This window comes from Diplotaxodon limnothrissa, linkage group LG3, assembly GCF_057381915.1.
Source record: "Diplotaxodon limnothrissa isolate DT_005_m linkage group LG3, D_limnothrissa_male_GT1.1, whole genome shotgun sequence".
In the NCBI taxonomy this organism is placed as follows: Eukaryota; Metazoa; Chordata; class Actinopteri; order Cichliformes; family Cichlidae; genus Diplotaxodon; species Diplotaxodon limnothrissa.
This window is the reverse complement of record NC_140598.1, coordinates 31194207-31245945: the sequence shown is the minus strand read 5'-3', so window position 1 is coordinate 31245945 and position 51739 is coordinate 31194207. Positions and strand designations below refer to the sequence as shown.

The window sequence follows — 51739 nt, the reverse complement described above, 5'->3', positions numbered from 1 at the left end:
AGCCACATTGGAGGATTTTCAAGCCTAAACCACCTTTTTGAGGTCATGCTACAGCATCTCAATCAGATTCAGGTCAGGAATTTGACTTTGGCCACTCCAAAGTTTTCATTTTGTTTTTCTTAAGCCATTGAGGTGGACTTGCTGTTGTGCTTTGGATGATTGTCCTCCTGCAGAACCCAAGTGAGAATATACGGCCATCTGTTCGTGATCTCAGCTTGAGGTCAAGAATCGTTCTTTTGTGACCTCCTGGATGAGTTGCTGATGCACTCTTGCAGTAATTTTGGTAGGCTGGCCTGTGAAAGTTCATCACTGTTCGAGGTTTTGTCCATATGTGGATAATGGCTCTCACCGTGGTTCACTGAAGTCCCAAAACCTTACAAATGGCCTTCTAACCCTTTCCAGACTGAGAGATGTCACCTACTTTGTTTATCAGCCGTTTCTTTGGATTGTGGTATGTTGTTTTGCTTTTTGAGATCTCTTAGCTTGCTTCAGTTTGTTAGAAAATTTCTATTTAATTACAAATACTTTTTCATACAGGGCCATGTTATCTTTGTCTAATATTTAAATTTTTTGATGATCTGAAACACTTAAGAGTGACAAATACACAAAAAATAGGAAATTAGGAAGGGGGCAAACACTTTTTCACACCACTGTACGTCACCTGACAGTCCAGCATCAGGGCAGAGGTCATCCTCAAACACAGATGATTCCAACAGAAGAACTGGGATATGATTTGTGAAAAGGAGCCAAGGTCTGTGACAGAAAGAACAGCAGTCACAGTTTACTCTGGTTGTCTTCTCAGGTGGTTTCCACGGTGACTTTGATGGACTGACTGACCAACCGAGTGCTGACCTAATGTGACAGTGTTCGCAGAGACAAGAGACATGCTGCTTTTATCCATCTCCTTTATACTTGTACTATTTCTGCTAAAGGATGGAAAAATAAAGCGTGTGGTAACCAGTCTGTGTTTTTCCAGAATTTCATTACTTCTACTTTTTGGCTCTGAAACTGTTCAGCTTGAACTCCAGTCTTTTCAGCTTTAATGAATATTTCCTGCAATACATTCAGAGGCTTTGAAAAGCTGACGGGCTTAGAAAAATGAAAAGATGTGCACTAATATTAGTGTTACAGACACCACCCATTCATTCCACATTTAAACATACAGTTGTGGTCAGATGTTTATACACACTCATCATGAATGTCATGGTAATTTGGTTTTTTTAAATAAGTTATTGGAACTGGCCTTTTTCGATGGTGGAATGATGGTATAGCATACATCTTTAATTACTTTAAAAAATAAGAGCTGGGTGCTCAAGTTTGAATTTATTTGGAATTTTCTCTAATTCACACAGGGTCGAAAACTATGCATAAAGACTTAAATATATACTTACATCCTCACTAGTATTTGGTTAAATGTCTCAGAAGGTTTGACCTCAACCAAACACTTTTGGTATCCATCAACAAGCTTCTGGCATAATTCAGGCTGGATAATTGACCATTCATCATGGCAGAATTGGTAGAGTTTATTTCAATTGGTTAGTTTCCTCGCAAAGACCTGGCTTAGCTAATGTGAGCTAATGTGCTTTGAATGTGCTTCCATTTGAATCGAGTTTTCGTTTGTGTTTGGGATCGTTGTCAAGTAAAAAAAAAAAAGGAGAGTCCTGTATTATTGCATCCACATTGTGTAATGTACCAGTAGCAATAGTGTAAAAACAGCCCCAGAGCATGATGCTACCACCATGCTTGACGGCCGCTGCAGTGCTACTCCTCCAAACACACCACCTGTCATTTTGGCCAAATAGTTCAACCTTTGTCTAATAATAATAATAATGGATTGTATTTATATAGCGCTTTTCGACACCCTCATAGCGCTTTACAATTCCACTATTCATTCACTCACACACTGGTGGAGGCAAGCTACAGTTGTAGCCACAGCTGCCCTGGGGCAGACTGACAGAAGTGAGACTGCCATATCACGCCATCAGCCCCTCTGGCCAACACCAGTAGGCAGTAGGTAAAGTGTCTTGTCCATCGAACCGGCAACCTTCCGGTTACATAGATGAGCTTCCCAACCCGCCGCCCCGGTCGTCTAGTCTCATCATAAAGATGTTCTGCAGAATGCATTTGGCTTGTCCATATGGGCAGCTACAAATTTCAGTGGAGTTTGAAGGTGTTATTTTTGGAGTAGGAGTTTGTTTCTTGGTCAGCACCCTCTCATTCCGTGGCAATTTAAAACTGACGTTGCTATCGACGTTGATGCTGGTGTTCCAGAAGTTTCCTGTTCATGGCAGGCTTGAGCCTGGGGGATCCCTGAGCATCCTGACCAATTTCCTCTCATCTGATAGTGACAGTTTGGCTCTTCTTTCAGTCCTTAGCAATGAGACATCCAAATAACTTGTACTTAGATGAAACTGCTTGAACTGATAATCTTGGAATCTGCAGTTGCTTAGAAATGGCTCCAACAGACCTTCCCAACTCATGTTAATCTACAGTTCTCCTTCTTATATCTTCACTCAGGCTTTCCCATTACAAGCATTGGTCAATCCAGTAAGGGCTGTTTAACAAATTCTTTTTATCCGGGCAAAGAGAAACCCACAAGTTTTTTCTCTTTTATTTTCAGGTGCTTACTTTACCATGTAAGAACCATGTAGAACCTTCAGCGTCAAGATGTGTGAATAGATATTATATAGAACACACAGGGAGTGGGCAGAAGTTTTAACACTGATGTCCCTCTTCTAGCCAACATGCAGGACAGTTTATATGGCCAAAATATCTTTTTGTAGCAGGCTGTAAATATCTTTATTTCTGTTGTAAAGTTTGACATTTTGCGTCTGTGGGAACTGACTCACTTTTGGTCACTTTTAGAACCAGTCTGAAGTGGATATTAGAGAAACTGCAGTGTTCAGTGCTTTAACATTAGCTTTATTTGTTAGCCCCAGAGGTTGATTTTGCATAATGCAGCTTGGCATGCTGCAATATTAACATACACCAGGTTACTGACAACCCTTTTTCAAGCCAAAACGGATAAGACTACATCTAAAACACAATATCCTCTTTAGCATGAGACAAAACAAAACTCAACTCTGACCTTCCCCTTGGTCTCAATGGGTTGGCCAATTATCCAGAACATAAATCTATTGGAATTTTAAGATCAGAGCCATACCACCAGAAAACAAACATCTACTCAAACTGGCATATGGATACTATGAAACATGCATTTCTACAACAGTCTGATTCTAAACTACCTGAATCTGATGTAAACCCGTTCCTATTGATAGAAAATCTCTTAAGACATTTACTGTGGGAGGTCCCAAAGAAATCCAAGATGACAATAATCATTCAGAGAATTCTACAAAATAAGACAAAACACTATTTCCATATAAAAATATAAAAACAAAGATAAGAAAAGTCAACGTAAACTTAAATTATTAACTTAATATCATGTTTACATTACATAACTGACAAATTACAAACTGCAAACTTAAAAAAAAAATTACTAAAACTTTAATAAGATGATTAAATCAGTCCCAAGGAATCCTGGGAATTATTGTAGTTCATTGCTCTGATTGGTGACTTTGAAAAGTAATCAGTATCAGCTAATGTGTCACCAATCAGAACTGAGGATGAGTGGATGCCCCACCGTTTTAGTGCTGCTCTTCAAACGAGCCATAGAGATTGAAAATGTGACGTCATTTAAGGGTAAAACCGCAAAGGATTCTGGGAATTCGTGGCAAGAGGTACTAGCGCACGCAGGCTTTCAATTGAAATCAGTTACACAGCGATAAAAAGAAACACAAAAAATGGAAAGAAGCTGTTGTATTATTAACTGCAATAGCCGGTCACATGACAGCCACGGGAAGCCGACGGGTAAAGCAGATAAAACAGGTTTTTTGTTTTTTTGTATCACTAATTGCCCAGTACGATTACAGCATACAATATTATTGTCACTGCTACATTTCTGTAATCCGTACCAGAAATTATTTCCACTACTAATTAATTACCATTGAGCTTAAAGGTCCTATTAATAAATGGTTAACGAATGTGTATTTATGAAGACAATTTGTGAGACTGGTAAACTTACCTTTGTTTGTACGATGGTCTTTCGTTCTACACGGTGCATTTCAAGGTCCTGTACCCATCCGTCGGTAAACTGTACCTGGGCTTGTTGCAGTGACCTGAAGTTACTAAACTTCATGAATGTATGCACTGGTGGTGGTGAAAGTTGGGCAGCACGCTAACGTCTTTTGTCCACTCTGTGTGCTCGTAAGGGTCTAACCCTTTCACTCCTTTGATTTTTTTCCACGTATCTTTTCTTTGCCTTTTCGTCGAGTCTGTCTTTGTACAGACCAGCATTGTTATCCTTCGTTTTGTACATACCTTTTTTGGGGGGCAAAGAAAAAGCAAGAAGGTATTGGAACCGGAGAATGAACGTTTTGCAGTGCTGCAAATACTTGCATTTGATGCGGTACTTGGATTGTTTTGCCACGAGTTCCCGGCATGCAATGCGCAAAAGTCACGTGGTCTGTCAATCTGTATTGTGGGCTTGTTGTTCCTACTGAGGTTCAGACAAACTGTTTGGGTTTCTGGTTGGGGGTCGGCGTGGCTTGTGGTGGGAGGGGCTTTTGCTTCTCTGATGACTCTCCCTGGTCACTAGCTGTGGATAAATAAAAGTAGAAAATGAGGAACTGTCACACTGATCTGAGCCCTGAAGTGAAAAATAAACTGAATATGAGCATAATGGAGCTGAAAATAGGTTTAAGGTTTAAAACAAGAAAAGAAAATGCACAGTTCTCATACCCGGAGTGTACCGTCGTCTTTTATATGCAATCTAAGGTTTAAGTTCTAATGACCGAAAATCAGGCTGATCTAAACTACATCTACATAAAAAAGTCAAAAGAGAAGACTCATATGACATTTGTTATTCATATTTTAATAAATAAAAAAAAAATGTGAATCCTGTGACCAAATCTAAAAATCAATGAAAAATTTGACATCACTCTAAGCCACCACCAAAGGTGTGCAATACAGTAAATGTTGGTCTCAATCTGATACTAGATTGAGACCAACGTTTAATGAAATGCTCTAAAAGTTAAATTAGACAAAGATGATCAGAGAAAATAAAAACCATAGTTTTTAAATGATGATTTCCCTTTTTAAGAAAGAAAAAAACAGCGGTTTTGTGATAGGCTGACGTTTGTTTTCTTGGTTTTAACTGGATTTCTTTTTACAGTTTCAGGACTTTTGTACAAAAACACATAGCTTGTGGTAATTAAGCTTCAGGTTTTGGTGAAGCCCTCAGAGGTGAAATACAAATGTGTGTGTGCATGTATTTGTGACTTACTCTGTAGCTTGGAGAGAGAGTACTCCAGCCCTCTCATGGCTTTAGCTTGGTTACTTTTAAACCTGGCAAGACCGAATTCCTGGCGGAGAAAGACAAAGAATTAGTCAAAGATAAATACCCGCACCATACGTTAGCTGTATATAGATACTGACGAAGTGTCACATAGTTGGTATTGGTATCTTGGCTTGGCTTGAGAGCCAGGAGGTATTACTTCACAATGTTCTGAGTGTTTGCAGACAAGTCAGCATCTTCCATGCAAACTATGGGCGACAATGGACAATCTGATAAGAGACCAAACCAATCGCAGACAGAATTTTGGTGCAGCACCCTCTTTGCAACGAATTTCCCCAGCAACAACTCGCTAACTAGTCAGGGGTTTTATTTATGACCTGCATTGCCAAGGAGTAACCGAGATATTAGCTAAGCCAACATGAAGCTATGTAACAAGCATAACAACCCAACTGCAAAAATAATGGAATAAAATTATAATCGCAAACATGCAGAACATTAAGGCAAACTAAGCAGCCGTTATCAAGTTCGTGTTGACCACACCTCCAGCCATTACTGGGGATCTTTTATAGAGATTGAAAATGTGATGTCATTCTGGGGTAAAACCACAAAGGATTCTGGGAATTCGTGGCAAGAGGTACTAGCGCACGCATGCTTTCACATGAAAACAGTCACACAGGGATAAAAAGAAACACAAAAAATGGCGAGAAGCTGTTGTATTATTAACTGCAATAGCTGGTCGCATGACAGCCACGGGAAGCCGACGGGTAAAGAGATTGTTTATGGGATTACGTCATGGAAGAGAAATTGTTCAAGCCATGTTTCCGAAGTAACAAGAGCTGACGTATGGCCTGGATTGGAGCAATTTGAAGACCAAATATAACGTTTCAGAACACTCCAGCTCACATGTTAGTCTGCTCCAAGCATTTCCACAACAGTAAGTCTTCTGTTGTAGTTATTACGTAATTTATCATAACATAATTGGTGATGTAGGTTACAAGTAAGTCTTATATTGATTTGAATAGAATTCATTGCGCTATGCTGCTTTGTTCACTGTGGCTTTGCGGGCTAATGTTTGTTATGTTTTGTAGGAAAACCAATGCAAAATGCTGGAATGTGATCCAGACTGAGCACCCTCTATCAACCTGGATCATACTGAGTTTAAAGCTGCTACCACAGCCAGATTTGATCGGTTAAGAGAGAGCGAGATCAAAACAGCCACGAAAATCCCGCATATATGTGCCCAAGTGTTGTTTTCAAGCAATCAAGTGATGAATAACTGTTTTCTACTATGCTGGTTTCCAATGTTGTTGTTGTTGTTTTTTTGTTGTTGTTTTTTGCATTGTTGATTTGTTTTTTATTGAAGCAGCTAATAAAGCATAATGGAATACAATTTTGCCTCTTTCTTGTAAGATTCTATAATAGAATGAAACAATAATGCCAGTTATAAAGAAAGACAATAAATTGAATGAATTATGAAACACTTATTTTTTTTCTATTAGATCTGAAAATGTTGTGTAATACTACAACCTGAAACTACAAACAGATTTCGTTGGCCTGTACAGAAGAAAAAGGGAAAAAAAATGTAACAACAGCTGTGAAATGGAATAGTCCAAATCACCAAAAGTAAACTGGACCTGGGCTTGTTGCAGGGATCTGAAGTTAATAAACGTGAAGTGCATACACTCACACTTAGGACCATACAATAATAAATATGTCCGTGATGAAAGTTGGGCAGCACGCTAACGTCCTTACTCCACTCTGTATGCTCGTATGGGTCTGACCCTTTCAATCCTTTGATTTTTTCCTTGTCCTTTTTTTTTGCCTTTTCGTCAAGTCTGTCTTTGTACGGACCTGCCGTGTTGTCCGTCGTTTTGTACATAACTGTTTTTGGGGTAAATAAAATGCAATTAGGGATTAAAACCACAGAATTAATGATTACCGGTGCTGGAAATACTAGCGCTTGATGCAGTGTTTTGATTTTGTTGCCACGGGTACCCACAAAGCAATGCACGAAGGTCACGTGGTCTGTCAATCTCTATCAGAAATACACTAAGAGAAGCTGGTGTGTTCTTTATACTTTAAGTGATAGTAGGTTGAGTTTGGGTTTTGGTGGCCAATTTTCCCTAGGACTGAAACATTTGTATGTTTGTGTATACCTGTATGGGTCGACCCAGTCCATATACAGCTGTGGAGATCCAGGCCTCCCTCCTCAATTTGGTCCAAGATGGCTGACCATGGTTCTCTTCAAACAGACACCGCTCCACAACAGTCTTAGAGGCAGAGACGGTAGAAAATGTACAAAAAAGCCCGTTTTTACTCCAAACACAAACTGTTCAAGCACAGGAAAAAGTATTATATTCAACCCGGAGGGCGGTGCACTGTTGGACGGACCAATCGGAGTCTACGCTGCGGGACTGTTTTGATCACGCGGACTGGGAAATGTTTCACGTGGCTGCTAGGGACATTGATGAGTACACAGACTCAGTCTGTGGATTTATCAGGAAATGCGTGGAAGATGTCGTCCCATCCAGAACAGTTAAATCCATCCCAAATCAAAAACCCTGGATTAACGGAGATGTTCGCGCGGCACGGAGCACCGCCTTTGCCTCCGCGAACACATCGGACTACAAACACGCACATTACCAACTCCGGAAGACGATCAAAGCAGCCAAACGTGAGTACAGGGACAGGGTGGAGCAACAGTTTGACAACCCTCGGAGTATGTGGCAGGGACTAAACACGATCGCAGACTTTAGAGGGAAACCCAGCACACCGCAGACCACGGCCTCTCTGTGTGAGGATCTAAACGTATTCTACGCTAGATTCGACACAGCGAACACCATGAGACCGGACAGGGTGCGCACCGCGGATGACGTCAGTGCGCACACTGTGTCTGAGGAGGATGTGCGGAAGTGCTTCAGGAAGGTGAACGCACGCAAAGCTACAGGTCCGGACGAGATTCCCGGCCGCGTCCTCAAGTCATGCGCGGCTCAGCTGGCTGGAGTGTTCACGCACATCTTCAACCTTTCCCTCTCTCTGTCTGTAGTCCCAGCCTGCTTCAAAATGGCCACCATCGTCCCTGTACCCAAATCCTCCACCATCTCCTCATTGAACGACTGGCGACCTGTAGCCCTGACCCCCATCGTAAGCAAATGCTTCGAGAAGCTGGTCAGGGACTTCATCTGCTCTGCACTACCCGACTCACTGGACCCTCTACAGTTCGCATACTGCCACAACAGGTCCACTGATGATGCCATAGCCCTGACACTACATACTGCCCTGTCACACCTGGAGAAGAGAGACACGTATGTGAGAATGCTGTTTGTAGATTACAGCTCAGCATTCAATACCATCGTTCCCTCGAAGCTGGACAGGAAACTGCAGGATCTAGGACTGAGCAGCTCCCTCTGCAGCTGGATCCTTAGCTTCCTGTCTGACAGACGCCAAGTGGTCAGACTGGGCAGCATCACCTCATCCCCCATCACACTGAACACTGGTGCTCCACAGGGGTGTGTACTGAGCCCTCTCCTGTACTCACTCTACACCTACGACTGCACAGCCACTAACAACTCCAACATCATTGTGAAGTTTGCGGACGACACTACAGTGGTGGTTCTTATCACCAATGGTGATGAGATGGCTTACAGGGAGGAGGTCAGCGCCCTGACCACTGGTGTCAAGACAACCATCTCACCCTCAACGTCGCAAAGACAAAGGAGTTGATAGTGGACTTCCGGAGGTGCAGAGAAGTACACACCCCCATCACCATCAACGGCGCTGCTGTGGAGAGAGTGAGCAGCTTCCGGTTCCTTGGTGTACATCTGGCTGAGGATCTTACGTGGTCAGTACACACAAACAAAACAGTGAAGAAGGCGCAGCAGCGCCTCTTCTTTCTCAGGAGACTGAAAAGATTCGGCATGAGCCCCCGCATCCTCAGGACCTTCTATCACTGTGCCATTGAGAGCATCCTCACTGGATGCATCACCACCTGGTATGGCAACAGCACCGCCTACAACTGCAAAGCTCTCCAGCGAGTAGTGCGGTGCTCTGAACGGATAATTGGAGGTGAGCTTCCCTCCCTCCAAGACATCTACAGGAAGCGCTGCCTGAGGAAAGCGGGGAGGATCATCAAGGACTCCAGTCACCCCAGCCATAAACTGTTCAGACTACTTCCATCAGGAAGGAGGTTCTGCAGCATCCGGTCCCGTACCAGCAGACTGAGAGACAGCTTCTTCCATCAGGCCATCAGACTGCTGAACACTTCATAGACACCTCACCTCCACTACTGGAACTTCAACATTATGCACTACATACTGTACAGCAATGCCACTGTTTTGCACATGTCTCAACTCTGTATATTTTTATATATTTTATTTATTGTTTACTCTATTTAATTTGTAAAATATGTGTACACACACACACACGTAGAAAAATATTTAGTATACACATCCAGAAATGCATATACTATTATATATTGTACATATATTTATTAGTTTCAGATCAGCCATTCTTGTATTTTGCCTGTTTACATTATTGTATTTTGCACAACTCTGTTGCTTATGAAGCTCGCACACAAGAATTTCACTCACATGTGCTGTACCAATGTACCTGCACATGTGATGTGACAATAAAAGTGATTTGATTTGAACTTAGTTAAATACTGAAAATGTTAAAACCAACCAGACTGTAAGAGGCCTTGTAGTTTTCCAGTCAAAAAGCATTTATACCTGTGTCCAGTGCAGTTCTTTAAATCCGCAAATTCATCCATTTTCTTGTCCTTTCTGAGATGAGCAAAAGTGGAGAGAATGGCCTCATTTAGGCAACTATCTCCAGCCTTTCCAGCAAGGCATTCCCAGTCCAGTCCTGTTTCTGTCACAGGTCTCCTCACAGCTGGACATGCCCAAAACCCCTGACCTAGTCCATCAAAGTCTAGATGTGCAGGAGATCTCCTATTCAGGTGCTCAAACCATGTCAGCTGGTTCCTCTATTACAGTGGTTCCCAAACTTTTTTTGCTGCCTTTGTTTTACAACACGCACACACACGCACAAACACATCCTCCAACCACACACGCCCATATTTTGCTCCATTGTGGTTTCTTTCACACCTCAAACATTTAGTAAACAATTAACCTTCCTGCCTTCTTGGGACCTTTTTGTGCCACTGCTATGTGTTAAATGGCTGCCATTTCCACTGTGTTCAGTGGAATATAACCAAACTTGCCACAGGATAGTTTTTACCTGTCAATGTTAATATTCCAGTGTGAATTCCTTAAATCAGCCTAAAATGGCTGAGCAGCAGAAATCCCCACACCCATCACCCTGGGGACCATTTTCTGCCCATTGACTTCCATTATAAACGCTATTTTTCAACCCCAAATTATCATCATATGATTTTATTTTTTCTTCTTTTCTTGGATGTCAATGAAGACTCAGGGCCTTGAAGTTTTAATTTTTAAATTGCAAAAAAAATGCAAAAAAAATAATGGCAGGTCAAAATGTATGTTGGTGCCAATCTTTGGTCCATCTAAAGGCCTACTTATAATGACAATCACATATTACTTCAACTGGTTTTTTGTGGAAATATTTAGTTTCGTTTTTTGGTTTTTGGGGCTTATAACACAGGGCGCTCATGTAATAACACTGGGATTTGAAGGGTTAAAACAACGAAAATATAATTAAAACTTTACATGAATATTTCAGGGAGAAGTAGTTTTACAAGGTTGGCTAATTTAAAGTGGAATAAAATATGGATATATGGTCTTTTTATGGCGTGGCTGAGAATGGTCCCTAGGGTGATGGGTGTGAGTTTTTTAAAGGATGGCAGGAGGGTTAAGCAAATACAAGTAACTTGCAATAAATTACAGGCAGTAAGAAAGTAAACTATTACACTACGTTCACACCTACACGGGTATTTTTGAAAACGCAGCTGTTTCGTTGACACATAAACAGCATTTCGAATCACCGAAAACGGAGATTTTTTTAAAAACTCATTTTTTTCCGTTTACGTGTGGACGAGGAATACAGAGTTCGTCACGCAACGTCAAAGGTATGTGCCTTTTTTCACGTCACGCTGTGCGCACGTTATTGTTTACATGAGATGAATTGCAGAATGGCAGATAGAGACAAAATACTGTTAATCTTACTGTCTACAGGTTTTACACACTAACATATACAAACGCAGTTACTGTCCCTCCATTTAGAAAGGCAGAGGCGTCACGGTGTGATTATTTTACTGTATGTGTAATAATATTCAACATTGCTATCAATGCATTTTTCAAAAAATGCCTCTCTGTGCAAAATGGGTTTAAAAACATAAACAACTGTGGGATACTGTTTGTCCGTGATAGGGAGAGCACAGTGCTGCTCCCAACGCAGGGAAAACCAATCCTGCAGGGGAGACTTGTGCACTTGGCACTTGTGCAGGTGAAACCAAAGGGCAGATATGCTTCGCCAGATTTTCTAGTCTTTGGCTTAGAATGAAGTTGGTTTGGAAACATATTCAGCGATGCTTCATCTCCTGCTTTGCATTTCTGTGGGCGCCCTGTGCTAGCAGTGTCCAAGAGTTTTGTTTTCTCTCTCCCTCCCTTTTCATACCGCGCCCCCCCTGCAATGGCTCCACACTTTGGGAAGGTCTGCTCTATTACATCTATGACCATGATCTCATGCTTTCATGCTATTCACAGCTCGTGGCCATTTTCTGATTGGTTATCTCAAACTGCAAACTGCCCCATTCAAAGTGGGAGAAATCGCTTGATGACAATAAGACCATCAATCTGAACTCTATCCTATCTGTCATGGGGTGGGGGTGGGGGGGTTAATTAACCACAGTGATCTAATCAGAGCGCATCTCACCATCAGCGTGTTGTGGTTCAGGTTCCAGGTCTTGGTGATGAGCGTGTGGGCCTGAGGGTCCACGATAGAATCTTCCAGGACGTAGACCGCCCGAGCCATGTGCATGGGGAAGACCCGCTCCGCCCAGCCCGGCAGGCGGTTGGTCTTCGTCAGCAGTCGCCTGGACAGCAGGTGGTTGCTGGAGGTGACCTCGCGGTATAGGACATCTTCCGTGAGTACATGGGTGCTGGTACACCAAAACAGATCTATTTTTTTTGAGAACACTCACACATTCTGTTTTTTTAAAATGTCTTTTATTGTTTAAAAAACTGAAGTTCTCCAAACAACACCCAGGGTTGATGCAGTCAAGATAAAAGCACGACAGTTTGGTCCACTTTGTCCATTGTCTGGAGAAAATGGACTAATGTGTTTTTTTTCTTTTATTGTACTAGATAATAAGGTGACATTTTTCACTGTTTTATAAGGGAAAAATATCAGATTCATTGATGAGAAATGACTTTGCATATTCACTGAAACAATCATTCATGGACTCATTCCGCTTCCTGGGTACCACCATTACCCAGGACCTGAAGTGGGAGCCCACCATCACCTCCGTCATCAAGAAAGCCCAGCAGAGGATGTACTTCCTGAGGCAGCTGAAGAAATTCAACCTGCCAACACGGACGATGATGCAATTCTACACCGCAATCATCGAGTCCATCCTCACCTCCTCCATCACCGTGTGGTACGCTGGAGCCACTATCAGGGACAAACAGAGACTGCAGCGTGTTGTGCGCTCTGCTGAGAAGGTGATTGGCTGCAGACTCCCATCTTTGCAGGACCTGTACACCTCCAGGACACTGCGGCGTGCAGCTCGGATCTCAGCTGACCCTTCTCACCCTGGACACAGTCTGTTTGACCTGCTCCCCTCAGGCAGGAGGCTCCGGTCCATTCGCACCAGAACCTCTCGCCATAAGAACAGTTTCTTCCCCTCTGCTGTTGGACACATGAACAATAAACGTACGACTGTTCCCACCACTAACACATGACCCTACGCTGTGTTCACTGCATCATTCCATGTTTGGCACTGATCACCACCTGCACTCTTTCTACGTAGCACTTTTAATTCTTATTCTCATGTATATAGCTCATGTATATCTCATGCATATATCTTTCTACGTAGCACTTTTAATTCTTATTCTTACTTTTACTTTTTCATGTCTATTTAAGCGCAATTTATGACAGTATGTTTGCACTGAAGCACCGCAGCAATTTCCTAATGTTGTAAACCTGCTCAACATTTGGCAATAAAACCCTTTCTGATTCTGATTCTGATTAATTACCTGTATGGGTTTGGGTAGCGCTGCCAGAAGGCAGCCAGCACCTGATGCCACGGGCTCTTAATGTCCACCTCGCTGTGGAAATACCTCCCCATGTCGGCATGTACTAACAGAGCTCATTCAGCAGCTGCAGGAACAACATAAGAGACAAGTTATATATTTTTTAAATATATTTTGTATTTAGTGTCATGAGTTCCTCTTCATGTTTAAGTTTGTAGAATAAAATTCCTGTCCCGTTGGTATGAACACTCACTGAATTTGATCACGGCAAGCAAGAGAGGATAGGACAGTCGTGCCAAAGTCCCCATTAACAGGACATAGACAGCTGATTGTGCCTGCATTAGTGCCTGAAAATCCGGGTAGCTTTAAATTCTAACAGTGTGTTTAAATGACTTTAGTTTTCATACCACAAAAAGTTTTCAGACGCTAGTTTTCAGACACCAAATGAAAACCGTTGGGGTGAGCACGTTTCTAAATATGCAATTGTTAACAGTAGAATCTAAAGTTGCCACTTTAGTGAAGAAATGACTTTGCGTTGGCCGGGAATTGAACCCGGCTCAATTGCTTGGAAAGCAGCTATGCTAACCACTATACCACCAACGCTCACATCAGCAGAGGGGAAAGTAGAGCGACTTATCCTGTGATTAACACAATACTAGTACTTCTATGCAATGCTTTTCGTCATAGCATTTGTTTACTGTAAAAACTGTTAGCTGCGACCGTTATTAGGTGTTGCTACAGCTCCGAGGCCAGCATTGCTAATCCCTTTGTTTTATAACCGCACTTCACCAGCGGGCTCAAGCTAGTTAGCTGTTTAACGCAGTCGCCGCTTCGTCATCGTCTTCTTTTTTTTTTATCTAAATGCTGAAGTCAGCGTCCGAGGTTGCTAGTACAAACACCCTCTACCGTAAACGTCGCAGTCTGTTGTAGCTGCTGAGGAAGCTAACAGCTTCGGCTAGCCAAGTAACGGACGTACATAAAGCGCGTGTTTCTCAAAGCCCGGCGGACTGTAAGGGAGCCGGCATGGATAAAACACAGAAGCGAGGCAGTTCGGGGGTTTCTTTGTAGCAGCTGCTTATTTGAGACAGAAACAAAGAAGAAAAAAAGTGGACCCAGGCGGTCATACGTGCACTTACCGCCTTTTTCCACCAGATGGCAGACTAGACAAGCAGAAATCAGGTCGCGCTGCTTGGTAAACGGTTCACGACTAAATCCACATGATCTGCAGACCGCATGAAGTTTGGAGGTCTGTGGCAACTCTGCAAAAATTTGGTGCCCTCTGTGCACTCACTCTGTCAATTTACATGATTTACATATTTTAGTCTAGGCAACCCAAAATGTGACGTTCACATATGTGGACGCCAGGTTCTAGGAGGTTAAAGAAGTCCAGATGCTTTTCCTTCCAAGCTCCTTAGATCACAATACAGTTTCTCTCAATCTTTTAAAGTGTAAATCTGTCTGTACTTGCTGGTACCACTTCTGTCTGTTGCACTTATTTACTCTAGGATGGGTGTCAGCTAACAGAAAAGGAGTAAATACTTTTTTCCATTGTTACAAAATAAAATAATAAATAAATAACTATACTGTACAGGCAAAAATATACTACAGACACTTTTCAGTTGTGAATTGAAGCAGGCCTGGTCAGATTTAGAGCAAATCTAAGTTTCAGGTGATATATCCACTTAGACTATGGTTTAAAGATCTAATGTTTAAGAGAATAAAGTTGTTATGATGAGATTGAGCAGTGATTGATCCCCTGGACTTGCTTGATACCCTGCACTTTCCACGGAATTCCTATCACATAAGCTGGCCCTGAAGACCTGCACTTCATGTTGTTGATGAAAAAAAGACAGTTGAAAAATGCAAGAAATGTTTAAGAAATTCTAAGATTTTTTTTTTCTTGGGCAGCACGGTGGCACGGTGGTTATCACTGTTGCCGCACAGCAAGAAGGTCCTGAGTTCAATTCCAACATCAGGCCGGGGTCTTTCTGTGTGGAGTTTGCATGTTCTCCCCGTGTTTGCGTGGGTTCTCTCTGGGTTCCGGCTTCCTCCCACCGTCCAAAGACATGCAGCTTGTGGGGATAGGTTAATTGGATAATCCAAATTACCACTAGGTGTGAATGTGTGAGTGAATGGTTGTCTGTCCCTGTGTGTTGGCCCTGCGACAGACTGGCGACCTGTCCAGGGTGTACCCCGCCTTGCGCCCTATGACAGCTGGGATAGGCTCCAGCGCCCCCCGTGACCCTGAAAAGGATAAGCAGATGGATGGATTTTTTTTTTCTTTCGCAATCACTGTTTAAACATAACTACCAAAAGAGCTGTACAGGAAAGGAGTGTCTCCTGTCTGGTAAAATACCATGAATTCAGTCCAGGTTAAATGACTCAATAATATGGGCTGCACCCCATAAAGTAAAGCAAACTTATCTTGTAAAATTAGGGTGACCATATTTTGATTTCCATTTGATTTCCAAAAAAGAGAAGATTTGGCTTAGTCAAGAAAAACTTTAATAATACAATTGCTTAAAGAAAACTTTAACATATTTAAACGATAGGCTTTTACAAGTCAACAACTGCAAAAAAGAGGACGGTTGGTCACCCTAGTAAAATGGTGAAATATTATCCGTTCATCCATTCTCTTCTGCTTATCCAATGGGGAAATATTGTTTTTCTGAAAAATTCTCAATAAATTACTTAGTACAGTGGTCCCTCGTTTATCGGGATAGTTATGTTCTAAAATTAACCTGCAATAGGTGAAATCTGCGAAGTAGCCAACTTTATTTTTATACAATTATTATAGATGTTTTAAGGCTATAGAACCCCTCACAACACACTTTATACACTTTTCTCAGACAGGCATGAACATTTTCACACTTTTCTCTCTTGTTTAAACACTCTCAAAGTTCAAACCTTTGTAGAAAAATAAGTCCAGTATTATAGAATGAAACCAAAGAAACCCACAGGTGACTTTGACGGTGCAAAACGTTTCATCGCCATTGTTGTGTTTGTTGGCGAGAAAACTTACAAACACACAGTACAGCACTTCAAAGCCACACTGGTAGCGATCAAAGATTTATTTAAACTTGACAAGCTGGACACATTCTGTAATGTACAGGAGACACGGCACGAGATTGATTGACAATGGTCACCCTGTACACCTCTGACTTCTGCTACAACTCTGAATTATGCCACATTCAGAAGTTTGCAGATGACACAGCCATCATGGGGTGTATCTGGGATGATCAGGAAGAGGAGTAGAGAAGTCTGGTGAGGAACCTTGTCGCGTGGAGTCACACAAACCACCTGCAACTCAACACCTCAAAGACTAACGGTGTGTTCACACCGAACGCGATGGACGCGAATAGAGCGTCAGGTTTACATGTAAAGTCAATGGAAAGGCGCGATGACGCGCGATTGCGGGTCCCGCGAAAATTCGGAAGCAGATTTGCGTCGCGAAAACGCCAAAACGCGTGAAACGCGCGTCAGTGTAGCGCGTGTAGCGCGTCTGGCGCGTTTGACGCGCGAATAAAACCACGCGCGTCAGTTTTTGTGTTGCATTTTGTGCATACGCGCGTTTCGCGTCTACCGCTCGAGTTGGAAAAAGCTGAACTCGAGCGTCAAATCGCGCCGCGACAACCAATCAGGAGCCTGGTGACGTGGCTCTGACCTAGGTCAAAGGGGCAGATCCAGCCAAAGCCCTTCATTCTTCATTCAGTATGGAGGAAAAGCTAATCAGCGCTGTGGCTAACCACCCTGAGCTGTATGATGCCAGCTACTATTTTTACCGAGACAGGAATAAAAAGGACCTAGCTTGGAGACACATAAGTGAGGAGATCGGGCAACCTGGTAAGTTCATTCCTTCTTCTTTTTAATTTTCAGACTGACCCGATGAAGCCGCGCAAAAGCTAGCAAGCTAGCAAGCCTGCCTACTGTCCCGCGATTTTCCCACTGTTGTACAAATACCTTTCCGCTAACCAGATAATGCGTTTATTCAGAGGACATCTGCAGGAGAAAGTGGAAGAGCCTCAGGGACACCTATAATAAGGAGAAGAGGGCAGAGAAGGAGAAGAGGAGTGGGTCGGCAGCAGGATCGGGGAGGAGATGGAAGTTCTTCGCGGTCATGGGGTTTCTGGACCCCTTCCTCACCCCGCGGGAGACTAGCGGTAATATGGTGCGGACCGTGGAGAACTTCTCCCCCGAGGACCAGGGACAGCCCGAAGAGGCAGCAGGGGAGTGTCAGTCAGAAGGTATGTTTACAATGAATTAATGTAGGCAGTTAATTAATGCGTGTTGTCATACAGGAATATATTTTGTTTATTAATAAACAGTATACAGTAGTCCCGCTGTTCATCCGTCACTGCCTCGCCTTTTCGCTGATTTTGTTTTTATTGCACCGTACAGCATTGCATTCTGCAGCCCAAATGACAAATCTCCTCCGTGTCGTGTCTCCTGCGCTTGCCAAACTTATCATGTTTGGTTTTGATATCCATCATGTCCAATAGAAAAAAACAGCACAAAAACACTCTTAACTATGACCCTCATTCGGAAATATAAAACCTGCACCGGGGAGGGAAAAAGGCGCACAAAAGTGGCGCCGCAGACGGAGAAAAAGCGCGGCATAATACGTTTTAAAATCGACAAAGGTTTGCACTTTGAGAATCAACTTGTGAGAACTGTGACTACTGTTCATGTGCTGCAATAAATGAGAGACCACTGTATATAATAATAAGTATATAATAATATAATATTCTCTATGACTATTGTCTTCAACCTGTTAACATTTAATATTGTCTTGATAGAGTCAAGTAATCATGCAGCAGAGTCCTCCCATGTTGCTTCTCCTGACTCCCCAGTCCCTGGTCCCTCCACTCCTGCTGCTGCACCCACAGGTATGAACATCAAGCACTGATAGCTTTTTACTTGCTTGAATCCCCTTGTGATCACCTTTACTAAATATCTACAACCAATCTGTTCATATCCTGGTTTTCTTCAATTTTGAAAATGAAAATCTAGTAGCAGCCTTCTCATTTCTTTGTGGTGTTTTGTTCTGTGTTTTACAGGCCCACAGAGGAGGACAGCTCGAAGGCGGGCGAGGGAAGGGTCCCAGGACGGTCCATCGGCGGTGGAGCTGGCTATCCTGGAGACCCTAAAGAGGCCACGTCCGTCTGCAACTGAACATTTCCTCCTCAGCCTTGTTCCTGCTCTGGAGAGCATGCCGCCTCAGACACGAGAATTCGTGAAATTCCAAATTTATAAATCAGTTTATGAAAACAGCACAGCTGTGCTAAATTTGGAAACATTGGACCCTAATTGTGTGGATGCTTTAAGCATCCACACTATTGAGTTCCTCTTGGGACTTCCGCACACTTTTTGGCACTTAACTACTTCCACAATTTTCAGCCAATTTTCACCGTTCAAATTTTAAAATATTCTGCTATTTCTGCTAATTCCTGCTATGTCTTTTGGTATTTTTCACTATTATACTTTTTAAAATATTAAGCTTAATTAGTCCCATTGAAATGAATGGGAAACTTCTGCAATTCTGCTAAAATTTGCTTGTTTCTGAAACTTAACTACTTCCTCATATTTTCACGTAGAACAACCATTCAAACTTTAAAATGTTCTCAAATTATGGGGCTATTCAGGTATGATTCAGCTTTTTCAAATCTTTTACCGTTTTACCTTTATGCCTCTTAAAGTTTTCAGTTGCAAAATTGTGATTTTTCACAAAATACATGCGTTGTTATGGTTGCTATGCACTTGGCTTCCAGTGTGCCACTGAAGGTTTTGCAGTCTTCTCTTCATGTCCGAACTACTTCTTGCTACTTGCTCAATCTTCACTCAACTTCCACAAATTATACATCAAAACGTAGGTATTTTTGCTGGGTTTCCGAAAATGTCACTATCATTGTTGTGGTATTCATAGAACTTTCGCAAATCTCCTCAGACCAACACAATGTCGGAAAACTCTCCATATAAAGTGAATGGAGAGTTTGTTCAAAATCACCGCTGCATTTCTGTAATGAGAGGCATATTCGAATCGTCATATCTCCTTAACGAAGCAAAGTTAAGACATGAGGCTTGTCCCGGTATATCTTCAGACACTCGTGACGCTCACAATTCAAGAATTTCTTTCTCACGTATTACCGTTCTGAAATGAGTTGGACTTGTTTGAGGGTAGGAAATTCGTCCGTCGCTCAGATTTCTTCAGATTTCAAACTCTGGAAATGAACCACTTTTTTCTCTCGGCATAACTTTTTGTTGGATTTCCATAGAGACCTGAAAATTTCCATGACTGTTCACCAAAGCCTGCTGTCTCTTACGGTGAAAGAATGATATCGATACTCCAAATAGATTTCGAGTTACAAAGCGTTGTTTGAGGGCAAGTCAAGCCAGTTTTTGCTTCGCTCTACTCAGTTATGGTGCATTAGAAGTCAAATATCTTTAATAATTCACATTTTAATGATAAATTGTCAACACTGGAAGATTCCCCCATCTCTTCTGAACAAAACGGTGTAAGAATGACCGCTCTAGCCCCTACGGTTAGGAAATTATGGTCATTTGTTTGAGGGGAGTCGTCACTATGAGAAATAGGCTGCAATAATCCTGTGCCTCTCTGTGCTGCGTGTGTAAATAGATGCACCTGTTTTGGCGGGAAAAAGTACACAGGCTCTCTGATTGGTGGATTCAAATTCAGCAGCTCCCAGGCTGACCTAGAAACTTACTTCTCTCTCCCTGTGCATTTTTTTGCTGATTTTTTCATTTAACAAGTATATTTGAGGGACCCTCAGCATGTTCAGCATTTTTTCAGCTGTCCATTTTGCTTTTCCAATTTTTCTGTTTAACTTATTACTATTGTGCTAAATCATACTATTTCTGCTATTTTATAAGATTTGTGCAAAATATAGTATTTCTGCCAAATATAGTATTTCTGATTATTTATAGTTTTTCTACTAAATCATAGTACAGTATTTCTGCTTTTTATAGGATTTGTGCTAAAACATAGTATTTCTACTAAATGTAGTATTTATGCTTAATCATACTATTTCTGCTTTTCATAGAATTTGTGCCTAATATAGTATTTCTGCTAAATTACAGTATTTATGCTTTTTATACTATTTGTGCTAAAACATAGTATTTCTACTAAATGTAGTATTTATGCTTAATCATACTATTTCTGCTTTTTATAGGATTTGTGCCTAATATAGTATTTCTGCTTTTTATAGGATTTTTGCTCAAACATAGTATTTCTACTAAATGTAGTGTTTATGCTTAATCATACTATTTCTGCTTTTTATAGGATTTGTGCTTAATATAGTATTTCTGCTAAATTATAGTATTTCTGCTTTTTATAGTATTTGTGCTAAAACATAGTATTTCTACTAAATGTAGTGTTTATGCTTAATCATACTATTTCTGCTTTTTATAGGATTTGTGCTTAATATAGTATTTCTGCTAAATTATAGTATTTCTGCTTTTTATAGTATTTGTGCTAAAACATAGTATTTCTACTAAATGTAGTATTTATGCTTAATCATAGTATTTCTATATATTTCTGCCAGGTCCCCAGGCAGCCAATCCTCTGTGAGGACTGAGACATTCAAATTTTCAAATCAGGGCCTGCACGGCTTCCCAGCCAATCATATATGTGTCCTGAGGCATTCAAATTTGCATATTGGGGCCTTCATGGCTTCTAAGCCAGCCAATCATATCTGAGGGCTGAGGAATTCAAATCCACAAATCAGGGCCTGCACGGCTTCCCAGCCAGCCAATCATATATGTGGTCTGAGGCATTCAAATTTGCATATTGGGGAATTCGTGGCTTCTAAGTCAACAAGTCATCCATGTCATATATCTCTAAAAATTCATATTTTAATGATAAATTGTCAACACTTGAAGATTCCCCCATCTCTTCTGAACAAAACGGTGTAAGAATGACCGCTCTAGCCCCTACGGTTAGGAAATTATGGTCATTTGTTTGAGGGGAGTCGTCATTATGAGAAATAGACTGCAATCCGGTTGTTCAGTGATGACGCGACGAATCCTACTTCCGGGTCTAAAGTAGTCTGCGTTTAATATGGCATTTGTGTTGTTAACATGTTTAATGTTATGTATTTTCTTCTATTTGATCTCAAAAAGCTCCTAAAACAGTCAGCGATCACTGTTGACCTCCCTCGGCTTTTATTACCGCTAATCATTTATTTAAGCTCAGTTTTTAAAACCTTAGGATGTAACTACAGCCCAGCCCATGCAGCAGTATATGAATGACTAACCTCGTATTGTGGATGGATTATCTCAGTTGTTCTCCTGGCTGAAGTTTGGTCCGTTTACAGCATCCTGCCATGCAATTACATTTGTTCCTGACCACCGAGAACACTCACGGTAACTTTTATCAAGTGGAAAAAAAGTTAGCTTGTTTATATTATGCTAACATAGCTGTGTCGCTAGCGGTCACGTAGCACATCATTATATACCAGCTAGCCAAACTTCAGTAACCCTACAAACGTCACTGCTGTTTAGCTTTCTGTCTTCATTTATGTTGGAAGTGATAACAGAGCTGTACGTTTTAATTTGTTTCCAAAACCCCGCAGTCAGGACATGCTATATTGTATTTAGATAGAAGCTAGCGAGCTAACTCCCTGCTAACTTCTAACTCCGTTAAATGTCATAAATTCCGTTTTCATGGATGCCTGGATGTTAAACTCAATTGTTACACCTGGTAGAGCAGAGCGCTGATCATTTTATTAAAGATGAAAGACTTTAGACAGTTTTTCAACTCACAGTAATGCCATAGTGATCGTTTGATATATGGACCTGCAGCGGAGTTTAGACCCAGACACGGCTAGTGACGTCAGACTGAACAACCGGATAATCCTGTGTCTCTCTGTGCTGCGTGTGTAAATAGATGCACCTGTTTTGGCGGGAAAAAGTGCACAGGCTCTCTGATTGGTGGATTCAAATTCAGCAGCTCCATGGCTGACTGAGCTAGAAACTTACTTCTCTCTCCCTGTGTGAGTGAGTGTGTGTGTGTGTGTGTGTGTGTGTGTGTGACAGAGAGAGAGAGAGAGAGAGAGAGAGAAGGCCTTTTAATGGGATGATCTCATTCTAAGATTCAAATTCAATATATTTAGACTGGTTGACTGAATTGGATCTTGTGTGTGTGTCTCTCTGTGCATGTGTGTTTCCTTATGTGTACATATTTCTGATTGTGTGGCTGTTATATATTTTTTTTGCTGATTTTTTTCATTTAACAAGTATATTTGAGGGACCCTCAGCATGTTCAGCATTTTTTCAGCTGTCCATTTTGCTTTTCCAATTTTTCTGTTTAACTTATTACTATTGTGCTAAATCATACTATTTCTGCTATTTTATAAGATTTGTGCTTAATATACTATTTCTGCTTTTAATAGGATTTGTGCTTAATATAGTATTTCTGCTTTTTATAGGATTTGTGCTTAATATACTATTTCTGCTTTTTATAGGATTTGTGCTTAATATAGTATTTCTGCTAAATGTAGTATTTATGCTTAATCATACTATTTCTATATATTTCTGCCAGGCAGCCAATCCTCTGTGCGGACTCAGACACATATCACATATCAGGGCCTGCACGGCTTCCCAGCCAGCCAATCATGTCTGAGGTCTTCCGTTTCCTCTCTCGTCATATCTCAGCGACGGTTGTACAAAGAGCAATGAAAATCGCAGTCAAAGTACACCAAAGTCCGCTGATTCACCCAGTACAAGAATTATGCCTCTAGTCCACCTAGTTTTTGAGTTACACAACGTTTTGTAACTCCAAAAAACGGCATATTTCGCCTCTCACCGGGATCTAATTCTGACTGCTCATCACCCTGTTTTTCAAAACGGCTCCTCTCTTTCCCAGTGGCGCAGTTGGTAATGACACGGGTCTGCAAGCCAAAGATCGTGGGTTCGATTCCACCTTGGTCAACATGTTTTTTTCCCTACAAATTAATACACTGTCACAGACCAGTAATTCATATTCATCATTTATTACAATTCTGCAAACTTTTATGATTTTACCAGCTTTTCTAATATGGACCTCACATTCTTAACACTCCATGGCACAAATACTCTTCCCTTTAGGCTCTGTGTATGTGTGTGTGTGTATCAATATTTCTCCCATTTTAAAGTATTACTCCTCCATAATTGTATTTCTGTTAAATCAAAGTACTTTTACTACATCTTAGTACTTCTGCTCAATCATAGTATTTCTGCTAAATCATTGTTATTATGCTATATTGTAGTATTTCTGCTCAATCATACTATTTCTACTATATTATATTTTTCTTTCTAAATATACCATTTCTGCTATATAATTGTATTTCTGCTATGTTATAATATTTGTGCTAAACCAGAGTATTTGTGCTTTATCATAGTATTTCTGCCAAATTATAATATTTGTGCTAAAACATAGTCTTAATTTAAAATTACAATATTCATAGTTCATCACAGTGTCTCTGGTAAATCACAGTATTTCTGCTATGTTGTACTATTTTTCTAAATCATAGTGTTTCTGTAATGCTTAAGTATTTTTGTCTAAATATATTCTTTCTGTTATCTTATACTATTTATCCTAAATTCTTGTATTTTTGAGAAGTTATGTTTCTGGTAAGTTACAATATTTCTGCTAAGTTCTGCTATGCTATTGTATTTCTGCCAAGTATTATGTTTCCTCTAAGATATTGCAGTTCTGCTAAGTTATTCCATTTTAGCAAAGTTCCTTTGCTTCTGCAAAGTTTTTACAATTTCTGCAACTTTTCAGCTTTTTCAGCTACTTTTTGCATACAGCTTCAGCTTTAAAGCATCCACACTGCATTTTCGCAGGAAATGCAAATTTTTCTAGTGATCAGTAGTTTTCTGATGAGGCAGCAGCTCTCCAGAGCAGAAACAATGTTCTTATGTTTATCCTCCTTCTCCCTGAGGCTCTTCCACTCCAAGCTGGGTCCTTTTTATTCCTGTCTGTCTGTAAATAGTTAGATTTCATATATTTATGTTATTTATGTCCTTTTGTTACTGAATTTATATATTTTATCAAATAAACATTTATAATGACAAATGTCTTTGTTCTACTACACAGCAAATATTGGCACCCGACTTGACAAAAGTAGAATTTATTTCATATTACACTAATAACAAAACATACTAATACAGTGGGATGCATAAGTTTGGGCAACATTGTGAAAAGTAATTATTTTCCTGTACAAATCGTTGGTTGTCACAATAAAAATTGTCAGTTAAATACATCATATAGGAGACACACAGTGATATTTGAGAAGTGAAATGCAGTTCACTGGATTTACAGAAAGTGTGCAATAACTGTTTAAACCAAATCAAGCAGGTGCATAAATTGGCAACACAAAAAAAGAGAAATAATATAAATATGTAGTGTATATCAATGTGTGTGTCTCCTATATGATATATGTAAGTGACATTTTTTACTGTAACAGCAATTCATACAGGAAAATAATGACTATTAATAAGGTTGCCCAAACTTTTGCACCACACTGTATACAGGAACATAGTGAAAACAAGTTGCAGAGTAAAAAGAGGTTAGTTTATTTTGGCGTAGAGCTCCATTTATTAAGAAAAATTTAAAAAGACAGGAACACTCTTTAGAGGTTTGTGGGTGGCTCTTAAAAGAGCCGTTGTGGGGAAGTCACTCAGACTTCAAACAGGCTACTCCTTTGGTTGCCAAGACACGGCTCCCTCTGCCGAGAAGTGAGCCATGAACTTCTCCCTCACCAGGACAGCCTCTGAACGCGATGGTCCTGAAGGAGTCCCCAGTGGCAAGGAACCTGGACAAAATTGTTTAAAATGAGTATTATGTGTACTGCAGTTACAAAATACATTATTGAAATTCCAAAATTCCAAATTACAAAACATAAATCTTACATAAAACATTTTGTAATTATAAGGATAATTACATGATATATTTTAGATATAATCCAAAACAGTCTGCGGTGATTATATACAAATATTCAACTATCCCAGAATTAAACCAGGTCTAAATAAAAAAAAGGAGTGAGTATCACTACAAAGATTAACCCACATTGGTCCTAATACCAGTTTGATATCAGCAAACACCGAGAGCATACCTATGACACCACAGCCATGCTATCATTCAAACACTGATAACAGCATAAATCGAATTAAATCGGGACTTGATGAGACCGTCTGAGTATCACTAGGAATATTATCGGTAAACACCGACAGCATTCACTGTTAGCATAGCACATCCATGATAGCAGTGTATAAATGGATGGTTTAGCATATTAGCACAGGTATCAATAAAGGACTACCGTATTAAATACTTTTACTAACCTCAGGCAGACGGACAGGCGCTCTGCAGGTGGGATTGAGCGCCTGTAGTTGGTGTCTAGGCGGGCGATGCTGGGACCGACGAGGGAAAGCAGGTTCTCAAACTGGCCGACGGTGATAGCGCTGGAATCGGCCGTCATCCAGGCGCAGCTCCTGGAGCAAATGGTGAAACTCACCAAACTGCTCACGCCTCTGGAGGACCTGATGGACCCAGGTACGGCGAGGACGTCTTTTACGCTGCTGCTCTGCTCTCCACAGTAAATAGAGAAGGGAGACTCTCTCTTCAAGCGCTAGCTCGAAAGCTGCCATCTTGCAAAGATACCGGTCTGGCACAACTTCCTCCCACATTCCTCCCACATTTCCGGTTCACGCGCGTCAAAATATGATATTTTGACGCGCGATGGATTTTTCTTGGACACGCGTTGAGACGCGAATGTACACGTGTCAATTTAGGGGCGTTTTATTCGCGTCCATCGCGTTCGGTGTGAACACACCGTAAGGAACTGGTTGTGGACTTCGGGAGGTCCAGAGAAGGTCCCCTGCCGGTTCAGATAGAGGGGGAGGAGGTGGAGGTGGTCAACAAGTACAAGTACCTCGGGCTGTGGGTGGATAACAAACTGGACTGGTCATGCAACACAGAGCACCTGTATAAAAACACCCAAAGCCGACTGTACTTCCTCAGGAGGCTGAGGTCTTTTAACATCTGCAGGAAGCTCCTGAGGATGTTTTACCAGTCAGTGGTTGCTGGAGTACTTTTCTATGCTGTGGTGTGCTGGGGGAGCAGCACAGCAAAGAAGGACTCATCCAGGCTGGAGAAACTGATCAGGAAGGCTAGCTCTGTGGTCGGCATGAAGCTGGACACTCTGGTGACAGTGGCAGAGAAAAGGACACTAAAAAAACTGCTGGACAATGCTGGGCATCCTCTGCACACGGCCATAAACAACCAGAGGAGTCTGTTCAGTGACAGGTTGCTTCTCCCAAAGACAAGAACCAACAGACTTAAAAACTCCTTTGTCCCACACGCCATCAGACTGTTTAACGCCTCTCTGGAGGGGAGAGGGAGGGGAAACAGGAGGACAAAGGAGGGGGGAACAACTAAGCTGTAGCGCCTCTTCACTTCACTGTGCAATACCTTTGTGCAATACTCTTGTTAATAGTCAACGGTGCAATAGACCTCAATACTTTAAATGTGCAATTCACTTGTATTTTTATTTTTATTCCTATTTATTCTATTTATCCCCTTCGTATATTTTATTTATATATCTCTGTATTTATATATGTGTGTGTGTGTGTGTGTATATATATATATAATATTCTGCTCACGCTCTGTAACTTCTTTTTTTTTTTTTTTTTTTTTTCTTATCTTATCTTATCTCTCTCTTATCTGGTCTACAGCCAATCAGGATGCAGAACACAATGTGCTGAAAAAAAAAAAAGAAGAAGAAAAAGAAAAAACTACGGAGCCCTGCAAGGGACATGGGAGAACAAAAATGAAGATGAACTTTTGCGAGATTTCGCAAAAGTAACTCGGGATCTCGCAAACGTTTTGCGAGATCTCGCAAAATAGGCTGCATCCTTCAGAGGCTGCCAGCTTGAAGCTGACGACCCAGGCGACGAAGGCTGGCCCAATTCAAAGGCTGCTCCAAATGTGTCCTTTGTGGGCCAGCCTTTTCAGGCGAGAATCTAGCTGTGTACACTTCAAATATCTGCTTGTTTTATCAAGACATCATATATTTGCAAAGGTGCTCCAACGTTTTTGGAGATGTCTGTTACCCACCAGTTTGAAGTTTTGCGAGATCTCGCAAAAGTTCATCTTCATTTCTTTTCTCCCATGTCCCCTGCGGGGCTCAGTAAAAAACAAAGCATGCAAAATTTCATGCGAAACAGCAAGGCAGCGAAAGGTGAAACGTGTTATAGTGAGGGACCACTGTATTGAAAAATTAATTACAGTATAATTTGTTTCTCCTTTCCTGTAAAATACCTACAATTTAGGCCCTATTTAAAATTATTTATGCAGTACTTGAATGTAGTTAAATAAGAGTTATCCTCTTATTCGAGTGTACCTATTTTGCCTGGTGATTTTGTGTCATTATACACATTAGACAAAGAAATTTAGAACCAAATTTTACATTTCATACTGGTGTTTACTATATTATACTATGTGTCTGTATCAAGTATCAGTGTCTCCTTTGTCTCCTTCTTCTTGGCTTGGTAACATGTAACAACTGAACATGTTGGCATTTTACAATTATCCCCTCTTTCTGTCAGCATTATAGATTCAGCTGTGTTGTAAAGTTAATAGGCTAAATAGGATAAGTGATGTGTCCTAAAGTATCCTTCAGATCAATGACTAGATGCTGAAAAAAAAAAAGAGCTCACCTCTTGGGTCGCAGTTGCCTTTGTCTTCATCCACAAGTACACGGTTAATTTTTAAAACAGCTCCCCCAAGTTTCTTTAAATAAAATACCCCCATCCACATAAAACTAAAAAGAAAAACCCATCTCAAGCGTTGTCAAGACCCAAACAAACATATAACCCTAATCTGACTGAAAATCAGAATCAGAATCAGAATACTTTATTGATCCCTAGGGGAAATTATTTTTTGTTACAGTGCTCCATTATAAACTAACATTAACAAGACATACACTACACTAACTAAGAATAGCACAATATATACACACACACACACACACACACACACACACACACACATATATATATATATATATATATATATATATATATATATATATATATATATATATATATGTACATAAAAGTCACTTATCAATAAATAGCTGAAAAAGAAACATGTGTACACAGCAAATCCAGCATGTCCAAATTAACACTGTCGGATTTGATTTCAACACTATTAAAGTGTCTATATGGGTCCACACCAGAGAGTGTTAATTTAACTCTTTTTGGAGAGTTGGTACATTAACTCTGATTTAGTGTTAAACACCAAATCTGTCTGGAGTTGATAATTTAACACTTAGTGTTAAGAGTTTATATATTAACTCTCAAAGAGTATTTTAGTTTAACTACTTAAGAGTTATCTTCTAATTCATTCTAAAAAGCGGGAATTTTACTGTTCTGAACTTCTAGAAATTTCTTTTGGAAATAAACATTTACTAAAAAGATGCAATGGTTTTTGAAAAACATTTATTCTGAACTGTGCACCACAATTTCAAAACATTTTCTGAAAGATGTAACAGTATACATGTTCTCACTTTCATTAGAATTTTGTTTATCAAAAGGTCTGACATGGTAAATGCAAATAACAGCATTCTCATCTCTTATTTCTTCAATACAATATGCATGTCCTTCATTCATCCCTTTGTGGAACTTCAACGCACTTCTGCTCTCCCCCATATTCCATCTTCACAAGCATATCCTGTGTGGAGATTGAATAAAAATTAGTTGACACTAATTAATGGCACAAATAATCCAGTAAACAATTGCAGCACAGTAAAAAAAAAAAAAAAAAAGGAATCCTCTTTGAGCCATTACTTGTGTAAAGTATTTTCCCAAAAGACAAAGACACAGGCAACAGGTAATACTGAACTAAATGTAAAACCTCAACCTTTTTAATTTTTACCTAAACCGTGTGCACAAAACTCTGGAGGGATCTAAATGCTAACGTAGAATCCAGTCAGGACGTCTGCTACTGCTGTTTGCTCGTTTTTTGTTTTTTTTTATGGGCGATCGTTTTCAGGCTTCAAGTAGCACCATTATACCAACATTTCACATTCTAGACATTGTTTTAGGTGTATTTGACCAAAAGTTTGACTGAAAATTCACATGCAAGCTTTTTTCAAGGCTGTGGTATTTGCCGCAAACAATACCTTTCAGCTAGCTAAAACAGAATATTATGCTATCACCGAGCAACATGGCTAATGCCTTTCACACAGCTTCGTCTCAACTCCAAAGCAGAGGCGGAGCCAGACATTTGAAACACCCGGGGCTTAGCCCTAAAGGGTAGTATGCATGTGGGATTTTTTTTTTTTTTTTTTTTGAGGGGGGGGTGTAGAAATGACTGAAAGATTAATAGGCTCTGTTTTGAGTTTTGTTCAAAAAAGAATGACTTCATATAGGGAAAAATATATATCACATGTGCAGGACACCTTAAACTAGTTTTTTAATTAAGCAGCAAGGCAGAACAAAATCGGGGCTGTATCAAGACACAGGGACTAAACCCCAATTCAACCAGACCCAGAACTGATCCGGAATTAAAACAGGACTACAAGAGTTCAAAATCAGGACTACTGAGGACTTAACCAAGACAGAACCAGAATCAGAACTAGATGATAGTAGCACTAAAAATCATCATAGACCTGCACTACACTTATTTTTTTAATTCTACCAAAGTCCACTATTTAGATTGAGAAAAGTTTATATAATTATTTAGCCTTGTTGTGCAAACAAGCCTGCATAACTTAATAAATATAGAATTTGAAAAATAGCAAACCTAAAAAGAAACACTAGGTACGAGATACATGAGTACCTATGATACAGTGATACTTTTGGTAAACAACCATTTGAGTAACATGTGTGTCTCACCTGCTCTTGTTCATCTCTGTTCTGTCCTCATTCTCCATCTCCCTCTCTGTTCCTCTCTCTCCCTCTTTGTGCTGACAATCATCAAATATACAGTTGAAACCACATATTTATGTACTCTTCAGATCAAAACACAAACACTTTTTTAATTGTAAGATCAAATCAGACTAAATGTTTATTTTTTTAGATTGATAAATATAAAAAACATATTTGTTAACTTTAAGAGTAAAGAGAGAAACTGTCTGTATTTCTTAATTGCAAATGGCACCAAATTGTATTCAAAACTGAGCCACACTTATGGAGCTCCACAGTTCTTTTCCTGGTGTTTTGGTTGACATCTCTTGATTTTCCCATGTCAAAGAAACAGGCTCTGTGTTTTGCCTTATATGCATCCACAGCTGTGCCACCAATTTACTCACATGGACTCTACTAACCTATCAGAAGCTTCTTCAGCTCAGAATGGAATCCTCTGGAGTTTTCTTATTAATTAACAATAAACGTAGTGTATATGTACTCCTAAATTTAATGAAAGTGATAAAAAATAGAAGCTCTGTCTCTCTTTATTCTGACATTTAACAAATTCAAAATATATTTCAATATTTATCTAAAACAAAAGTTTACTCTAAATTGATCTTGTACAGTAAAAATGTTTTATGTTTTCTCCCTAAAGTGTATGTAAATATCTGGTTACAAATGTGAATATCCTGCTGTGTACTGAAATCCCTCTTGTTTTGCATAGAAATATACTGAACAACATACAAAGCATAATATATAAAATAACATTTACCTGAGTTTTTTCTTTGAAAGAAGCCTCTAATGTCCATTCTTATATTTCAGTGCATTACTGAAACCGATTTAGTCGGGGAGGGTAAGAACTGAAAATATGAAATAAACACACGTAAGCTAAGACTCTCTAAAAAAAATAGCATTTGTTCGGCTTTTCATTTCGCCATTTGTTGATTCACTTGAAGAGCAAGTAACGTAATATTGGTCAAGTGATCAGTTTGATATCAATCTTTCGTGATGCACCATCATATTTACATTATTTGTACGGTATGAATGATTTTCTTTGGTACCTGTTCAAACTTAAGCTCTCCTTAGTATGGTTGGCTGGCTCCGTCTCTCCAACAGCGCACTCACTGCTGGCAGCAGCTGCCCCGCCCCCTCGCTCAGTCGCTTAGTGCCTGAGCTCGGATCATACCAATATCAGGGGGGATTCACGCACAGTCGTAAATTCCCACAGTGTGCACTATGTGCTTCGAATATTGTGTGTACTTTTTGTTTTATACAGTTGTCAGCCAGACATCTAACTATGAAAAAATTACACTCCAAAAGACCCCGGGCTTCTGACAAAACAACCCGGGCTTAAGCCCAGTAAGCCACCCCCACGCTCCGCCCCTGCTCCAAAGAGCCACAGAAGTAAAAGCTCATGATAATAATTGAAACAATCTTTGAAAAAATGACTGTGAATTTACTCTATTGCTGTCATAGCCCCTGTAGGAGTTCAGAGTTAAGAGGTCAAGAGTTAATGTTTCCATTGTAACACCTCCAGATTTGACAGAGAAACACTCATTTTTAACACTCGATTTTAACTACTATCATTTTACACCTCAGAGTTACATTAAAATAATGTGACTCTACTTAGAGTAAAATCAACTCTACTTTTGCAAGAAGACTATTAACACCAAAACATTTAACACTTTTGAATTTGCTGTGTAGCTGTAGCAGTAAACAGTGTGTTAAGTGGATGCGTTGTACTGGGAGATGGCCACAGGCAGGAATGATTTCCTGTGTCGTTCAGTGGTTCTTTTCAGTAATCTCAGTCTCTCACTGAACGAGCTCCTGTGACTGACCAACATGTCATGGAGTGGGTGGGAGGTGTTATCCAACATTGTCTTTATCTTGGACAACATCCTCCTCTCCGACACCACCTTGAGGGAGTCCAGCTCCATCCCCACAACATTACTGGCCTTACAGATCAGTTTATTAAGTCTGTTGGCATCTGCGACTCTCAGCCTGCTCCCCCAGCATGCAACAGCATAGAGGATCGCACTGGCCACAACAGACTTGTAGAAAATCCTGAGCATTTTCTGGCAGATGTTGAAGGACCTCAAAAAATAGAGACGACTCTGGCCCTTCCTGTAAAGTGCTGTGGTGTTTTTAGCCCAGTCCAGTTTATTGTCAATGTGTACTCCAAGGTATTTATAGTCCTCCACAATGTCAACACTGACCCCCTGGATTGAAACAGGGGTCAAGTGTTTCCTGGTCTTCCTGAAGTCCACGATCAGTTCCTTGGTCTTTGCCACGTTGAGCTGCAGATGATTCTGCTCACACCACGTGACAAAGGAGTCGACCACAGCCCGGTACTCTGTCTCATCATCCCTGCTGATGCATCCAACCACCGCAGAGTCATCAGAAAACTTCTGAAGACGGCAGGTCTCTGTGCAGGGACTGAAGTCTGTGGTGTAGAGGGTGAAGAGGAAGGGGGAGAGGACAGTCCACTGTGGTGCCACTATGCTGTTGATTACCTTGTCAGACACACACTGTGGGAGACGTACATATTGTGGTCTTCCTGTCAGGTAATCAACAATCCAGGACACCAGAGAAGCATCCACCTGCATCGCTGTTAACTTATCACTTATCACACACACACACACACACACACACACACACACACACACACACACACACACACACACACACTCTTTGTTTGTATGTAGACGTCCGTCGTATGTTATGACCCTATGCATATTCATGTAACCACAATAAAAGGAGTGCTATGGGGAACCTGGCTGGGAGTCTGACGGAGGTCAAGTGGTGGAACGACACTTGGCTCCAGGCAGGTCTCCCTCATGCATGAGTAACAAGAAGAACTTTGCCTACTTCGTGTCTTGCTTGCTGTGTAATTATATTGTCTTCAACGTTCCAGCGAATAGGTTCAAGCTACAAACCTATCATTAATTGGTCCTTTGAGAGCCGGAGCCCTGGAGTCGACATTCACCAAGGGGAGAAGAGACACGCTGAAAGACTGACGTCAGCCAGGAAGTTCCTGTAGTAAAGTCCCGAGACGTGAGAGTTTGTCATCAGGCCAGTGGATGAGCTGTCTGTTTTCTCTCCTTGATGAATGGCGATCGGCGGGATCCGAGGCTATACTACACGCTAAGCAACACCGAGTAAGTTTAGAGTCCAACTCTATAACTGTACGTCTTCGCCGCTCAGTGGGGCGTTGTCCGTGGCCGCTTAGTGGGGATAAATTCGCAGTCTTAGTGGGGCGATGTACAAAGCCGCTCAGTGGGGTTTTTTTGTACAGAAGCATTAAGTCGCAGAGTTGCGCAGTTCGAACTTTTTTGGTTCGCCGTCTTAGTGGGGAGAAATGTAGACCGCTTTGTGGGGTCCGCCGCTTTGTGGGGTATTGAGAAGTTCCGCGGGGTCCAGATTGTGCTGGACAATAGCCCTTTTTTGTGTTGTTGTTGTTGTTGTGTGAGTGTGTAAGGAGCAGAACACGTGGTCTGTGACGTCAGCAGCTGTTGTTGTTATCATGAAATCCTAAGCAACCAAGAGTGTGTCAGAGGGTGACAGACGTTTATGCTGGACTTTGCTCCTGGCAGCACAAAGTATTTAAATAAAAATAAAAGAGAGCGACGGCTCCATGGCTGCGCGGGTTTCACGCGGACCTGAGCCGTGCGGTTAATCGCAGGCTTATAAATGGAAGAGATTCAAATGTTAGAAGTTTTCAGAAAACACATCAGCCTTGAAGAGCGTGTGGAGAAGGCCAGCCCACATCAGCAGCACTTAAGATATGCTCTGGTGAATGGCTTTCCCCCACCCCTTGCTGACACAAAATGTTTATTCTTTAGCTTGTTCGACAACAGCCTGTGCTCCAGACCATAGATTTAATTGAGGTGGATAGTTGTTAAAAGTAATCTGCATTAAGCTTAGGGTTGCTCAAATTCAGTACAATGACATATGAGATGAAGTAAAATAGGCAAATATTTAAACTAATGAAGTGCATAGAGGCACTTGACCTGTGTGAAAGACTGTCGTCTTAATATGAGCCATTGTTGAGATATAGAGCACACCTGTGAAAACAACTGTTACGGATTCAAATATTGGGGATGGATACAAGAGGAAAAGCCAAAAGAAAAACACTGGTCCGGCCGGGTTAAGTCAAACAATGATTTTAATGGTCACACGCGTAGGAGATGGACACTGTACGCAGACAGCCTCAGATCTCAAAATGGTGGAGCATTGATCAAACTCTTATAGCCTCTAGTGGCCCCCACCTAATTATAAAAGCCTAAACATTCACATTCTTTCTCTCACACAGCGCCTAAGCTACGGCCTTGGCTCCCTGTTTATCTGCTCCTGCTGAGATGGGGCAGAAAACTGCAGTATGTTCTGTTCTCTTCTAATCAGACAAATAAGGCGATGACTTTCTGCGAACAGTATTTCTTATAACTCAGCAGTATAATGCATCATAAAACAATATCATTCATTCACAATAAATCAGCAGTCTAATGCAATGCAAATCAGTTTAACAAATGCAATAGTTTTCACCTTCTTCTAATTCAGGAGAATAATGCAAACCAAAACTACATAATAATTCACAATCTTTAATTAGGGGTCTAACATGGCATACAATAATATTATAATCCCACACTCCCCCTGTTGAGCTCTTTAGAATAAAGAGCTCACCTACACCCTGCAATCCAGTGTGGCCGGGTTCATTTCTTCTTACCGCTCAGGTCCTTTGTCCCCCTGTTGGGTGAACCATATGTGAGATGGCCTCTGTGTTTGCGCAGTTCAGATGCAAGAAAAACTATTATTACAACAGTAGTAGGTACAGATGACACTCCCCAGTTCTGCCACAGCTTTATTTTGGTGCTACCTTATACCCTCCAGACGTATTCAGACTAGAACCCCTGTCCGAGGAGCTTTTAGCCTCTATTTTATTGCTGCAGCTACCAGTGTCGTCCAGTTGGGTGATCATCTGCTCGTCTTTCTTCAACCTCAGGGGTTAGACAACCCTTCAGTCGTTGCACAGATCAGGGGATTATTCTGCCCCGATTTCAAACAACGATCTGTGTATCCTCCGGTCCTGTGTATCCTCCAGAAAAAGGAACAGGAACGTGTCCCCCTTTTGACCAAGAGCCTCTCGAACCTCGCTGGTCAGGTGTTCCTGGATTTCCGCCAACCCCTTCATGGTTATTGCTGTGTTTATGGGATCCATCCTTTTGAGGTGACTAATCGGAGCCCAAGCGCCATGACACTTGAACCCAGTTGGTGTCTCGGCAGTCACTGTGTCTGTCTCTGCTGCGAAGGATCCTCGTATATCTGTGACCTCGTCTGGTGTCTGTTCCTTTCTCTGTAAGAGACAGAAAACCAAAACACCTCTCTGCCTAGCCCTAATAATCTAATGTTGTTATCTACTGATCTTCTGGCGATTCAGAATTGGTTTAGAATATTCAGAATGTCCCAGGGACTTATTCTAATCATATCCTATGTGTGTGTAAGCGTGTTTGCATTTAGCCCTCTGCACTCAAAGTCAATACCTGCAATATATCAGTCCGGACCATCACGCCGAACGAAGCTTATGACCTTCAAAAGACCAAATGCCAACTCATTATAAGCACATTTGCAAGGCGTGTCTGAAAATTATTAAAACCACTCATTTTAACAAAAGACATCAAAAACAAATTAGCCATTTTTAATTCTAACATTTGCCCCCCGTTTTCATGTGTTTGCTTCCGCCTACTGTCCCACGGTTTCCTCTCCAGTGTGGTACTCAGCTTCTCATGAACACAGGCATTTTATCATCTAAACGCTATTCAGTTCATTTCAATGATTAACGCTTAAACATGGAAATAATGATTTATGCTTCTCACTGATTCTATAAAAAAGTCCGGAAACCTCTATTAGCTTAAGCTTTACCATACCTACGTCATTAAAACACAAATGAAGTCATAAAAATGTTCATATAATCCTTGTTTGATGTTAAAACTCAACTTCCCCCCTTTTTTGACACATTCCCATGTGTCAAATCAACAGAGCTAGAAAATTAAAAGAAAAGGTTAGTGACCTCGTATCTTAGAAAGTATGAGACTTTCTCCTATCCAGTGTCGTTGCTCCAGTCCTGTCATCCTGTGTTAGGGAATGAAATCATTTTAATTGTCATGTTAGATCTGTTCAACTCCTGGCTCTGCCCAGAGCCTGCGTCCGCAGAATTGCCAAGAAACAAAACCTGTAATAATATGAACTTCACTTCAATATGAACCTGTTGACTATTTCTGAGACAGCAAAGGAAGATTCTCTCCTCCTCGAGGACAGGCACTGACTCCCACTTATCTCCTGGAGCCAACTGTCCCTTATGGAGACACAACAATGCAGCCACAAGGTTTTGCAGATTGTTAAGTTGATCTGTGTGTAATGCTCGGAATCAGGTATGTAATATTAAATGAATGTTGTTTAATCAACTGCCACTACTTAAAACTTAGCAAAAGATATAACTGAATAAAAGAGCACAAAGAAAAGCATGATATCAGTGTTATGTAAGCGCGTGCGGCCTTCTATGCTCGAAGTCACTCCAGTCCATAGATCAGCCAAACATCGCGTTGACTGTAGCTTTTAACCCTTATTAACTTCAGCACAACTCTATAATGAGCAACAAACTGCAATATGTATAAAAATGATCATGGTTACACCTGCAATGAAAGATTATATGATTATTCTAACACCTGTAAATAGAAGATTAACCTGAGGTTATAACAATCACTGTAAAACAAATGTTAATGTAATGTCAATAGCTTAAAAAAATGTTTAATGCAATGCTTGTTATATGATTCTTATGTAATAATAATGCTGATGCTAAAATAACAGTAAAACACCCCCTTTTATCCCGTTTATAACCTTCACACATAAACGTTTATCCATGCCTCTTTTAATTTCACTTCCCCCTGTTTTCCACTCAATGACCACAGCAGGGGAATCTATGTTTTGATTCAGCCATGAATGCAGCTCACCTGATTAATCACTGAGCCCCACCGTCACTGGCGTCTGACAGGGTGGCGCTGCATACTCTTCCTTTAATGTCACTATTTTCAATCTGTTAATTAGAGTGCTTAAACATGAAGTAGACTACGTCCACAACAAGTCAATACAGCTGTAAATGTGGCCAATTATCAATCTATTACCAATCAATAATGAAAAATAGCTTTTATTTTATGCATGCTTTTAGTCAACCACTCACCCAGAGGGTTACCAATCCCAGAAAATTTCTTCTCCTCATTTAATGAGTCCGTCCTCCTTCCATGCCCTGGTAACTGGTTCATCCAGAGCTGTATCATCTTGAAACATATATGCAACAAGCCAAACCACACCTTGTTCACACCAACACTTTTCCGCCCTGAAGATGTCCAACGCCATCTTAGTCTGGACCAGGGTTTTAATAGTTTTGCAATTTTCATTAGTTTTATTTTTATTTAGTTTCGACTTCAGATTTTCAATTTCCTGTCAGTTGTAATTAGTTTTTACCAATTGTTTGCTAGTTTAGTTTAGTTTCTATTTTTTCTCCTGAAAATCCTTAGTTTCAGTTTAGTTTTGATTAGTTTCAGTTATAGCTTTAGTTGTGTTTGCAATAACTAAGTGTAATGAAATCCCCGTTCCATCATATCAGTCATGCTCTTCTGCTTATCCTTGGGTATTGAGACTATTAACTCTTGCAGCACCAGGATGGTCGTAATTTTGGTTCAAGTGAATTGATAAACTTTTTGAAGGCAATTGACTCACACAGTTATGTAGATGTCCCCATCCTGTTGTCTCGGGATGCATCACGCTGTCTTGCCTGGGGTTAGCTTCTGTTTTCTGGGGAAGAGGGTTGAGTGTGCTCCCTTACCTTCTCAAGGTAAGCTAGGTTAGCCTTCTGGTGTGAGCTTTTCAAGTGCACTTTAAGATTTGTGGGAGTTTTTTCCCTTTAGAAATGTCCCTTTATCCAAAACACAGTCATATTCAAAGTAATCCCAAATTGGACTCTGGCGCTTTCTCCCGACTTTTCCTGACCTGAGTCTGCGCGTGGACGGAGCAGCAACCAGTGTCGCCAACTCCTCAATAAGGAAAATCGCTATTGGTTGTCCTAAAAGTCGCTAGAAGTCGCTAAATGACGTCATCGCCTAATTTGCATAATTGGTCATGCTAATCTCATTGTAACCTAAGTTGTTGGAGAGAGAAATAACATCGTGGAAGAGACATAAAGTGAGTAAAAAACGTCCTAAATGCATTTAGAGTCTATTTAGAACTATAAATTAAATTTCTTTTAGCAATTATTGTTTTTTTGTTTTTTTGACACAATTCCAACCCTGCTCCTTTACCTGGGCTTGGACCGGCAAAAGTGACCCGAAATAGGCACTCTTGTGGAGTTACTTTGTGTGTGTGTTTATAACTAGTTTTAAACCTTGTGATCCACAAAACAGCATAAGAGTAAAACAGTAAAACAAGAACTGACTGCGTTACAGCATCCGCTGCTTGTTGAGAGTAAAAGTGATACACGCTTTCACGTCTTTTTTTTAGCTAAGGGGTCTGAAAACTCGCTAAATATAGCGACAAAGTTGCTAAGTTGGCAACACTGGCAGCAACACAGATGACACGACTAACGTACTGCCACCTGCTGGCATAATGAGACAGCAAGAAAAAATCTGGAAACTAAACTTCATCTTCACCCTTGACTATCGTATGACACACACACATCAATGAAAACGAAACACATTTTGCTATAAATTCAGTTAATTTTAGTTAGTTTTGTGAACACTCATTACAGTTTTAGTTAGTTTTCCTTTTTTGTTTTTATTTTTATTTCTGTTAACGAAAATGTTTTTTCACTTCTAGTTTTCGTTATTTCGTTAGTTTTTGTTAACGATAATAACCTTGGTCTGGACTGTCAATGGTGACTTTAATGCTGACTGTTCCGACAATCCATTTTATAACATTTCCTGGTCAGATTAGCCAATCTCTGTACACTGGAATAAACATAATCAACATGGTCAATATTTTTCCTGCGTGTTATTTCACCATCTTATCAATTCCAATGCTCCATCCTTATGTGGTTTGCGACATTATGTTTATCCACTCTGTCTCTAAATGTTTGAAGAATTTTTCAAGTTTGGGGTCAAATTTTGAGAATTTGACCATAAGTGAAAGTTATGGTGTTATCACCCCCTTCGGGGCTTACCTTTCCCAGTTTTGATGATATTCCTCCCTATTCTTTGCAAGTACCCCCTTTTGGTGGCGAGAAACTGTTGGTGTGGTCAAGTGGGTGCTGTAAAAACAAAAGCTCAGGACAGATCAGTCACCAGTCATGTACTCACACACAAAATTAGCATATATCGAATTTCATATTGATCCTCTGAGTGTAATGGTACGTTTTAATTTGAATTTCTCAAAGCTAAACACAATATTTTTCTTTATTTTGCTCTTGTTCTTGTGCAGCACCACCCCTCAGCACATGCCCCTGTCGGTTATATCTGTACTTTTCTGAATTATTGACTATTTCAATGAAGGGACCTAAAAGACGGGGACCAGTGTTTATTATTACATATCTCCATTTTGAGTGTGACAAGTCTATCATTCCCCTGTTATTCACAGACCTCAATAGAGGGTTTTTTGGCTTTTTTTTTTTTCCTCTATAAAAGTTAATTGACTCTTTACAGTGGCCTGCTATGGTTAATAATAACACGTTCAGTCATGAGTGAAATCAAACCTTTTCTTCACTTTAGCATTTAACATTCCCAACAATATAATGTGATACATTAATTAAAACAGAGCTACTAAAACACAATTTTCTTAATGCAAACATCAGTAACTCAAAATTAGCAACCAAAGGGTTAAGTCTGCATTTCACACTCATGTGAAGCTACAGCCTCCCCCTTTAGTCTCTGTCATCCTTCTGTTCCTGCAAAAACAAAACGAAGCAAGACAAAACATCCACCCTTCTTTTACAGGCTGGGTGAATTGTTTGTGGACATTTACTAATCCTAAAGTCGGTACCGTTTTTGTCTCAGTATCAAGTCAGTTAAAACTTTTAGTCGTCAGTCCATCACAGTCCAGTCACATGCATACATCCACACACATTCATACCAGATATTGCTGATAATGGAGTCTCACGCGCAACCTATTCGAGCCTCCATCACCAGCAAGATGACGTCATCATTTTAAAGGAAAACAGTTCCTTGTATTTTTTTTGGACTGGATTGACTCGCTGCAATCCTTTTAGGCTCAGGACTTCTCATGTGATCAATGTCCCATCTTTCTCCCAAGCCCATTATAATCATGGAGAAAAATACTTTGCGACTGTTTTCAGTAAGAATATTTTATAGCGCTTTAAAGTTCAATCTCTCAGGCCTGAGAGATTCACATTCTTTCTCTCACACAGCACCTAAGCTACGGCCTCCTGCTGAGATGGGGCAGAAAACTCCAGTATATTCTGTTCTCTTCTAATCAGACAAATAAGGCGATGACTTTCTGCGAACAGTATTTCTTATAACTCAGCAGTATAATGCATCATAAAACAATATCATTCATTCACAATAAATCAGCAGTCTAATGCAATGCAAATCAGTTTAACAAATGCAATAGTTATCACCTTCTTCTAATTCAGGAGAATAATGCAAAATATTTCTAACATTTTGAGTTATTTTCCAGTGTTAGAAAATCAGCACTGCTCAGTGTTAGCCATTGTTAATCTTCAAAACTGACTAGGTTACTTTTAAACATATAACACTGTCAAAGTGTTAATTTAACACTCAATAGTGTTGTATTTAACACTCAGAGGTGTGCACCCATATAGACACTCTCCAGTGTTAATTTAACACTGGAGATTTTGCTGTGTAACATGAGTTTTGTGCGGTTCTGCTTAGGACTTGGAAGTTTACATCAGTGGTATCAAGGTGACTACAGTGTACAAGAATACAATACAAGATATCAGTGGATGCAGACACTTAGGTTGGTGAATCTCAGGCTCATTACTTTGACTCTGGGATGTTACAGGGAGTGCTGTGCCTTTCTGCTTGCTCTTGTTGGTTTTTAAACTAAAGTAAACCGTCCATCACTTCTCAGGTATTGCATATGAACCTGACACTGTGGTGAGCGCTGATCCAGAAACCTGCTCCAAACTCACCTGCTCTGAAACTGCAGTCCTTGAAACCATTGGCTGTGGTCCACTGGAGCGTTGTCAAGGAAACAACACGTGAATATAACCCCATTTATATTTAAAAGAAAGATCTGATGCATTAAGGGATTTTTTTTAATGTAATTTAATTAATTTTTTTTATTTTGTGTATTTGGTCTCTTCCTCATCAGCGGCTTATGAGGTTAGTGGTTGATTGTTTTCTTCTTTGCTTCCATCAGCTGTGTAGTGGACACCACCTGTACTGTGACTGGCCCAACTGTCATCAACGTCCACGGCCAACTCAACTTCATCAAGGATCGGTGTGCTTACTCTCTGGTTTCTATTCCGTCAATCCCAAACCTGTACCTCGTGGCAAATTTCAGAGACGGCCGTCGTGAAGATGTGAGCTTTTTGGACAGCGTGATACTGCGTCTAGATGGGCCAGGTGTTCATATTCACCTGGAACAAGGCGGGAGAGTTTGGGTAAGCTGCGTCAGGCAAGCTAAGGGTACATCTTTAACCATATTGCCATGTACATTGTTGCAGCCATTCCTCGATTCTCAATGGTGCTCATGGCAATTAATTAATGGTCATAACAATTCGGTCGATTGTTGGTCAGTGGTGCAAGTTTAGGTTATGCAAAGAAACTGCTGTGTTTCCTCGCATCGTTCTTCTCAGGGCTGTTAGAAGCAGTTCTTTCAGAGCTGTTGCTGTGAAATCAGCCTGTTTGTGTGTTTGACATGTTTCACTCAGTGTTTCCTCCACTTTATCTCTGCTGTGATGCAGCTGGACAACTTCATGTTGACCCTTGAAAGTTTGCCTCAGCTGGTTCATGGTGTGCAGCTCTCTAAGGACCAAACTGGAGTCACTGCCAACCTGTTGCTCTCCAACCTCAACATTTCTGTCTTCTTTGACGGCTACACCGCACAGATCCTCTTAGAAGGTACAGAAGATAAAGTTTAATTCATGTAACGTAAACTGTAAACTGTGCTGTTATTTATTCTTCTGTGTTTGTCCAGTTTGAATATTGATGCTGATCTGACTCATTCTGTCCTGATCCTGTGCAGGACCTGCTGGTTCATCTGTGGAGGGTCTGTGTGGAAACTCCAGCAGGTCTCTGAGTGACCTGAGGCTCTCTGAGTACAGCTCCACCAGGTAAGACCTCATCACAAGCTCAGAGTCCCTCTGACTGCTGCTGCTGCTGATGTTGCAGATATTCTGTTTGTATGAATGAGCCTGAACTTTGTTGTTTGTTGCCCCCTAGCTGTGAGATGCAGTACAGTGAGCCTGCTGACACCACGATCGACTGCACCAGTGTGACTGAACAGTGAGCAGACTGATCCACAAGGCAGGAAACATCTGTGTTGTACCTTGATCTCTGTGGTACATCACATGTAACTGCAGCACAGATAGAAGATAAACACATCTGATTACAGATTATCATTTTATTATCTTCAACTTCTTCTTCTGTCTGTGGTACAGCTGTAATCTCCTGAAGGAGGCGCCCTTCTCCTCCTGTAACAGTGACATTGACCCAGAGCCCTACATAACCGCCTGCACCAACACTTTGTGTAAATATCCTGCAGTGGACGGACTCAACTGTCAGTTCCTGAAGGCCTACGCCAGAGCCTGCAGTCTACACAACCACGCTCAGGATGGCTGGACATCAAAGACCGGCTGCTGTAAGACCTTAATAAGACATTAATAAGCTCTCCTTTGTTAAAGACCTGAACTGTGGATTTTTAGAGCTCCCACGTTTTCAGGATAATACATCAGTGTGTTCCTCTGTAGCCTCTGAGGCCTTCTGTCAGGACAGGACCTGCAGCGATCACGAGTTCTGTGGTGAGAAGACGGTCGGTGGTGACACCCGCTGCTTCTGTCGGGCCATTTTTGCCTCCAAGTACCAAGAAATCAACTCTTTGGGTACGACAGTTGTGACATCACCATGACAACAGGGCTGAATAATGGAGGAAAGCTTCTAATTGTGATTTTTCTGACTGATATTGTGACGTTCAGGTGATGCAACGGTCTGCATGCAGGACTCTGCTTCAGTCACTCTGGTCGGTTGTCTCCTGGAGGACAAACACATCAATTACTCTGCTTTACAGCTCAACTACCCGACCTGCAGGGGTCAGGTGGACGAGCTCACCCACATGGTGACCTTCAGCTTCAACAGCAGCAACAGATGTGGGACGGTGGTCACGGTGGGTTTCATCTCCTGCTGTTTAAGCTTTGATCTCTGTGAATTCTAAAATTTTTGGTCATCTGAAGTTTATACCAGTCAGTCAACATCTTAAAGAGTATCAGATGTTAAAGATGAAACAATGAAGAACTTGCTTAGTATCTGATTATGTGACCCTGCAGACCAACAACAGCTACGTCATCTATAAGAACACCATCAGGAGCCAGAATTACTCTTCTGACGTCATCACTCGCAACCAGTGTTGGTCAAGTTACTTGAAAAAAGTAATCAGTAACTAATTACTGATTACTCCCCCAAAAAACTAATCCCGTTACTTTACTGATTACTTATTTTCAAAAGTAATTAATTACTTAGTTACTTAGTTACTTTTTAAAAACACGATTTACAACCTGAAGAGGTGATAAAGCTTTCAGCCCAATTCTACTTTTTCTGCATAATCCATCATACAAAATGTAATCAAATGGAAAAGTCTCTTTTTTTTAACTTGTTTTATCAGTTTTAATCTTTTAACTTTATGCATCAAGCAAAAATTTAATTATATGCAACATTCTCTGACTTGAATAAATTAGTTTAACATTTAAACCTATTTTCTACACATTCTAGCACATAAAATAAAATATTTTTTGTGTTTACACTCACTCTTTCAAATAGATGCAAGTAAAACACAGCAGAAAATAAATAAAGTCAAAGACTAGCGGTCCTGTTGCTCTATTTTCACCTGTAAAGCAGGACTGGGGGTAGGCGGAGGTTTACCCTGGTGCAGGTGAGCCGCAGCGGTCAGTTGAAGAATCCGCGAGTTTCTCTGTGAGTTTCCCATTACGTCGTTGCGCACTCGGTGCTTGCTTGGAAGTTTAGGGGGTTTTTTCGCTGTAAAAAGTTTTCTTCCCACGCACAACGGACACTAATGTTTTTGTCACTTTTTATGGAATCAAACACAAAATAAGGTCAGTACTTCCAAGCTTTAAACGCTGCACGCTCATACTCTCTCCCACAATCGATATATGATCCATTGTTGATCTGCACACAGCTGTTGTCACTAGCGGCGCACTCGCTTACGTCACTGTCGTGAGACATTCTCGCAAAAAAATCACGGTTTTAGTAACGCAGTAACGCAGCGTTCCTACAGGAAAGTAACGGTAATCTAATTACCAATTTTGCAATAGTAATCCCTTACTTTACTCGTTACTTGAAAAAAGTAATCAGATTACAGTAACGCGTTATAAGTAGCGCGTTACTGCCCATCTCTGGTGACCATAGCAAACAGGAAACTAATGTTGTAGGAGATGAGGCAAGCACTGAATTATTTTAAATCTTGTTAGGCAGAATTTAGAAGTTGACCACACATGTACACAATACTATGCACCCCAGATTATTTCAGAGCATTAAAAACAAAACAAAAACTAAGCTTTATGCAAAAAGACTACAAGAATTTCAGAATTTTTTGGGATGAGTTTTTGGGTTCACTTTCTCACAAGAAGAACGCCGGTGATATTTGATCCAGGAGTTTAAATCTGTACCATGACCGCTTTCGTGCATTTTTCAGGATGTCAGTGGGGCAGTTTGAGGTTTGGTTAGCAGAGTTGGGAAGACATCTGTGGAGGCAGAGAAGTAATTTTAGGGAACTGACTGAGAGGGAACAGGAGCAGCTTCTAGCTGTGTATCTGAGGTAAAATAAAGGCCTTAATACTTGCAGATGATTTTGAGCTTCTAGAAATAAATTGAACACATCATTTTTGAAGTGAGAAATGTATTTGGTGACTCAAAGTCCTCCTAGAAGCAAGTCCTTCCACTCAGTTTCTTAAAAGCCTCCTGACACTTTAAACATTAGAAAAATTTATTTCAGTTGGCTGTTTAATGTTTTTGCCAAGTACTCTTTAAAATACCAGAATAGAGAGGATGGAGGATTTAAGTTTATTAGATTGATCAGTATTGCTGAACTATGAAATATTTCGAGTGCAGTGTGTTTTTTGCATACAGGCATAACAGAATAGCTTTAGTGTTTTGTTTTTTAAACTTGAGAATGAACTTATACAAAATGCAGCAAGATATTCAAAAAACATTTTTAATGATTAAAAAATACACTATATCGGATTCATATCGGTATCGGACATATAAAGTGGTATCGTGCCATCTCTAGTATATACAGAATGTGGCAACTGAAGTATACACAGAGGGAAATTCAGGGAAGTGCAGACAGCCATGTAGAACGAGACCCAGCTGAACTAAATTATCAACAATGGCACAAAGAAAGCACAAGCACACCAACTCAAAATAAACCAAAAATGTCATAATTATCTGTCAAGTTTATTTCTAAAGTACATTTAAAAACTACAGCTGATGATTAAAGTTATGTACATCTAAAAGAAAATTCAAATAACATAAAACAGAGGACACAATCAAAGTTTAGATTTAACAGTTTTTCCAAACAGAGTTGAAGCATTCGCAGAGACAACCCTGTGTTTCATCCCTGACAACCAAATACAGCACCGAGCTCCTGTCAGAGCTTCACACTGCAGCGATAAAGCTGTGCTGCACAGTGGGGACCTAAACATAATCATCAAATTAATGACAATGATAACACGATCACATGCTTAACTTGTTACAGACAAATATACACAATACACCTTTTACCTGACATCCTGTCAGAAAACACTGGAATTCAGCCTACACCTAAAAATTTCCATGTATGGTGGATCCTAGATGCACTCCAGCTGTCGATGGTGTACTGCCCACAACTCAACAATGGCCTCTGGGAACAGACATAAATAAAAAGTTGTGTAATGTTCAATCTCACATCCTGTCCAACCTTTTGGAATGAGGTCTGTCACACTAGGTGTTTTGGCAAGATGCACTCCAGAAAACATGCCTGTCACCTTTTCATTGACATTTACATTAATTTTAATGTAAATCAAATTAATTTGATTTGCATTAATTAACATTAATTATGTGTAACCACATAATTTCCTCAGGGATTAATAAAGTATTCTGAATGTGTCATTTAGTTCACTAATTAGTAGCATTTACCTTCACGACAGTGGTGATGTCTTTCAATTTGTAGCACAGCAAGTTTTTTGTGTTTATGATTCTGTGAGAATCGCTCCACATGGTTTACCCAAAGTATGTTGATTTCCTCAAAATCAAATGTGAAATGCGCCCTTATATCTGCTCCTCCCAAGCCTTGACATTCTAGATGTCTCATCCAAGTTTTTATAAATCTCAAAATACCTAAAAATTGTCTTTGTGTCCTTGCATGATGATACTGTAACTAGTTTTGTGTTTTTGCAAATATTTTGTTGACTCCTTTCAAATAAAGGGGGTTTTCCACATACTTCACTCAAGTAAAATTGTTAAAAGTTAAATTGTCTACATTCCCCACTGGTTCCTGGTCCCTAAAAAGGTACCGTCTGAGCAGAAGCAGATGTAGATTAAAGTTGTTGTAATATGATGGCATTAACAGGACTCTAACAGTGTGAATACACAGTCATCCCAAAGATGAGGTGCAGTGAGGGTGACACGAAAACTTTCAGTGCATGCAAAATGACATCATTGCACTGAAAGATCCTCATTTTACACTCGGCTCCACTAAAATCCCATCTTGATGCAGTCTGGCCAGTTTAAAATATGTGTTCTTGCACAAAAGCACAACCAGAATACCATAGTAAAATGTCATGTGATTGAAAAAGTGAGACTGTGATGAAGATGATGTACATACGACAAAAATTAAATTTTTGCAAGAAATGCATTTTGAAAGTACACATAGTGTACTTTCTGTGGTGCAGTTTGTTAGCCCGAGTACATAAGCATACGCCGACAGATGTTCACCATCAGAGAAGCATGTACAAACTTAACGGTTCTTGATTCAGAGCCCAAATGTCAGAGTAAAGGAAGGCTTTCAGAATGTAAAGTGCGTATTGTTGTTAGCTGTAATAAAATCCCAGTGGGAACAAAATGTACACTAAAGTCCTTATTATCCAAACTGTTCCACATCCTGTATCTGTGTCTATGTAACCGGTGTGATTCTGCGTTGTGTCTGATAAAAAAGGTAAAAGAAAGAAAGACCTCCAAGTAAATAATTTGCCCACTCCAGCTCCTCTCCCACAGGGGAATTGTAGAAAAAGGGGCTGGCATTTATTTTTACATTAAACATAAAATATGCATTTACACGTAACATATTTGACATAAGATAAAACAAAAACAACATGAAATCTGACATACCTGATAAAAAAGGTAAAAGAAAGAAAGACCTCCAAGTAAATAATTTGCCCACTCCAGCTCCTACGACCAAATACAGACAGTGGGGAAGAGGATTAGCTCAACCCACCACAGCTCCCAAGCTAGCAAGGAATACATATTCATGCTATCATTTATGGCGCCTAAAACACATTTATGACACACACATACTACACACTTATAACATCTTACAAAAACAGGCTCAATAATGACAATAACTGAATTAAAATCGCAATCATAAACATCAGGGTGGTTAAATATGAATTATGTGTGCTTTAAGGTGCTGGAAAGAAATGACACCCACCTCTCCCACAGGGGAATTGTAGAAAAAGGGGAGAGGCAAAAGGGGTACACTGTATTTATAGTATTGCACCAAAGAAGAAGAAAAGAATGAGGAGGGGCTCTAACTGATAATGAACACAACTACAGGCTTGGAGGTCCTAAAAGTCAGGTATAAAAGGAGAAGTTTGGGGGTTTAGAACACATTTTGTGTAATTATAACAATGTTATTTATGACTCTGTTACATTCACCCCCCAAGAATTACACAAAATCCTAAAGGGTACACCAAAAAAAAAATATAAACCCACAATAACAGATACAGTGGCCTCAAACAAATTCACATCGCATATACAATGAATTAGATCAGCAACATAGCTTCCTCCAAGGAGGATAAGAGACCTGAGACCTGCTCGGCGCCTAGCAAGATCCCAGGACTTTCTATAGACAAAATGAGGTGCCATTTACACCACACAAAACAGGCCATAATATCTATGGGCGTCACTATCAGACTGCACAGACTGACAAAATACAATGAACTCTGTGCCTGTATTATTCTTTTCCAAAAACAATAGCAATGAAAAACATACAGAAATAAGCAAATTCACACATCAATAACCGCTGCTTGAACAGGTTCAACACCAAGGAGTGTTTCAAGTTGAGCCATTGATTCAATCAAGCGACGAACTGGTTTAATGATTCTACCAAAACGTGTGGTAAGTCCTTGATCCACGTCCACATTTTTGGGTTCAAGAGAATGAAAAGTGTGGGACGGGAAAGCAGCAGGGGAGCCTGGGGAGGCTCCATCACCAGCCAGCCCACCAAGATCAGAAACACCCATTATGGGAGGGGTCCCATGAACGCCATCTTCGACCGGGTCAGCGGCAGATTGCTGATGGATCCATGATAGTGTGCGGTCATCACACTCGCCAATGCTGGAGACGGAATCCACAGTCCAGGTGGCAGGAGGTACAGCTCCTGTGCCCCCAAAAGATGTCACAGACCCATCCAGGTCAGACTCAGCGGGGCCACTGACAACGCTCACAGCAGGATGTGCAGCATCGTCATTCAGTGTTGTGTCCAAGGGCAAAAAGTTAACTTGAAGGAGCAGGTTGCGATGCACCACACGCTCATGACCTTCTTTGTCTCTGATACGGCAGATGTGAAGAGCAGGATCCAAGTCAACTACCGTGTACACAACAGGTTCCCATTTGTCAGAGAGCTTCCTTTTTCCTCTGACTCCCTTGTTTGCCAACAACACCTGGTCCCCTAGTGAAAGAGGCAGACCCTTCACTTTTCTGTTGTACTGGTCGGACTGGTGTCTCTGCTCCATTGTGCTGTGTTCCTGGGCTCGGAGCATGGCAGAGCGCAGGTCATCCATCAGTGACTTGACATAGGTATCATAGTCACAAATGGTGTCATCATGAAGGACATCCCGAAACATTAGGTCAACTGGCAACCTTGGCACCCTCCCAAACATCAGGTAGAATGGCGCAAAGCCGGTGGTCTCGTGTGCCGTACAGTTATACACAAACGTCATGGACTGTATCATCTGCGGCCATTTCTGCTTACATCTGGGGGGGAGGGACCGTAACATGTTTCCAAGGGTGCGATTAAATCTCTCTGTGGTACCATTACCCATGGGGTGGTATGGTGAAGTGTGGGATTTGGCAACGCCACCCAAAACCAGAAGCTCTGCAAGCAGCTCACTCTCAAAACTAGCTCCCTGGTCAGAGTGAATGCGCTGAGGGAAGCCATACACACAGAAGAATCCATCCCAGAGCTTTTTAGCGACTCTCTTAGCTGTCTGATCCTGGCATTGGAATGCATGTGCTAATTTTGTGAAGTGGTCAGTAATCACAAGGACATCCACAGACTTGTTGTTGCTGTCCTCAGCTGACCAGAAGTCAATGCACACAAGTTCCAGTGGAGCACAGGTCTTAATGCTTTCCAACGGGGCCCTAGCTGCTGGCTCTGGGGTCTTGCTGAGAACACACCTGCGGCAATTTCTCACATGACCGCGCACATCCTTCTCCATATCATACCAGAAAAAACGCTGACGAGCCAAGGAGAGTGTGCGAGGTTGACCTTGATGACCAGCATTGTCGTGTATGCCAGACAGCACCACTTGTTTTAGGGAGTCAGGTACCACAAACTGGAATCTCTTGTGTTTGGTCAGTGGGTCCCTCACGACTCTGTAGAGGACACCATTGAGGAATGTGAGCTTATCCCATTGTTTCAGGAGCCGCAACGTATGTTGGTTCTCATGACAGCGCTCACGTCTGGAGGGTCTGCGCTTACGCTCAACATAGCGGGCTACTCTGGAAATCACAGGATCCCCTGTTTGATGAGACAGGAGATCAGCACGGGACAGCGCATGAGTAACATCACAGTCAGGTGGACTGATGGAGGTTAGGTGACCAGCGAGGGATGTTGCACGCTGGCGAGAAGCAGACTCCCACTCACAGAGCGAAGACATGAGAGAAGACACGTCATCAGTTGACAGAGACACATCAAGCACAGCAGAGGGTGGAGCACTGCGTATCGATTGAGGTTGACAGGTCAAACGGAAGGCATCTTGGACACTGGCATCTTTCACACCACTGACTTGCTCTAGCAGCTCAAAGTAGGGCTCCGACAGGAGCCGCTGGGCCAACGGCCTCACAAACGGTTCCCTGCTCAGGGTGTCTGCCACAATGTTCAGCTTTCCAGGAACATATTTGATCTCAAAGCAGTATGGTGCAAGCTTAGAGACCCAACGCTGTTCACAGGCATCCAGCTTTGGCTTAGTCAGAATGTATGTGAGAGGATTGTTATCAGTCCAGACAGTGAACCGATGACCCTTGAGCCAGTGGCTGAACTTATCGCACACAGCCCACTTCAGAGCCAAAAATTCGAGCCGGTGTGCTGGGTATTTGGCCTGACTGCGGCTGAGAGACTTACTAGCAAAGGCTATAGGTCTTGCTCTCTCCTCACCAGCTGGCACCTGGGATAAGACAGCACCCAGCCCATCCATGGAAGCATCAGTTGAAAGGATGAATGGCCTCTCAAAATCAGGATGTGCCAGCACCGCACAGCTGAGGAGTGCACCTTTGAGTCCCTCAAATGCTTTCTCACAAGCAGGAGTCCAATCTTGAGGGGTGAGCTTGCGAAAAGTTCCAGGTTTCCGACTCCCATGGCAGCCTTTAGTCCTCTTCTGACCGGCAGTTAGAGCAAAGAGTGGCTTCGCAATACGAGAGCACCCTGGAATAAAATGCTGGTAAAACATCACCATGCCAAGGAAGGATCTCACTTTCCTCTGAGAAGGGGTGCAACCGTCACCATCCATAAGGTCAGTCTTCTGAAAATTGGCGATAACCCTCACTTTATCCTGATCAACCGAGACACCACCAGCATCCACGACATGACCCAAAAACCTCACAGAGCGTCTGAGAAAGTGACATTTTTTCTGCGCCAG

At 41.0% G+C, this 51739-nt stretch overlaps 2 protein-coding genes and 1 non-coding gene across 4 annotated transcripts; 1 reads left to right on the top strand and 2 right to left on the bottom strand.

Annotated features, from left to right (window-relative positions):
- Window positions 1–4562: 4562 nt before the first annotated feature.
- LOC146635356 (PRELI domain-containing protein 1, mitochondrial-like) lies at window positions 4563–13619 on the bottom strand. 2 transcript variants are annotated; one of them, XM_085350528.1, is made up of 5 exons: window positions 13528–13619; window positions 12206–12431; window positions 7510–7623; window positions 5311–5420; window positions 4563–4650 (listed from the first exon to the last, which is right to left on the bottom strand). In XM_085350528.1, exons 1-5 carry the CDS (start codon window positions 13617–13619, stop codon window positions 4563–4565), a joined length of 630 nt encoding a protein of 209 aa, XP_085206654.1. The 2 variants fall into 2 exon arrangements, with proteins under 2 accessions (XP_085206654.1, XP_085206653.1); XM_085350527.1 differs by having other exon boundaries at window positions 4563–4654; window positions 5342–5420.
- Window positions 13620–14055: 436 nt separating this feature from the next.
- trnag-ucc (transfer RNA glycine (anticodon UCC)) lies at window positions 14056–14127 on the bottom strand. Its single transcript has one exon. It is a non-coding gene; the product is annotated as a tRNA-Gly (tRNA).
- Window positions 14128–17237: 3110 nt separating this feature from the next.
- LOC146635354 (uncharacterized) lies at window positions 17238–45445 on the top strand. Its single transcript, XM_085350095.1, has 15 exons — window positions 17238–17367; window positions 17517–17768; window positions 18321–18410; window positions 18582–18835; window positions 41322–41406; window positions 41521–41650; window positions 41812–42055; window positions 42359–42515; window positions 42640–42727; window positions 42837–42899; window positions 43055–43254; window positions 43364–43495; window positions 43589–43776; window positions 43937–44019; window positions 45319–45445. The coding sequence occupies exons 1-15, from the start codon at window positions 17238–17240 to the stop codon at window positions 45443–45445; spliced, it is 2223 nt and encodes a 740-aa protein (XP_085206221.1).
- Window positions 45446–51739: the final 6294 nt, after the last annotated feature.

Excerpts from the sequence above, each read along its gene's own strand:
- LOC146635356 (XM_085350528.1), bottom strand. The coding sequence starts at position 13,619 with ATGGGGAGGTATTTCCACAGCGAGGTGGACATTAAGAGCCCGTGGCAT. Across the intron at positions 7,624-12,205 it reads TGAACCACAACACGCTGATG|ACTGTTGTGGAGCGGTGTCT; the intron begins GTGAGATGCGCT and ends TCTGCCTCTAAG. Across the intron at positions 5,421-7,509 it reads GACTGGGTCGACCCATACAG|GAATTCGGTCTTGCCAGGTT; the intron begins GTATACACAAAC and ends TTTCTCCGCCAG.
- LOC146635354 (XM_085350095.1), top strand. The coding sequence starts at position 17,238 with ATGGAGGAAAAGCTAATCAGCGCTGTGGCTAACCACCCTGAGCTGTAT. Across the intron at positions 17,769-18,320 it reads AGGGGAGTGTCAGTCAGAAG|AGTCAAGTAATCATGCAGCA; the intron begins GTATGTTTACAA and ends TTGTCTTGATAG. Across the intron at positions 42,056-42,358 it reads AACAAGGCGGGAGAGTTTGG|CTGGACAACTTCATGTTGAC; the intron begins GTAAGCTGCGTC and ends GCTGTGATGCAG.